The 72,089-nt window shown below is 38.1% G+C and overlaps 2 protein-coding genes and 1 pseudogene across 2 annotated transcripts; all 3 read right to left on the bottom strand.

Moving 5' to 3' along the window:
- Positions 1-6,756: 6,756 nt before the first annotated feature.
- LOC148851670 (protein FAR1-RELATED SEQUENCE 6 pseudogene) lies at positions 6,757-8,756 on the bottom strand (annotated as a pseudogene).
- Positions 8,757-15,562: 6,806 nt separating this feature from the next.
- LOC148851669 (uncharacterized protein C57A10.07-like) lies at positions 15,563-34,971 on the bottom strand. Its single transcript, XM_088942415.1, has 4 exons — positions 34,529-34,971; positions 33,672-34,407; positions 16,868-16,992; positions 15,563-16,153 (listed from the first exon to the last, which is right to left on the bottom strand). Exons 2-4 carry the CDS (start codon positions 34,261-34,263, stop codon positions 15,833-15,835), a joined length of 1,038 nt encoding a protein of 345 aa, XP_088798541.1. The 5' UTR covers positions 34,264-34,407; positions 34,529-34,971; the 3' UTR covers positions 15,563-15,832.
- Positions 34,972-36,460: 1,489 nt separating this feature from the next.
- LOC148851668 (glycolipid transfer protein 3-like) lies at positions 36,461-42,872 on the bottom strand. Its single transcript, XM_088947722.1, has 6 exons — positions 42,408-42,872; positions 41,944-41,999; positions 41,123-41,253; positions 37,700-37,835; positions 36,778-36,921; positions 36,461-36,692 (listed from the first exon to the last, which is right to left on the bottom strand). Exons 1-6 carry the CDS (start codon positions 42,565-42,567, stop codon positions 36,657-36,659), a joined length of 663 nt encoding a protein of 220 aa, XP_088803848.1. The 5' UTR covers positions 42,568-42,872; the 3' UTR covers positions 36,461-36,656.
- Positions 42,873-72,089: the final 29,217 nt, after the last annotated feature.

Genomic DNA, 72,089 nt, shown 5'->3' with positions numbered 1-72,089 from the left:
AAAAAAAAAAAAAAGCTAAAATACCACCATCCCTTTCAAATGAATCAAATCAGCCCATCAGAAAACTGAATTTGTAGAGATCAGACATGTAACCACATTGAAAACCCTAATGATGGGTTAATAGCTTGATTGTGAATGACAAGAAAGAAGGGTGGAAAGTGACGATGATCTGATGATGCCTGTAAATTTGTTTGGTTGAGGTTAAGTAGGGGTCGCCAGTTGGGAATGGTCTCTAGTTTGAGATCTCTGTTTTGAGATACTTATCGAAACATCTGTACAACAAAGGTATCCGGGTTCTCTGCAATGCATATACCTCTGAAGGATTCAACCCGGCCAAAGATGCATCCTTCACAGAAATCAATATGATAACAAGAGAAATCAAGGGTTTAATTGGTAACCCATCTCCTTCTCATCACCCAATCCTAGCATTCTTTGCCGGAAAACTACACGGATCCATCCAGCCAGTGTTGTTTGAGCACCAAAAGAACAAAGATGATGATGTACAGGTTTATGAGTCTCTCCCATAAGGTGTCTTACTACAACATGATGAGGCAGAGCAAGTACTGCATCTGCCCAAGTGGGTACGAGGTGGCAAGCCCAGAGTTGTTGAGGCAATCTATGTAGGTTGTGTTCCTGTATTGATTTCAGACCATTATGTGCCATCTTTCAGTGGTGTTCTGAACTGGAGGTTCCCCAACGCCTATAACTTCAGCTCTTCAAATTGAGGCCCTAGCATTCTAATTAGCAAAGAAATCACCCTTCCTCTTGTAGCCAATAAAGTTGAAGATGTCACCAAGGTTCCGGTTTTGAATAGTAGAACTTCCATGGCAGTCATAGAACTATTTTTCAGGCTAATTCTAGCTTTGGGAACCAAAAGATTTGCAATTGGAGTAACCCTGTTAACGTTTACTCTTTTGTTTCTCAAATTTTTGCCCGAATCTTCTAAAGTATTGAATGGTGATGAAGGATTATCATTTTCACCACATAGAAGTAAAACGGTCCAAAAGCTGAAGAAAAAAAACACATTGAGAAATAATAAAGGGTAAATTTGACATTTTGCCTTTTTTTGTCAATATTTAACGACGATGGCAATTGTCAAAAAGCTTAGGAGTAATTTAAAACAATATGTAAACAATAAGGGTAGAGTTAGTCAATTTCCTAAACCATAGGGGCACTTTAAGAAATATGCCCTTAATAAAATTATGTTTGTTTTATCATACTTATTTTTTTAATATGACAAATATATAATAATAGAAATATGTTCAAAACTTTTAAAATTTCTTTATTTTCTTTATTTTTTGTATTTTTATATTTCTAAACTTGTATTATTTATTTATGACATCATGAAATCATCCATTTGACCCAAATGGTTGAACTACTTACCCACCACTTGGATGGAAAATATGATTTCATTTCTAGGTTTGATTTAAAAATATAAAGTTTCATTCTATTAATATTTAAGGTTAATTACTTATTTTTTTTATAAATATTAGGGTTAATTACTTATTGTTTTGATAAATAATGGGGTTAATTACTTATGTATACCCTATATATTTGAGAAAGTACTTACATATACCCTAAACTTTTAAAAACAACTTATATATACCTTATTGATTTTTCCAGGGTTAAGTTTAATAGATTAAATGTAAAAAGATGCAAGTATCCCTAACTATTCATTAAATTTTCAAAATATGCCATTTTCATTCTTGAAAAGATGCAACTTATACATACCTTCTCTCTCCTCCATCTTCTTCTTCTTCAATGTTGCAAACACCACTGCTAGAATTAAGTTGAGTAAATAAAGAAAAAATAGATTATTTCAGGATTTTCAATGTAGTGACCCGATAAGCCAAACCAATCTGCCCTTTGTTTTATGCTTCTTTAGTGCCTTTTCTAAAATATTATAGAAAAGTGGAATCTTAGTAAGAACATTACCCATAGAACTCTTTTTGTCTTTATGGGGATTTTGACAATGAATAGATGGTTCTAATTGAAGGAACAAAATGGTACAACTTCAACTCTCACTACACTCCACCTTTTAAGTAACCAATAAAATTGGTTCTTTATCATTTTTATTTATTAGAACGGGTTTGGGTTGGAGAAGGTGTTTATTAAAGGCAAAATGAGTTTATTAACTGGTATGGATGTTAGAATGGTCATAGTTCCTAGGAGGTGTTTAAGAAAAGAATGAAGCAATGGGATTTGATCATATAATTGCCATTCTAGGTAGGAGCATAATCAAAGGTATTAGAGATTTGGTTCCTTTGTTGATGGTGCACGATCTAGATACTCCTAACCGGAAGATGATCCAATCTCCAGTTGCGCGGCGAGTTGGACCAATCTGCAGAATAGTAGATCAGATAGCCCAGGGTAGCTAACCCGGCGAGGTCACTCTGATGCTTAAGTCAGTACTTTATACTATGAATGCGAGCTGAATCTTGAGTGCTTGAATGCTAGTGAGTAAAATAATCATGCATACCTTTGCCTTGAGGTTTCATGTCCTTATATATTGGAGTAGTCGTGGGCCTTACAAAAGAGCTTCGGGATCTCCGAACTATGCAGATAAGGTTTGTTCCGTTTTTGAAGGAGAGGAATATTTTGATAAGGTTTATCGTTTACCTCCGATTCAGGCGGAGCTAGGATGAGTCTCATCGTGATCCCAAGAAATTCGGGGTCCGTTGGAAGGGCCTTTGGAGTCGATTATGTGACGTTTCGGCTCTATATCTCCAAACTGGCACCCCTCGAGCAAATCGTGTCTACGTGTCCCCTTCTTACTAGGTCATGCCAAATCATCCTTCATCATTTGTCTTATCAAATACCTTCTTTAGTGTTGCTGCTTTTCTTCTTATTTTTCTTCGGATAACATTTCCTTGATGAATGAACAGTATTTTCAACATTCCATCTACTTTGTTTTTGTTTTAAGTTCATCTTGTTCTAGATCTATGACTGCGTCCTTTGCTTTATTCTTGTCAGATCTGGTTGCCTTTGACAATCTGACTTTTTCTTCTTCTATATTTCCATATCTGCATTGCCTCCATTCATTCGGTTTGGAGAGGGAAGGAAGAACAAGGATAAAAATGGAATTATAAAAAAATTAATGGCATATCTAATAGCTCTGACACTTTTTTAATAGATGGCTTATTTGTGTTATGTGGGGCCATATTATAAGGTATATATAAGTAGGTTTTGAAAGTTAAGGGTATGTTTAAGTAGTTTCCTAAATATACAGGGTATATGTAAGTAATTACCCCTAATAATTATTGTGCATGAATTTATTAGTGGAATTTAATGATGATAAATAAAAGTATAAATGTTGGATTCAATGAGAGAATGTGATTTATCTAACGACTTAAATGTAAAACTTAATGAAAGGTACTTAAATGTATTTAATAGTATTATTTTAATTACATTTTTGCCCTCTCAATGGAGATGAACCAAATTCAAGAAGAGTAGTTTAGTGAAGAAAAATTCCAGAAGCCCACTACCTTGTAGATATCTTGTGCACCCCCACATTATCCTCCCACTCTAATTTTAATTTCTTTCCAGCATACCTCTTTAAGAAAAAAAAAAACCCTAATGTGTGTTCTCTTACATCAACCCTACTGCTTTTATTGGCATATCTCATTTCTCCCCTGGTTTCTGCCCTTTAAAGGATCCAATATATAAATAATACATTGTTCTTAGAAACCAGCCCATGCATCTTAGAATTAATTAACAATCAACTCTTTGGTTTTAAGATCCTTAATCTTTCACCACTAGAAGTGTTGCCTCTTTTTTAATAACAATGGCACTACTTGTGTGTGGGTGTGATATACGTATGTGTGTGGGTGTGGCACTACTTTGTATGTATGTATGTATGTATCCCCATCCCCTGGTCCAGGTTGCACAACCACCTCAGAAAATCACCATTTTGAAAGCACCCTTTCTTGGCAGTATCATAGGCCTCCATTCAGAAAGATTTTAGTGAGAATTTCCCATGACCTCTAATATAGTTTAAACCTGTATGCATTTCCAATTTGTTTAGAGAACAAGTACTATAATATAAGAGGGAAAATGTCAATGCAAATGTTGGACCTTTTGCTACCATGCTCGTTTTTCTAAAATCAGGAAAACCACTTAAATGGTTTCATCAGGCCATTTTCAATCTCAATGTCTTTAATTTCCTAAATAGGCACTACCCATGGTTGTAGCATGTATATTATACCTAAAAGATTTAAAAAACTCCATGGTCAATTAAAAGGCAATGAACAAATTAATGCAGCCCAGTTTTAATGCTTTGAAATAACCTGATAGCATAAATAGGAATTCTTTAAGAAGAACAAACAAAGTAACTAACACTTCCAAGAAGTAGAAATTATAGATGGCTTAAAATGGGCAAGAAAATCCAATTATGTCTAAAATAATATCGTTACTCTCCTAGAAATGTAACTGACCTGGATGCCAAGGTGACTATGGTGGTTATTTAACCATTCATCCGTTGATAACATGGCACTTGGATTAGGAAACAAATCCCACCAATCTGACATTGATAAAACAAGATAACATCATCAACTTACAAAGCCAAATCTTTAATTAAAATTCCTAAAAAGCAAACAAAATCAAATAGCTTGATTCTTCAAGAATAAACTTCAGCAGGTTTCCAGGTCAAGTTGGGCCTTCATAGTGGTAGGGAAGATGAATTTTCATGCAGTGCAAGTTATGTTATACCACAAAGAAAAGTGAATGCACAATCTTGATAGGGAAACATGACAGAATTATTTCAAACCACTGTTTAAGGAAAGCCAACAGTTGGAATTGAGTCAAAAAGGTGAACCAAATTGGATAGTGCACCACACCAAAACCAAACCAAACATAACAGTTTGGTCATAGTCAAATTAAACCTAGAAAGAAAATAAAGAAGAAAAACAGGTAGATTAGCAAGACTTTTTTTATATGTTTTGAAGGGCTACACAACGGGGAGTAGCCCATCCAGCCATCCCCCAACCCAGGTGCAGGCAGGATTCGATCCCAAGTCTCTGCTACAAACAGCAGGAGACCTTACCAACCAGCTGGTTGGCACCTTGCAGGTAGATTAGCAATATTCTTCCATGGAAGATGAGCTGAGATTAGATTAATCTGTCAGCTTGGCCCTAGAGATCCTAGACCAAGTTTACCTCAAAGTAACCAGCTTGAAATATCTTATATATTAACAAAAAGGGCAAGTTCAGGTAGGTCTTGATATCCAGCAAGTGAAAGCAATACATAGGATATTGAGCATGGAACGTGCCACAGACAGGCATAGGATCCATTTTGAAGTGTCCACATAACATAGGATCAATATACCTATACCATAGCACCAATAGTGCCTTTTGTTGATCAAGAAAAGGATGTCTTTTATCAGAAAGATTGCAAATTTATTTCATGTGATCATGTCACAAGGAAATGCAACCAATTAAATGATAAAATCTAAAATCATTATGGAAACATCTCAAGTATGATTGGTTAGACCTAGTTGTCAATGCAATTGGATTTACTGGATTATATAACATGTTTAAAGAAACATATTGTAGATAAAGCAACGAAAGGCATTTTATGCCCTGTTTGGCCAGACTTTTTCAATGTACTCTTGTATTTGGAAAGTAAAATATGGTTTGAAAGTACATTATGTATTTGGATATGCCTGTTTTGAAAAGCATGATTGGTAAAAGTACTAGACTAAAGCACTAAAACATGAAAAATTTTCTGGATTTGTGCTTTCATCTGTGTTTTTACTTTTATTTTTAACATGTCACATATAACTCATATGCCACTTGTTTCGGCTCATCTTCAACATTTATCTGCCTCATCGAGATGCTACATGACATAAAGATCAATTAAATAGGAAAATGTATAATATGGAAAAGTTTTTATGACATATGAAAGTATATAAATAATGACATAGCACACATATGCCATATGACAACAGGAATGTTGGTCTTGTCTGATGTCAAAGCATCTGTTCCACATTCCATGTAGAACATGTATGTGGCACATGCAGCTCACATAACATATCACGCGAATGTCCCACTTGGCACTTGTGCATCATATGGCATGTGTATGTCTGTCATATGCCATATCACATCTGTTTGTCACATGTCACATGTATATCCACATGCCATGTGACCTTGAGAGACTTCTAAATTTCATTACTGAAAAGTTAACACAAGCATGCTTCAATGTGAAAGTAAGTAGATTATTGTATCCAAATGCATGTTTGTACCTTTTACTGTAAAAAGCATGTTCTGCAAAAACATGCTCCCCAAATGGGTTTTACAATAAAAAGTACACAGTAAAATCCCAAAAGCAAGCTTCTTCTTTTGGGCTATTAAAAACACAAAATAAACGTCAATCCAAACAGAGCCTTAGATTACAATTTTAGAGAACCATTAAGGAGTCCTCAATTAACAGATGCCCAGTTGTGTGCTTATTGGGTTGTCAAGAGACTAAAGACATTGTATTGTTGGGGCAACAAACTGAAGCTCTGCTCTACAACCAACTATAGAATCTCAAAATAAACATACAGAAAATTTTCAAGAAAATCATGTAAAGAAAATGAAAATTGATGGATACCTTGCAGTTAAGTTCACCAAGATCCTTTTGTTCGAAAGATGATTGTGGACTTTCTCAAGAAAAGGCATTCCATAGCCTCCATCACAGTACCTGCTTTACTTGCAATAGACTTTAAGTTTCCACTTGCACTTAGATTCTTCCATTTTATTGTCTCCCTTAACCCAGAACCTATAGATGCCGAACCTTATCCAACAACTCCTCCAATGCTTGCAAAGTAACTATGTAGTGTTCTTGAGATTTAATGCCTTCATCCAGAACTTGAACGGCACGGTTGTATAAATGCTCACGCCATTGTAATGGGTTATTAATATCAACATCTTTGGATCCATAATCTGGAATATGCATGTGCTTAAAATCCTTTCTCCATCTTGAAAGAATATATTGGGAAGGGATCTCCACAATGCCAATGTAGTTAAGGACAGTTAATGCATGTCTACATAAATAACCTTTGAGATTAAACCAATTGCAAGTGCAACGAACTTCAACTTCAGATGCATTATATAAAACTTCATAATACTTGATCTCCTTCCTATTTCCTTGACTCTCAACACGCTCTTTAACTACATATATTATAATTGGACCATCAGCATGTATTTGTGTTGTATTAAAACATGAAAACATCTCCTCAACCTCATACTGGAACTTCTTAAATATCTCCTTTGTGTAAACCTTGGCGAGTTGTGCCTCAAAACAACATTTTGTTTTCAACACAGGATTGAAATGTATTGATTCAAAATCTGCCCTGGCTTCTTTCTGATACTTCTTCTGCAGAACTAAGTCATATTTGTCAAGGAAGTCCTTCAAAGAGGTCTGTTTATGCACATGCCCATCAAAGAATGCAGTCATGCCCTCATTTCGTTGTGTAGTGGACATACCCGCAAAAAATGTGTCCTTAAAATATACTGGAGCCCATCGATGTCGATCCTCATACAATGTTTGAATCCATTCATGATTCCCAACTCCATGATGCTGGATCATTTCCGCCCAAGCTGTTTCAAATTCATCTACTCTCAAAGAGTCATAAAGTGCATTACTCAAGGAGCTCTTAATTGATTCATATTCATGAAATCCTCTCAGTTTCTCTGGAACTTTTTGAATGATGTGCCACAAAGAAATATGGTGATGGACTCCTGGGAAAACCAGATCAGTTGCTCTTTGCATGGCCCTACATTGGTCTGTGATTATTGCAGATGGTGGACGCCCTAACATGCATGAAAGCCATACCTTAAACAACCAAAAATATGGCACTAATGTCTCACCTGAAAGCAAACCACAACCTAGTAGAATAGATTGCCCATGGTGATTCACCCCAACAAATGACACCAAAGGTATTTCATAATTGTTCACCAAATATGTAGTATCAAGTGCAACAACATCACCAAAGTAATGATATGCAGCCCTGGACCTGGCATCAGCCCAAAACACATTCCGCAAATGTCCAGCATCAGTGAAATCTATCAGGTAAAAGAAGTTTGGGCTCATTAGCTGCATGCGGCAGAAAAAATTCAAGAGGACTTTTGCATCTCCTTCTTTAATCTTCAGTTGTGTGTCCAGATCAAGGCACAAAGCATTTCTTTCATCAAAGCTCAAGGTTTCATGATCCCATAAATCCAGGGTAAATGATTGGAGCAATTTATTTGTCAGCATTACAGTCTCACAATCTAACTGCAATTTCTTTTTGGTAGCAAAGCTATTGCTTCTATGTGACTTATAAAATTGTACACTAGCAGGAGTAATTAAATGGTTGTGTTCAATACTAACTTCAGTCACCTTCCACTTTTTAGAGTCCACTAATTTAACCCTCAGCATTGCTGGACAACCAGTTCTAGTTTCTGGTCTTATACGGTTGTCTCTCGCTGCCTTTTAAAACCCTCTCTACTGCAACAAAGTACTGCAGCATACTTTTCTTTACTCTTTTCTCTAAACCATGAACTTTTCACTCTGATGCCAAATCCAAGTTCCTTTGCATAGTTATTGTAATAATTGTAAGCATCACCATAAGACTCAAATTCCATCCCTACAAAAGGTGGCACAATTTCATTATTTCTTTGAGTTACAACAGGTGATTTTTGAACATCAGGTTCCATCATCTCACATTCTTTTTCTGTTCCATATTCATTTCCTTCATCCTCAGGCAATGGCAAGCTATTGAGAGAAACCTCATCCATCTGAAAACAAATCAAACCCGAAAAAGAATTTGTTGATTTTCAAGGTTCAAACACCTAAAGAGTACAAAATGAAGCAAAGAATTGTCACATGATGTTGACTGAATACACAATACAATATATTTTTATTTCCTTTACATGTCATGTAAGCCAATAGGCTTAGTCATACAAGCATTTTTTAATGTATTGTAATTTTTTGATAAACAACTTGAATTTTATTAATATGAATAGAAAATGTGCACAATCAAGCATCCCTTGGAGAGAGATGCAGCTATACCTCTCCTAATGTACAATGTATAGGACTATAGTTGAGCCCAATACAAATGGTCCCTATTGTTAGAATGCTAGAGTGTGTTCGGCTGATAGGGTCTCCTATTAGCCCATTCTTATGTTAATTTTATCTTGTAACTGGGCCTTTGCTAATGGGCCTAATCCTGTTTATGTTTTAAGTATTCTGGTTGTCCCATTACTAATCAGGGGTATACCAGTAATTTTATTGTACTTTGTACTTCACTTATATTTAAATAAAGGCATGGTCGACTGCTAACACAATTCGACATTCTCTGCATCTAAGAAGTTCATCCTCTTCTTTACTACTTCGAGTTCAGCTTCTTAGTTTACATGGTATCAGAGCATTAGCTCCTTCCTGGTTTCAACCGGTGCACTATCTTCTCTTGCTGCCTTCCTTCATCTTCTCCTTTCTTTCTGAGTTGCTGCAGTGAAAACCTAGGAGTGTAAGGGAACTCAGCAAGTTCGAACCTAGGGTTTCTCTTGGTTGTAGGACTCAAGGGAAGTAAGACCCAGAAGTAGATGTCCTACTAGTTTTTTTTAGCAAGTAGTAGCTATTTGGCTACTAAGAGAGGTCTGTACAAGACAGACCTAGTTGAGGATTGATTCCAGCAGTCCTAGCACTAGCCGAAAGGGGGAGAGCTTCCTCTACAGTTACAACTTTGGTGCTCCAGCCAGATTTGTGCAGAACAGTGGTAAAGACATAGCCTCCTCTACAGTTGCAGCTTCGGTGCATCAGCAAGACCTTTACAAAACTGTGGCGACTTCAGTTACAGATCATTTCCAGGTCGGTTATCAGCCCTTCTTCTGGTATCAGCACTACTTCTGCTCTGTGAACTAGTTCAGTTACAGACCTTCATTTGCTATTGTACCCGAACTGGTTTAGTCTTAAGTGAAACCTATCCGGTGTGCTACTAGCACTGTGAACCCTGTGACCACTTCGGCCAGCCCTAACCAGAACCACCTACAGCACTATGAACAAACTCTTTGACCGAAGTTAGGATGTCATCACTTTCTGGTGAAGTTTCTTCTAGAGATAACAGATCTGTTACAAGGTCCTCAAACCTGGAGAACCCTAATCTGCATAGCTTGCAGATTACAAGTGTGCTATTGGATGAGTATAACTTTAGGGAATGGTCAGTCTCAGCAAGACTGTTCATTACCTCTCGTGACCTCACAGGCTATTTGGATGGAGACAAAAAGGAACCAGAAATCAGCAGCCCTGAATACACTGTGTGGCGCAAGGAAAATGCCACAGTCATGTCTTGGTTGTTGGCCTCCATGACTCCTCGAGTGGCCAGAACTGTTCATCACTTCCCTACAGCCGCAAAAATCTGGGAGAAAGTATCTAAGACATATGGCCAAAAGAAGAACAATGCCAGAATCTACAGGCTGAACCAAGACATTGCAGCCCTAAGGCAAGGAGACATGTTTGTGGCAACATACTTTGCAACACTGGAAGGCCTCTGGGAAGAGCTTGACCATCACTTGATATTGGATTGGGAAAATGCAAAGGATAAGGAGAGGCATGACAAGCAGATTGAGGAGGGCAGAGCCTTCAAGTTCCTGGCAGGCTTAGACCCTATATATGAAGGTGTAAGATCACAGATTCTAGGGAGAGATGAATTACCTGAAATTCATCATGTTTACTATCTGGTAAGGAATGAAGAAGTAAGGAGAAAGGAGATGCAAGTTGATTCCCAGACACAAACAACAGATTTTCAGACAAGAAGACCCTCAAGTGTACCCATTGTGGTGGTGAGAAACACACAAAGGAGAAATGTTGGGTATTGTACCCTCATCTGAAGCCAGCTGCTCTGAGAAAGAACAAAAGGCAACATAAGGGCCATACGGCAAGTGGGAATCTTGCCACCAACAGCAGTAGTGACATCTCACAAAGTACTCAGCCAGTGTCTTCCTCCACCACAAAGCAGGTTGTTGATTCTGCCGGACCAAGTACCTTGGGCTTTACAGCTAGTGAGGTAGAGGTTCTCAGCCGGGCATTAGCCCGTCTGAAGAACAATCCTTTAGTTTCCACCTCTCTTGTCAAATCAGGTACAGCCTCTGCATTTAGTGCAACTAGTTCCATTAATTCTAGCTCTTGGGTGATTGACTCAAGGGCCACTGACCATATGATACACATGTCCTCATTATTCTCCTCATATCATTTGTTGTCTGGCCAAGATAAGATGAGAGTAGCTGATGGGTTGCTCTCCACCATCTCGGGAAAGGGAGTGGTTGACCTAAGCAAGGATCTCTCTCTTAAATCAGTCTTACATGTTCCTAGCCTTACATCAAATCTGTTGTCTGTTTCAAAGCTTACAAGAAACTTGAACTGCAGTATAACTTTTTTTCCCTCTCACTGTGTCTTCCAGGACAGATTGACGAGGAGAACGATTAGGAGTGGTCGTGAGTATGAGGGCCTCTACTATTTTGATGCGGATGTCAGCTCAGCACTGCATGTTTTTGCTACTACTAGTCCAGAAAGTGTGGAGTCAAGAGCTAGGCTGCACTTGTGGCATGCTAGGCTAGGTCACTTGTCCTTTTCTTCTTTAGCTATGTTGTTTCCCGATTTATGTAAGGGAATTCCGAGTCAAAGTTTAGTTTGCGATGTGTGTCAAATGTCAAAACAGTGCAGATCAATGTATCCAATTTCTAGTAATGAAATACAAGCCTCTTTTGATTTGGTCCATTCTGATGTTTGGGGTCCTTCACCCATTGTTTCCATTAATGGCTTCCATTATTTTATCAGTTTTATTGACCATTATTCTCAGTGCACTTGGATTTATCAGTGTCTATGATATCATTTGACCCAAACCACTAACCCACTATCCAAAAAGAAAAATAGTTTGATTTTTAGGTTGATATTAAATTGCGTATTACATTTCCATCATTGATAAAATTATTTCTTATCTATAATACTTGTTTTTGTTCAATATAATGAATACATAATATTAGAGATGTACCCAATATTTTATTTTTTATAAATATATAACATTAGATACATGCCTAAAATTTTCTCTATCCTTTATTTTTATTTTTGTGACTATTTTAATTTTCTATTTTCCAAAATTTTATTATTTGACTATGACATCTAGGGGTGCTCATGGCTCGTTTTTCTTTATCGAACTAACTTGGTTAGTTTCTTAATAATTCAAACAGAAACTGAACTATTTTTCTGGTTTTTTTTTTTTTTTGTGCAGTAACCTTGGACAATGGATAAGCTAAAGCCTGAAGGCCTGTATATTTATGCAAAAAAATAAAAAATACACTATAAATAATATTTATGCAAAAAAATAAAAAAAAAATACCTTAAACAAGTTAAAGGCTTGAAGTTGAACTTGGACAATGAACATTGAAGTGGTGGCCTATTCGTCAGTGTTGGACTGGTTGCTGTCGCCTGAACCTGAAGTGAGAGGTGGTGGAGATGATAGGTGTCGCCGGAGAGGGAGTAACTGGCACTTGGTTTTGGTGGCTTGGTGCTTGTTGGCGACCGGCGTTGCCACTTGGTGATTGGCATGGAGTGGCAAAGGAAATGACAGGTGAGAGAGAGAGAGAGTTTTCGGTTTTCTGGCGTGGCCATAATAGAGAAGGGAGGGGGAAAGGCCATCGGAGGATGACTATCAATTGACACCGATGTTGAACAATGGAAGATGATTAGTGTAGGAGGAAAACAAAGGGAACTAGGGAGGAAGACGAACAAGAGGAAAGCAAGGGTTTTTAGTTTTGGTATTAGCCTTTAGGTATCGAAGAAGGAGAAAGGGGGGAAAACTCAAAAAGTCAAATGGTGGTGGATTTAGTTTGATTTAAAAAAATAAAAAATAAAAATATAATATATAGAATACATAATATATAATATATGTTATTGTATATATATACCAGTCAGCTCGGTTAACCGTTGGTTTTTTAAAAGGTTAACTGAAACTGAACCAAAACTTGTGGTTTTTTAAGAATAGTGAACCGAAACCGAACCAATTGGTTCGGTTAACCAGATTTTTATTAAATTCGATTTTTCGGGCTTTCTTGCTCACCCCTAATGACATCATTTCATTTTTTAGGTAGATTTTAAATTTGGCATTCTATTTTCATCATTAATAAAAATACTTCTTACATTTTATACTTATTTATTTTAATTTTTTATTATTTAATTATGTTATTATTTATTAATCCATTTGACCTCAAATGGCCGAATTGCTTGCCCACCACCGAGAGGGAAGAAAATGGGTTTGTTTTCAAATTACTTTTGAAAGTATTTATTTTTATACTATTAAAATTAATATTATGGATTTCATTACAATAATTTAATGATGAGAAAAATATATCTTAAATATAGGATTTAATGAGAGAGAATAGGAAATTATTTTTATTTCCAATTAAATTTTACATTTCATTTCCAACATTAATAAAAGCACTTCTTATTTATAATACTTATTATTGTTTAATATGTATGTTAAAAATGTTCCCAATTTTTTTAATTTCTATTTTTTTATTTAATCGTGGCAACATGGATTGACCCATTTGACCCAAAATGGTTTAATTTCTTACCACCACCTAGATGAAAACACTATTTTTTCTAGGTAGATTTTAAAAATATAAGCTTTTATGTTATTGGAATTATTAATTTATTAAGTATGGATTTAATTAATAGAACTTAATGATGAGAACTTGAGAAGAAACAAAAATGGCTTAAATATATGATTCAATGAACATGAATGCAAGTTAATAACTTAAATGTTGGATTTATTGAGAGAGAATTGAATGCATTGAATATCTTAAAATCACATCTTTTCAACTCATTTAATATCAATAACCGATTACCCAATTCATCCTCATTTTTATCAATAAATTTAAATATAAAGGGATAAATTTTATCCTAAAAAAATTCCAGAAATATTCTTGAGGCCATTCGTACATTTTAAAGTAGTATAGCTATATACATATATTATATATCATTTATTATTTATAATAAATATATGTTATATTATATATATTTATTTATTTATAATACATGTTATAAATATAAAAAACCGAACAACCAAAGAACTAAACCGGTCCACCAATTAACCTATGGTACTGGTTCAGTTTAGGTTTGGAAAATGCAAAAACCGGTAAGAGTGGTTTGGTTTCAGAAAATTGCCCATGGTTCGGTATATAGAGAGAGAGATTTGCAATTTGTTGGTTACTAGAATAAGATACCATCACAGTTTGAACGTTCTCTATGTCTTCAAAAATTCAGTTCAGCCACTTCAGCAGCCATCCATCTGAATGGATAAAATTACAAGAGAGGGATGCCATTTCTTGGTTACTAGAAGAGACCAATACTTTTAACGCTCTATGTCTTCAAAAATTCAAAAAAAAAAAAAAAATTTAAAAGGGTCTAAGGAAAAGTGGAGAGTTGTGATGTGGACAAGCTGCTTCTTTTGTTTCCATAATCTAATAATATAAGGTGAAGTGAAACAGACGGCTGGAGCACCAAAATCTGCAGAGATGGGAGACGAGGAAACGTTGTAAAAAAATCCTATTTTACTTTCAGATGAATGGTAAAATTATAATACAAAATTTAATGTTTTCTATACTTTTACATATAATCGTTTACATAGTTTTCAAGGCGCCAAGGTGAGGCTAAGTGACAAGGGGGTGCCTAATCGCCTAAGCAATGGATTTTTTATGTTAAAAACATAGATCCTAGGGTAGTTCCCTAGGTACAAAACCATATTTCTTTAATAGTTATTCATGATTTTCATAAGAAAAATATAAATTTCATATTAAAGTATAGGAAATCAACATATTCATGAGAAGAAAAGGAAGAAGGAAAATAAAATTCAAAAAATATTGGAGCTGAACCCTTATTTTTGTTATAGAAAAAGAAGAAAATAAAAAATATTGGAAGAAGAAGAAGAAGAAGAAGAAGAAGAAGAAGAAGAAGAAGAATATATGGTAGAGAAAAATGTGCTGATTAGATAAAATTTTTAGTTCTTCCTTATTGGTTTAGGTTTTTTAAGTCTTTGAGGGTTCAATACAACATTTAACAATGTTTGTGTTGATTAAACCCTAATAAATAAGAAAATAATAAAAAGGAATTAGTATATAAACACACAAAATGATTATTTTAGTTTAATAATGTCTATTTTATAATTATAATCTCAAAAAAGAATGAATAAAAAAAAAATTATAGTAGGAAGTAGAAAACTGTTAGGCAATTAAGCGAGGTGAGCCTCAAAGGGTGCCTTGTTGCCTAGGCGCCCGTCTTGACAACTATGATCGTTTATTTCACATGAAAGAACAAAATTTGTCCTTTTCCATGTAGTGGTTATAACAAGAAAAGAACAAATCCAATGTTCTTTACACTTTTGCCATGCAGAGGTTATAACATGAAAGGGGCAATTGTAAGGCGTAATCAGATTTTCATGACGTTCATGTCCAATTTGAGAAGTTACACAGTTTAAACAATTCCTTGCAACGGTGCCTTTTAACCAAGAAAAAAAAAAAACAATTTTTTGAGATTCCTTACAGGCTCAAAGTTCAAAGGATCAATGATGTTATATATTGATGGTAAGTTTGTTTCAATAACAAGGACGAGCTCAAATTTCCTCAGCCATAATCTCTCTGCAACAAGCAGCTCAGTAAGAAACTTCATCTGCTTTGTCCTCCTATAGTATTAGTAGATGGAAAAGAGAAGAAAGATGGAGAAACTGAGTGCTTATTATCTTTAAAGCCTATGTGGTGTAATGGTTAGGATGCCTTTCCCATCTTATGGATCAATGGGAGAGAGAAAAAGGTTAATGTTACATTTATTGAGCCCAAGGAAGGGTTCCTGGATAAGGAGCTACACCACAGTATCTGAATAATCCTTCTAGCTCAGGACATCCATTAGGGTAAGGGATTGATCGATGGAACGGATCACGCCTGAGTTTCTTAAGGCGAAGAGAACCCAAACAGCCATATGGATCTTCCTGGAACTGAGCCCTTGCCATTGCTTCACCTTTGACTGCTGCCTCCTTTGATGTTGATGAAGTTGGGGTTCCAGAAAAGAAGAACCTTTCCTCTGGAAACCCAATTGCAAATCTGTGTAGGTGAGCAAACCTCTGTTCCTTGAAATCATAACTCACGACCTGATTTCCAAATGCAAATAAAAATCAGAACTCATAAAAAAGTGAAAGTTGGGATTTCTTGACAAGACTGAGCTTCAGCAAAATTTTGGGAATGGAAGCAAAAACTGAATTTCCAAATTTTAGGTAAAAAAATAGAGTTACAACTTGACTGAGATTGTACGATTTTTAACTGCAAGGCTCAGTATATCTCTGTGGAGAACCAATGTGGTTGTTCTACTCCTTCCTTACCTAATACGTACTAGTGAAAAACTTTCTTTATATTTTAAAGATACTTCATTAATTTGATAAAAAAAAAATAGTTGGTCCAAACAAGGATGGGACACTTGTTTTATTTTCATTGAGACTTTAAAGCAGGTAAATTTATTTTTGATTAAGCAATTATGGACACAACGCCCTTAAATTCAATATCTTACAAATTTGTAGCATTCTCAGGAACTTCAGTTAAGGATAAAAAATAAACAAATGCCATTAATTTCACCAGGACATAGTAAATACTATAGTAGGTCTATTAACCATGAATATTAACAGTATGTGTATGTCTAGCCAGACAAAAGAGCACCAAAATCATTCAAATCCTCTATGTTGTTAGAATGCTACTACCAGCACATGCCACTCTTGTCCATTCTTTAAGTAGGCCACCTTTCTAGACAGAATCAAATGAAGAATATAGAAATAAAGGCCAAAAGCCTCTACCAAACAGAATGGGGGGCTTACAGTAATGTTATGTGGATATACACCAGTAAGTTCCCGGAACCTGCACACACTAAATAGAAGGTTCTCAAAACTGTCCCTTGCATGCTCTTCTGTCAGTGACCTCCATCTTACATCTTTTTGCTTGCCTAAAACATACAAACAATCAAATCAGATATCAAAAACTATATATTTTACCAAAGCCAAAATAGTTTCAAAGACGAAGTTAGATATTCACATTGGAGATTTCTTTAAACAGGTAGAAGGTTCAAGCTACATTTCAAACCTCCAAATTTTTTAATTCATTGTCATTTTTATTGTAGAGCTATACAACGCAGAGATAGCAAGAAAATTATATGTGAAGAATATACATTAAAGCCCTCCTAAACACAAAAATTAAACCAGAAAATAATCTGTTCCATTGATCCTAAGCTTTTCCAATTGAGTCCAGTGAAGGCTTTAAGAACTCCAATCCATCAGATAAGACGTAATTGCACCCTGCTGATAATTGCCCTTGTTGCAGACAACTTTGATTTAAAGATCCTACTATTTCTTTCCCTCCAAATGGACCAGCAGAGGGCAAAGGGAAGAACCATTCACCTTCCAAAATGATATTAATCCCTGGAGATCCTTTTGGATAACCTACGGATGACCAAAATAGAGTGGGTCCAAATTTCATATATGGTCTTGCAATGAATCAAGATCTACTTGACAGATTCTTCCTTGTCACCACATAGGCAACACATGTTCATCCATTTATTTGCAAGATGGTCAATGGAGAAGATCCTGTCCCAAGTTGCAGCATTCTTTTCCCTTTTTTGTTTGATGAACTTTCCTAAATTTACAAATCTATTTTGTCACTCTAATCCATTTTTTCATTAAGAACAATAAAAGGGTTAATGAGGCATAAGCCTCTCCACCTTATATCTGGAATTCTTGGTGTCTTAACCTAAAAAATGACTGGCTTCCATATTTGAATGCAGAATATGAAAATGATAAAGTTGAGGTACAGCCAAAGTTAATATTATACAGAAGAGCACCAAACAGGTTTCCATAAAGGTTTAACATGTACACATAAATGTTTCACAGTTTATTCAAAAAAGTTCAGGTATTAACAAACATCCAATGAGGTATTAATGATTTGAACAACTATGTCCAATATCCTAATGGTAACTCTGAGGATTCACAGGCATACATGATTTACATGGAGTCATTTACCTTCTTGTAGAGTTCCTGAAAGTAAGATGTTGGCAGTTTCATGTTTTCAACAAAATGGTATTAAAACAGAGGAAATGATTTGAGAGTTCTTTAGGGACAAAACCATTCCGTATGCACTATATAGCCATCAACATATATGAAGAACAATCAGAAATCACAATACATGCAACAATGAGTAGTTGTGTCGTGTGTTCATGCACAATTCCTCAAAACTGTTGCAAAATAATGGAACCTACAAGTGGCACACTGTTCAAGCACAAGACATCAGAAATTGTTGAATCATGCCATTTGAGTTACAACTTGCAAAGATCCAATTTTAGCTTAAACAATCTTCAAATAGATTGTCAAAAGAAAATAATCAGCTCTATGGTGGATGGAAAAACTGCCATAGACTAATTAACAGGTTTGAATTCAAATTAGTTGGTCACAGACTAATTAACCACTCATAAAGAAGAAACACAAAAATCATAAACATATACTTCTGCTTATGCAGCACAAACTCCAATCAAGAATTGTGAATAAGGAGAGTGACTGTTTTGGATAAAGAATTAAAGATGTTGATAAATGAAGAAATATGGAAGCTTAATATTGAAAAACTGTTGTTAAACAGATCCTAAAAGTAAAACAAGCTACTAATGTACAGTATACATAGATTAAGATAAGATGTGCTTAGAAAAATACAGTCGGGATCTGCTTCAAACAATGGCATGTAAAATGGGCTATGTAACCAATCACAAGTGAACACACCAGTGTTTCGTACACATGAGACCCACATGTGGTATGGGCCCATGTGGATCTCATGTTTACTGAACACTAGCCTGTTCACTAGTGATTGGTTACATAGCCCGTTTTAGACATCAGTGTTTGCAGCAGGTCCGGAGTTGGCAAATTCTTAAAAGTGGGTGTGAGATAGCTAGAGATCCTATGCTTCCAGCATATAGTACTGTATAATAACATGTTTAGTACCAGTGACATAATCTAACCCAGAATGCAACATGTGGTGAATAGACAAACTAGATCTTCAACAGTCTCAAAATATGAAATTATATAGGTCTCATGTTAATGGCAATTGCTTGGTGCAATGGTAAAATCTCAGACTGATAAGTGTGAGAATATGGATTTGAGTCTAAGAGTATCCACTTTGGGCAATGGAAAATGAAGACAAAAAGAAAAAAAAATCCAAGGTTTAGTTCCATGTCCATTCTACCTGTCTCCAAACCCAAGAGAGCCAGGACAATCATTGGCATAATGGCCCTTTTAGATTATATAGGTCTCAAGGTTGAAATGGGATCTTTCTCAGTTATTTGGGAGGCTATTGTCAATCTTTTTTTATCAGTAATGAGATCAGACTTTATTAATAAACCAACAAGGTGTAATTCAAATTACACAGCAATTTGAAACAATTTTTACCCCTTGGCTAGTCAACAGACAAGCTCCCCATTACACACAACTGCATTCCCTAAACAGCAGGACTACAATGCATCATTTCCCCACTATGCCATTTCTGGCCAATTCACCTTCTACTAAGTAAACATATCTTTGAACCTACCTGAAAAAGAAATTTGATCTAGACATGAATGACCTCAACTCTTCTCTAATGTAATATTATAATGTCTAAGGAACTAAGGTCCCCTCTTTGTTCATTCATCATCCTATTACCAATTTGGAATCTCCCTCCAAATCATTGGAGAATGCACGCCAAAGATCTACCAAATTGTAAACCTAGTAGTAAAGAAAGAATCTCTGCCTGACAGAAGTTTAGTACCCATGGGTCCTATGTAGACCAGTGGTTCTTTCATGATTTTTAAAAGCATTCCCCGACCTTGGACAGGCCTTAATTGCCTAAAAAGAACTAGTTGAAGTTTGATTTCAATAGGACTATATAAGGTCAAAGCCAATGTAGGTTCTTTCTCAATATCAAAGTATTTGCATCCACAAAATCTATGAAATTAATTTAATCTTACTAACATCATTCGGTCATTCCACCACAAAAACAAGTTTGCAAACAACCAACCAATTTTGTAGTAAGAGAAAAGTAAATCTTAAATATAATTTTTGTATTGGTAAAGGTTGAATGAAATTTGTCTTGGTTGCAAGCCAAGCTTTGCTAATAATCCTTGCAAAACAAGCTTTGGTAAAATCAGGAGTTTTTTTTTCCTTATCTCAAAGCTGTTTCCATCCATAAAACCACTCAAGTCACAGAAATATGACTAACACAGTGATTTAAAAAGTGCAGCTTAGGCATGCCTAGGCACACAGGTGAGGCACATTTCAAGGTATGTCCCTCACTTGAACCCAAGAATAGCCCCTTAGAAAAGATGCACTGTTAGTATGCTTAGGTGTGCACTTGCTTGCTTCACTTGCCAGTGCTTCAAGAACCTCCTTTTTTGCAAGTATTGTTTTCTCATCCTTGTTAATATGAAACATTCTTCAACAAAATCACAAGGGGCCTTTATGGAGCCCAATCATGTGCGCCAAAATCACAGGTTAAAAATTTGGGACCATCACTTTGCCTCAAGGGGTCTTTATGGAGCTGAAGGACCAATCTCATGGAATTAGGAATGCAAAATGTTTAAAATCAAATTGGCTACCTGAAGTAATGGAATTGGGAGAGAACTAAATAGATTAAAAGTTTCATATGCTTGAAATGTTGAGCGCTTGAATATGTCTTATATGTTATGTTTGACTTCATTTCTAAATTTTCACTTTGAATATTTTCTATGTTGTGCTTATGTATTTTAATTTGAGCTAATCAGATTTTTTAAAACATTTAGTTTCTTTTGAAACTTAAGTTTGCATTTTTTTAATTAATTATTATCTTTTTATTTTTTGGAAATTTTTAAAAATGTTGTGCCTTGCTTTGAAAAGGTGCGCACTTAACCTTGCACCTTGTGCCTCAGGTGCAAAGGACCCTTGCACTTTTAAAACACTTCCAGTCATGGAGAGACACTAAAAATTTTAAATCTGTCCTTCAAAGTGTTGAGACTAGATACTTATATCCTCTTCTTGCTTAGGCTCCATTTGGAAGGAGTACAAATACAAATACGTAGAGTGCAAAACTTTGTATTTTGTATTATTTTATATCTATTTGTACTGTACATATTTGTATTTGTACTCCTTCCAAACTGAACCTTAGAACTTAGATGCTGGCTTAGACAATTTGATGGGATTTCTTTTGATGACATGAGAACGATTCTTCAGCCTTCTGCCAGCTGGGAGCCAGCCTATAAGGAGAACTACTCTCCATCCATCTTTTATGGCGACTACAGACTTCAGCTTGATGGAAGCTTTAGGGATAATCTGGATGCACATTGGTGGTGCTTTCCTCAAGGCCAATTGAAGTATTCTATGGCATTTTTCCCCACAAGTGACACTTGTTCCATTGAAGTTGAGATTAGAGCCCTCTGTTTGGAATCTGAATCACTAAAAGGTTATACCTTACAGCTATGTTTGGTTTGAAGGAAAAAGTAGGGAAGGGTAGGAAAACCTATACAAGGTTTGTAAAGGTTTCCCTACCTTTCTCTCTTCCTTTCCCTACTTTTTTCCTTCAAACCAAACACAACCTACTTTCTTAACGGTTCAAGGGAACTCCTCTAACACCATCAATTGGAAACAAATGCCGGGTAGTGTCCCATGATGCCTTTCTCACTTTGTGAATGTGTTATGAAAGAAACCAAAACAGACAAAAGAAAAGAGTGCAAACAAATAAGAATCTAAAAGACTTATGTGATTTCGGGATTTTATACATACATCCATAGGAGATCCCGGTGAAATTCACTGTGCTCAATTCAAAAACATACAGCTCTAGTGGTCAAAGTAGCTTATATATATATGGATCAAAAAAGAATTAGAGAAGAGAGGAGAAGAAGAAGAGAGAAGAGAATATTAGAGTCCAAAAAATCTAGGCTGCCCACGCCAGTCCTTCTATTTATATGTTAGGGCATCCATACAATAATAATAAAGGAAAAGACAAGAGTTCCCTTGCAGCACATAACCAAGATTACATCATTCCCCCTCAAGTTGGGGCATAGATATCAATCATCCCCAACTTGTCACAAAGATTATAGTGCCGCATGGAGTTTAATCCTTTGGCAAGGATGTCTGCAAGTAGTGTTTTAAAAGGCATGGGAGGCGTACGCCTTGGAGAGGCACGTCTCTAGGCGAGGCGCTCCCAAAACGCCCTGAGGTGTATGCTAGAGGCGCTGACACCTCTGAGGCATACGCCTCATGCGCTTTTTACATGAGTCGTGCTAGAGGTATACGCCTCATGCATCTCATGCACATCTTATATAAAAAGACAAAAAAAAAAGAAAAAAGAAAAAAAGGAAAGGAAAAGAAAGGGAAGGGAAAGAAAAAGAAAGAGAAGAAAAAAAAAAGAGAAAAGGAAAGGGAAAGGGGAAGGGAAAAAAAGATAAGGGGAAAGAAAGTGATTTGCTCCATGTTTTCCAAATAGGAGCCCTGTCCTAGGGAACTTCTTCAGGTATCTAAGAACTTTACTTGCTGCCTCTAAGTGTATGGCCCTGGGAGCATGCATGAACTAAGGACTCCCACTGCATACGCAATGTCAGGTCTTGTCATAGATAGGTAGAAAAGTCTGCCCACCAATGTTTGATATTGGTTTGTGTCTTCTACGGTCTTATCGTTGCAGTCCCCAAGCATGTGGTTTACATCTATAGGAGTGTCAATAGGTTTTGCTCTAGCTTCTACATATCTTTCAAGAGATCTAGGATATATTTCCTCTAGGAGATGAAGATACTGTGATTAGAATGGGCAACTTCAATCCCAAGGAAATAACACAAAGGCCCCAAATCCTTCACTTCAAATTGAGTGGCCAAGAATCTCTTCAATCTCTGCATCTTTGGATCCCAATCACTGGTGATAATAATATCATCGACATATACAATCAAGGCTGCCATTCTTCCTTGTTCTCTCTTCACAAAGAGTATGTGATCAGACTAGCACTACTTAAAACCCATCTGTTGGACTGCCTTGTGGAACCTACTAAACCAGGCCCTTAGAGACTATTTTAGGCCATATAGAGGTTTCTTCAATTTGCAGCCTTTCTGCTCATTTCCGTTAGCACAAAAACCTGGAGGTTGGGTCATGTACACTTCTTCTTCTAAGCCACCATTCAGAAAGACATTTTTAATGTCCAGTTGATGAAGCTCCCAATCTAGATTTGTTGCTAAAGCGAGGAATACCCGAATAGAATTCATTTTTGCTATAGGGGCAAAGGTTTCCGCATAATCAACTCCATACACCTGTGAAAAACCTTTTGTAACTAGTCAAGCCTTGTACCTCTCCATTGTGCCATCTACCTTATGTTTCACACAAAATACCCATTTGTACCCTACAGATTCCTTTCCCTCAAGAAGATCTACGAACTCCTACGTGCCATTTTTGTGAAGGGCATTGATTTCCTCCTTCATTGCATCTGTCAACTCAGGAACAAGTAAAGCTTCTGCAACACTCTTAGGAAGGGAAACACTGTCAATAGTAGAGAGGAAAGAATGGAAAGAGGGTGAAATATTCTCAAAGGATAAGGAATGACCCATCGGGTGGTGTGTGGTGCATGATCTGACACCCTTCCTCTTAGCAATAAGAAGATCCAAATCACAATTAGAAGTGTCAATATCAATGGGTTCAGGTATATCAATTGGAACGATAGTACCTGGATGTGGTGATGGATTCAACCCCTAAGCGTCCGATGGCATAGGTTGCACAACTTCAGGATGCTTTGTGTTTATTGAACTTTGTTGACCCCGGCCTTGACTTTTGTACCACTATCTACGAAAGACCCAAAATGGAGGAGGGTCAGGAGGAGAGGGCAATAAAACCTATTTCTGTTTCTCCTTGCTTGAATTCTCCTCCTGAGGAGAAGCAAGAAAGAAAGGCACATCTTCAAAGGAGACATCCATGGATACAAAGTACTTTCTAGAAATGGGGTCAAAGCAACAATAACCCTTTTGGTAGAGGGGGTATCCAAGGAAAACACAAATAGTGGCTTTGGGATCTAGATTACCACGGGTAGGAGACAAATCATGAACAAAACACTTACACCCAAAGGCACATAAAGGGATAGGAAACAATGGAGACATAGGAAAGATGAGTTGATGAGGGGACATGTACTCCAAGAGACAAGATGGCATCCGATTGATAAGAAAAGCCGCAGTCATGATAGCATCCACCTAGAACCTTTTGGGAACATTCATGTGTATCAGTTACCCCCGAGCAACCTCTAGAAGATGACGATTCTTTCTCTTTGCAACCCCATTCTATTGAGGGGCTCTAGCACAAGAACTACGATGAAGAGAACCACAAGTTTCAAAAAATTCTATCAGGTCACCATGAAAATACTCTTTGGCATTGTTTGATTGGAAATTTTGAATCTCAGTTTGAAATTGTGTGTATACCATACGTTGAAAAGCTTTCACAAGTTTAGGAACTTCTTCCCGAGAGTGCATAGGGTACACCCACGTATATCGAGAGAAGTTAGATGTAAATCAGTCCTCTAATATCAAGATTAAACTTAGTGATTAGCAAAATAGAACAGGTCTGAATGACTGTATAAGAGAGGAAGATGGCGAAGAGAAGAGGTAAGAGAAGAAGAAGTCGAATCAATCACCCTTCTCCTCTAACCCTATTTTATTAATCTCTAAAAAATTGATGATGACAAGTATACCCTTAAGTGGGTGGCCAACTTGGTAGTTACATAAAGAAAATAAAATAAGAACAAATAACAGGCCCATTAAGTGAGGCCCATCAACATAAAATAAAAGATAAAATAAAGGATATCACACGAAAGGCTGTTAGGGCCCATTCGGCCTAGTCTCTTTACACTCCCCCTCAAGCTGAGCATAGATGTCAATCATGCCCAACTTGCTTATATAGTGTGTCAATTTCTTCCTAGGAACTCCCTTGGTCAAGATATCAACTAGTTGCTCTTCTGATGTGATAAATGGTAAACAAACTTCTCCTGAAGAGACTCTTTCCCTTATGAAATGCCTATCAATCTCAATGTGCTTAGTTCTGTCATGTTGAACATGATTATTTATGTGCAATGTTGATAGTAGCTTAGTTGTCACAATAGAGCATCATTGGTTTCTCGTAGTCCACCCCCAATTCCTCTAGAAGGGATCGTAGCCATAGTAATTCTGACACACCATGAGCCATTTCCCTGTATTCTGCTTCAGCTAAGGATCTAGCAACTACTGATTGTTTCTTACTCCTCCAAGACACAATATTCCCAGCAACCAGAGCACAATAATCAGAGGTGGACCTTCTATCATCAATACATCCTGCCCAATCTGCATCAGTAAAGGCTTCCAGCTTCATGTGACCATTCTTAGCAAATAGAATACCCTTCCCTGGAGTACATTTCAAGTAGCATAGAACCCTTTCTACAGCAGCTAGATGAGTATCTCTGGGAGAATGCATAAACTGACTAATAACACTGACTGCATAGGAAATATCTGGCCGAGTCATGCAAAGGTATAACAGCTTCCCAAGCAGTCTCTGAAACACTCCCTTATCAGACAAAAGTTCACCATCTGTGGCAGAAAGCTTATGATTAGGATCAATGGGAGTGGAGATGGGTTTAGCTCTAAGTTTACCAGTTTCAGCAAGAAGATCAAGGACATATTTGCGCCGAGATATGAATATACCATCCTTAGATCGAGCAACTTCAATGCCCAGGAAATACCGAAGATCTCCCAAATCTTTGATTTCAAATTCAGAGTTGAGAAATGCTTTTAGTTTACTAGCCTCTTCAATGTCATTACCCGTGACCACAATATCATTAACATAAACAATCAAGAAGGTCACCAGAGAGTCATTTCTCTTCAAGAACAGTGTATGATCAGATTGTGTTTGAATGTAGCCAAAAGAGACAAGAGCAGCCCGAAATCTCTCAAACCAAGCCCAAGGAGATTGTTTGAGACTATAAATAGATTTGTGTAGTTTACACACCTTGCATTTCATTTCTTTCCCATACACTCCTGGAGGTAGAGTCATATAGACCTCTTCATGCAGTTCTCCATTCAAGAAGGCATTTTTAACATCAAACTGGTGTAGGGGCCAGTCAAAAGTAGTTGCTAGAGAAAGTAAAACCTTGACTGAAGTCATCTTAGCTATAGGAGCAAATGTCTCAAGATAGTCAATGCCATACATTTGGGTGTAACCCTTAGCAACCAACTGAGCCTTAAACCTCTCAACAAAGCCATCAGAGTGATATTTAATAGTAAACACACATTTACAACCCACAGGTTCCTTCTCTTCCGGCAAGTCCACAATATCCCAGGTATGATTCTTATGCAATGCATCAAGTTCGGTCATCATAGCTTCCTTCCATTCAGCTTGAGATAAAGCTTCCGGTACAGACCCGACTATCACATGGGAAGAAACAGAGGCAAGAAAAGAGTAGTAGGAAGGGGAGAGAAGGCTGTAAGATAAGTGTTTAGAGATACAATGGGCTGTACACTTCCGCTTGCCCTTGCGAAGAGCAATAGGAAGGTCAAGGTCTGGAACAATCTAAAATGGGTCAGTGGAGGGCTGACCTGTTTCCTCAGGAATGATGGGAGTGGTAAGATGCTCTTCTAAAGGAGTGGAAACAACCTGCACATGTCTGAATCTCTGTCTTTGGTACCACCTTTGGAGAGCAGGAGCAGAAGCAGGAGGAGGAGCAAGGACATCAGGGGTAAGTCCAATGGAAGAGGTGGACACCCCATGACTGGACACACAAGGGATGGGAAGAGGAACAGCTGGAGACATAGCAAAGTACTCATCAGATTTCTCCCCCTCAGGAGGAATACTAAAGAAGGGAGTCAACTCTGCAAAGGCGACATCCCGAGATACAAAATTGGTGCCACGAACTGGATCAAAATAGCAATAACCCTTCTCTGTGGAAGCATATCCCAGAAACACGCACTTATGAGCCTTAGGTTCAAACTTGTGCCTTTGGTGACTATGAATATGCACATAGCAAGTACACCCAAACACACGGAGAGGAAGAGAAAAGGGATCCTCATCCGGGAAGAGAAGACCAAAAGGGGTTTTAAAGCCAAGGACCCGGGAGGGCATACGGTTGATCAGAAAGGTAGCAGTAAGAACAACATCTCCCCAAAACTTTATAGGAACATGGGATGCAAATAAGAAGGATCTGGCAACCTCAACCACATGCCTATTCTTTCTTTCCACCACCCCGTTTTGTTGTGGAGTGTAGAAACAAGAACTTTGATGAATAACCCCAAAAGTTTCAAGATAGGTGGAGAGGGTTCTCTCTAAATACTCCTTAGCATTGTTAAAGCGGAATATTTTGATATGGGTATTAAACTGGGTGAGGATGAGTTCATGAAAATTTTTCACAATAACTGGTACTTCATCCCTGGATTTCATGAGATAAATTCAAGTGTAACGTGAATAATCATCAATAAAAAGGATAAAGTACCTGTAACCCCCCATGGTTGGAATGTGATATGGCCCCCACACATCAGAGTGAACAATATGGAAAGGAGAAAATGATCTTTTATTGCTAATTGAATATGAATGTCTACAATGCTTTGCCAGCTCACATGATTCACAATGAAGACTCGATAAAGACACTCCTTTAAACATATCTGGGAACAGATGACTCAAAGCAGAAAAGGACAAGTGACCAAACCGAAAATGACATAATAAAATTTTGTTAACAGACTCTGACACGACTGACTCTAAGGCAACTCCATGAGGTGGTCCCAAAACTTGAACTGGTGTGTCCAGCGGGTATATTCTGTTCGCTTCATGGCCACTCCCAATCATCCTCTAAGACTGCAGGTTCTGAAAAACACAATGAGTGGGAAAGAAAGTTATGCTGCAATTCATTGACTTTGTTAAGCTACTAACAGATAAGAGGTTTCTGTTAAGCTTAGGGACATGAAGAACAGAAGATAAGAACAAGGTGTTAGAGGTATTTATATCACCTTTACCAAAGATGGGGGCAAGGGACCCATCGGCAAGGGATATTTTCTCTTTCCCAGAGAGGAGGTGATATGATCAAAACAGGTTAGATAGGCTGGTCATATGGTCTGATGCACCGGAATCAATAATCCAAGGGATTTTATGATTACCTGAAGCTGAAGCATGATTCGCAGAAGCACGAGTACCTGAGTGAGCAAAAGCCGATGAAGATGATGTACTGTTGGAAGGGTGAGTTGAAGAAACCGTAGCTTCCAGGTGATTTAGGAGCCTCCCATACTTCTCAAAATCCAGCTTATTGCAGCCAACTGCTCAATAGTTGATTTTTCTTCGCTTTCCTTACTTCCCCCTTCAGGCACTGTAGCAGCATTAGCAGTCTTGGATTTTCCCACCTGACTGCCCTTCTTAGGGTTGTTATTGTTCTTAAACCTATTAGAAAGAAGTTCAGGATGAAGCGTCCAGTAGGTGTCTTTTGTATGTCGTGGTTTCTTGCAATATTCACACATCTACTCTCTTTTCTCAGTAGGGCCCTTTGGTTTCATTCCTGCATGTGCAAAATGTTCTGTAGATGGACTTTGCAACTGCACCTGCCGCCTACTCTCCTCACTACTTATCATAGCATATGCCTGTGAAAGAGTAACTCAAACACCCTATTTCTCTCCATTAGCTTTCTATACATTTCAGCATCCTTTTTACTCTCCCATACCACTGTCTCCATAACATCAATTTCCTACCATAGGGATTTTAGTATAGAGTAGTAGATTGCCACACTCTTCTCCCCCTGTCTCAGGTTCTTCACATCACTTTTCAATTTGTATGCTCTAGCTACATTCAGTTTCTGTGAATAGGTCTCAGTTACACTGTCCCATATCTCCTTAGCCAAAGACATCCAGAGATAGTACTGGCTTATATGGGGTTGCATAGAGTTGACTAACCATCCTATAACAGTATAGTTCTCTTGCATCCATCTTTCAAATTCAGGGTCTGTCTCTTCGGGTTTCACCTTGCTGCCTATGAGATACCCGAGTTTTCCTCTACTACAAATATAGATTTTTATAGACTGCGCCCAAGCAAGATAGTTCGTCCCATCTAGCTTAATTGTGGTAACACCATTTAAAACGAAATCTATTGAATCAGGTCCAGAAACTGGCACTTGCTTGAACTCACTTCCGTATGCCTCCATTAATCAAACGGAAATCAAAGAACAGAAAATTTTGTCTATGTAAACTTACTTGAAGTCAAAACAGAACTTGGGTGCTTGAAAAACTAGGGTTTTGCTCCGTCCAGCACATGGGAGGAAGAGAGAAGACACTGCCGCACCTACCAGACTAACCCAAAAACTCTTCCAAACCCTGAACCGCCTTCCTTTAGCAGTCACAAGACACCTTCCAAGCACAGAGCGCCACACCCAAGCTTCACCTTTCCTGGTAACCTCGAAAATCTCTAGTCGGCTAGGGTTTTGGGCAACAGCAAAACAACATCACTTCTTGGCAAAATCTGGCCAGAACTAAACTCTCCAAACCCTTCTACCAACTAGGCAAGTGATTCTCTATACCATGGAGAACCTATCTCTCCATACACTCTCTTGATTTTAGAGTGTACAGGAACAAAGAAAAAGGAAGAGGAATTGAACCTGCTTTGATACCAAGATGTAAATCAGTCCTCTAATATCAAGATTAAACTTAGTGATTAGCAGAATAGAACAGGTCTGAATAATTGTATAAGAGAGGAAGATGGCGAAGAGAAGAGGTAAGAGAAGAAGAAGTCGAATCAATCACCCTTCTCCTTTAACCCTATTTTATTAATCTCTAAAAATTGATGATGACAAGTATACCCTTAAGTGGGCGGCCAACTTGGTAGTTACATAAAGAAAATAAAATAAGAACAAAAAACATGCCCATTAATTGAAGCCCATCAACATAAAATAAAAGATAAAATAAAGGATATCATACGAAAGGCTGTTAGGGCCCATTCGGCCCAGTCTCTTTACAAAGTTGTCAATGAAAGATATGAAATATTTGTAGCCATTCTCCGTTGGAATATTTACAAGTCCCCAAACATCAGAATACATAATGGAAAGAGGTACTTCTGATCTTTTATTACATAAAGGATATGAAGTTTTACAATGCTTGCTTAGATGACACACTTGACACTAAAATCATTAACTAACACTGACTTAAACAATTTTGGAAACAAGTACTTCAAAGACTTAAAGGACATATGACCCAAACAAAGTAACCTGACTCTTATTTGACTGACTCAAAGATATTAAGGCCGCAAGACCAACTTTATTCTCCAACACATAGAAACCATTCACAATGTTCCCTTTATTAATCGTCCTCCTAGAAGCCAAATCCTGACAGACACAAGATTGAGGAGAAAAGGTTACTGAGCAGTTCAAAGAGTGTGTAATGATGCTAATAGATAGCAAATTAATAGGCAACTTTGGAACATGTAAAACATTTGACAGAGGTATGCCAAATGGCAAAGATATAGATCCTCGACCAGCAATGGAGGAGAAGGATCCATCAGCTAACATCACTATATCTTTGCTAGAAAGAAGGGTGTATGATTGAAAAAATATTGACCTACCAGTCATGTGATTGGAAGCACCAGAATCAACAATCCATGAAGATTCGGAGGCATCAATAGACACATGGAATGCAAAAGCTAAGTTACCTAAGGAAGAAGCATAAGAGATTGAAGGATTGGGTTCAGAATCTGCTTGTGTGAGAGCCCTACCATATTGTTCCAAATGGTCATGGAAGGCACTGATAATATTTTCCTTGAGATCAGAACTAGGGGGCAATCTTGGGAGCTCACAATAGTACATCCACTCTGTGGCTCATGAGAGGCCAAGTTAGCCAAGGTGAACTTCTGATTTGGTTTCTTGTTCTGTTCTTGTATTGGTTTCTTACTTAGGTCTTGTGCCCACTTCGGCTTTCCATGCAATTCCCAACACGTCTCCCATGTGTGTTGGGATTTCTGACAATGAGTGTACCACAGTCTATCCTTATCATCAACCCTTTTTTGACCAGATCCCTTTCTTGCTGAATTGGCATTACCTCTTACGGCTAAAGCAATAGTCTCCCCCTCGGGAGATTCATGGCAGATTTTCTACTTTCCTCGGATTGAACTAGTGCATACACCTCTTGGACAAAAGGAAGATCCTTGCTGCCCAAAATTTGAACTCGAATGGGTTTTCATACATGGGATTAAGCCCCTGCAAAAAAGCAACACTTGCTGCTGTGAAACTAACTATTTGTAAGCTTTGGCATCCTTCACACTCTCCCAATCAATGTTTTGATAGTAATCTAACTCTTTCTAGATAGATGTGAGGGTAGAATAGTAGGTGGATAAGCTTCATTTCCCTTGTTTACATGCTGCAAACTTGGCTTGCAATTGATAGATTCTAGCATAGTGTCTATGCACGGGAGTAAGTTGGTCTTGCTTGTTCCCATATTTCCTTGGCTATCTCAGCCCACATAAAATTCTGCTTAACTGATGGTAGCATAATAGTCAAAAGCCATGACATAATTATGTAGTTCTCCTGGTCCCACTTATCATATTCAGCAGTACCAGCCCTAGTCTCCTTCACTTTTCCATTGATATTCCCTGCCTTTCCTCGGGCTGTGATGTACAGCTGCATCTCCTTAGACCATGCCAAATAATTTCTGCCATCTAAAGGAGTAATAGTTGTTGGAAAGCTCATAGAGTCTGGACTATTGTTCATTCCTCCTTGATTAAATGAGGTTCCAGAAGCTGCAGAGTCATCAGAGGCCATAACAAAGGCTATCAGAAGTTTCAGACCTACAACCCTTCTCCCGCAGTCCACACACTCAAAAAACACACAGCCCTCATTATAAGATTAAAACAAACTATAATCACAATAACACAGCACCTACTGTCACAGATTCACAGGTCTAACCAACCTCCCAAAGGGTAGTTTAAGCCACACATAACATCTACAGCTCTTCTGATGCACCTTTCCATCTGAACCAGGTCACACATGACCTACACAGGTTCTTCACCCACACAGATTTGGATCACCGACCCACAGAAGCAATTAAACAGGCCTACACCATTCGGCTAGGGCAGATTTTATTATGTTCTTGGTAACAGTACCAAAGAACCAATAATAAGAACACTTCAGTCTATGTTTCTGATGAGTTCGACTGACTTTTGGCAGTTACAGTCCAGAGAAGAATGGAAGAGAAGAAGAAAAAACAACCACCCACCGACCTCTAAGAAAACCTCAGTCAATGTCAATCATCTGCTGATCTCTGAGAGTGTTTTTTCCAAGTTTCTGTTTAAAGATGACAGAACAGGGTCCACCAAACAGTTCTCAGGGCAAGGTCGAACTTGTCTTCCTCATTCCCAGTCCAGGTATGCAATTGGTAAAGGCTTCGATCAGACAAGAATCCTTTTACAGAGCACTGTCCTGCTCTGATACCATGATTTCGATCAGAAAAGTAGAGAAGAGAGGAGAAGAAGAAGAGAGAAGAGAAGATTGGAGCCCAAAAAATCTAGGCTAGTGGCGCCAGTCCTTCTATTTATATGTTAGGGTGTCCATACAATAATAATAAAAAAGGAAAAGACAAAAATGCCCTTGCAGCAGATAACCAAGATTACATCGATATATATATATATATATGTTCTGATTCTTTCTCTTCAATAAAAAAAAAGTAGCCTTTATATTATTAGTTTTCTTAAGGTTTCCCAGTTCAGTTACAACTGGGAAATAAGCAAGGTAAAGCATATATCAAGAATGCCCCTGTATGGATGACTGTTGTTCTTGTTTGTAAGTTGTCCATTTAATACAAGATACCCTTTGTCAGAATGAAATAGAGAACATCTAATGGCATTATCTCATCATCTGCTCAAATCAGATGGATTTAATCAGAATGAATTTACATTCCAAGCTTGCAACTAGTGCTTTTCAACGCAGACATAGGAGTGGTGTAAAAAGTGTTCATTCTGGTTCATAATATCCAGACCAAGCCTAATTTGAAAAACCATTCCTAGAAAGTATAAAAGTATAAACACATGGATTGAATTTTGAATTGATTTGCTGCCAGGAGCTTGCATAATTAGGATTAAAAATAACTTGCTAGAACCAAATAGCTTCAGTTTGTCTGGGTGAACCATTCAATAACATATAAGGAACTAGTTTAACTGGTTTTTACTTTGTTAGACTGAGCTCTTCACTGAATACTAATCAGTGATCACACAAATCTAGCATACATTTTTATTATTGTTTTGCTGATGTATTAGCAAAACAAGGCACGGGTAGAGACAATCTCTTTTGGGCTCAGCTGTAAACTGTAAGAATGTTGGGCGCTGGGTGGGGAGAGGGGGAGTTAAGAGATCTTACGTCCCCTTTCTTATATTCATTGTTTGTACACTTTCCTGATTCTAAATGAAATTTCACAGTTATTGATAAAAAAAATGCATGACTTACAACACCTACTAGAGAACCACAAAAATGGAACAAAAAATAACCACCGTTTTGTAAGAAAAATGAGCAGAACTAAATCCAAGATGAATTATTGAAACTGGATAATTCGACTGTTCATTGATGTTGTAGTCAAGATGAATTATTTCAGAACAAAAAAAGCAACAAGAAAATTGGTTCTGAGGTCAAAAATAAATTACTCACCAAACCAGCCCTTCGATTCGGCCACAGCCCAATAACTCTGTGCTTCACTACGAGGACCAGCATCTTTCCGAGTCTCTCCACCACTAAATAAAAGCAGAGCTCCTTCATCTTTGGCCGCAATCTCAACTCCCTCCTTTATATGATCCAGGAAAGTAGCAGCTTGGCCTGGATTCTTCTGATAAGATTCCAGGTACCATGAATCCTCCTGATCAGCCTTCCCACAACTGCTACTCGTATAGACTGAATGGCCAGCAACCATTACGAGATTTTGAAGCTTTGAAAAGGGATATGATTCAAATCTCATATCAAACTTCCTTGGAGCATTCACGATTCGGTACCGGCTCTCATACACGGACAGAATGATCAAAACGGTCACCCCAAATGACAGTGAAAGAAAGAATACCACAAGTGGATGCAACTTGTAATAGTACTGAAGGCTACTGCCAATCGATTTAAACATTTTCATTCGATCTGATAGAGAACTCTTTTGTTTTCGGATTTTTCGGGCGATTCCGGATTCTAAATCGAAGTCCCCTCTTGGGTAAGCAGGGAAGGACCTGGGACTCCCTGGCCCAAATGATTGGGTATTCATTATAGCATTGAATCTATTCTATATTGTCACCGAAAACGGAGGAACCAAGCAATACCCAGACGAGATTTTAGGGAGAAAGTGCGAATGACTAACGGATTTCTTCTGCTTCGGGAATATTAAAATCTCTTCAGAAATGCTAGAAAACTGACAAAATAAGTACACCCAGATGTGAATTCTGCTAGAAAAATGAAAAACAATACAATTTCTGATTCTTCTACATAAAATTGAGCCTATGTTTGATGAGAATGGAACAATGACGTCTTACCCAGATTAGAATTTGAAGGGGTGAAATAGCCTAGATAATGGTGAGCTTCTTAATATCCGCAGCGAGAAAAAAAATGGTGAAATTCAATGTGAAACGATCATCATTACACATACAACTCATCGACCATCTATGCACGTTAAAACCTGGAACCAACAAAGAATTTATCTCTGCCCTTGCAAAGAAGTCTCAGAAGTTTCTTGCCTTCTTGGCTATGGGCTTTTGACTTTGGGGGGAGTGTTGGTCGAGTTTTCTGGGCTGGGAACTCGGAGGGACGAACATCGGAGACTAATGCCAGAAAAAGTAGAAATTCCGAAGTACCCCAACAGTTTAGTAGTATCTCTAGAAGCGGTAACATTTCGTCTGGTAATTATAAGATCATCCCAACGGTTTGTGAACCAAACTAGTGAAACTACCAAGTCAATAAAACTAGAAAGAAGATTCCAATAGAATGATTTCCCTAGAAAGACCTATAATCTTCATTGTGGATTCTAATTTATCCAATCACTTCCCAAGCTAAAAGATTCCAATCCAACAGCTTTAACCTTAGACAATCTTATTTGTTTTGTCAAATAACTACCCAGTATCTAGTACCCACCCTATTCCGGTACTCAGTTCAAGAATCCAGATTCTCTGCATCTCCTTCCAAAATGATGGAATGAAGACCCAAATCCTTCAGATAATTGCAAACCTTATCTTCAAAGCTTCAGCTTCAGCTTCCAAATGTTCTCGCTTATACCAAGAACAATAGTTGCTTACCCCCCCCCCCCACCCAAAAAAAAAAAAAAAAAACTAAGATAAATAGTTGAATTGAATGCAAAAGCAAATTAGCCCCCTAGGTTGCTAAACTCTTGAATTATAAAAACAAGGGTAACCAAACTTACGAACTCTTTCTCATGGAATTTAAATAAAGAAATTATTAAAAATGTATTGAAATTGTGTTCAACATTTTTTTAGGAAGATGTACACGATTTTGTGAGTATATGAAAGTATGACAGTGCAATTACACCTACTTCTTTTCAAATCCAGGGGATTGATCCTATTGAAGCCTGACCACAGAGCATCTTTTCTTAGTAAATTATACAGTGACTATCTTGGTATTTTGGGGAATCCGAGTCAGAGTTTCATCACTGGTTCCTTCTTCCTAGAAATTCTGCCGAACTTCTCCAAGTCTCAGCCTCTTTACCTAGATGTCATTGTACATAGAACCCAATATATCTGGCAATGCTGGTTTAGTAGCAGCACTAGTTGTAAGTCATGATGCTTCTCAGGGTTTTTTCATTCATATGGTAATGAAGGAAGCACTTGTATGATATGAATGAAATTTTTGAGAAGATTCTTTAGATCCTTGGAATAATAATACAGCTCCTTCAGGGCAGCACAATCTGCTTAGTTCAAATTTTTGAAGAAAAGGTAACTTGATCTCTATGGGATAGGCTTTGAGGATAATACCACTTCTTTCTTGTAAATTTCTTTATCCAAATGATAAAAGGAAACACAGAAAAGAAACCCAACAATAAAGGAGATCAAATTTCAGATTTAAACTTGGCTAAGCTAAACTTCCATTGTTGGATTCAGAGCAACCTGTGAATTTCATTTTTATAAAATCATTCCTCTTAGCAGTTTGATATACAGGAGCAAATACTACAATCAGATTAGCAATAAAAAAGTGATTAGCATACTATTTAAATCAAATTAGTATTATTATTGTTATTATTGTTGTTGTCGTCATCATTGTCATCATCATCTTTTCCTTCAGATATTGTTTGCTAGGAAATGAACTTGAATTCAGCATTGTTCCCCAATTGGTCAATAGGTGTTTTATTTTTGTTCTTTACAGTAAGCTGGAATTCTCTGAAACCTCAAAGTTGAAACCATGAGAACATTGAACTGATTTTCTTAAGATTGTCTTTTTTGCCTCACAAGAGTATGGGGTTATATCTGAACTCTCTTTAATACATGTATTATTTACAAACTTCAGTTTACACATAACTGATAAAACTGTATCTGTACATATTTACATAAAGAAAAGACAAGATTGAACGAAAACTCAAACAGTAAGCAATTAAGTTTGTACAAAGCAAACTATGTCAGACAAAAATGAAGTTGCTCCCATGTTTATGTTCTCTCCTTAGTTGGCCTTTAACTTGTCCAAGCGAAAAGTCCTCTGCAAATTAGAAAAGCCAAAAGGTCAAAAAGGCAGGTATGATAATTTCTTCTTCAAATAACCAATAGTACATGTTTTGGCTCACCAGAATGGAGTGGATATCATCTAGAAGAGACAGAAGTAATGGAACCAATTGTTGTATTTCCTCTTTTAACATGTCGTAGTCTTCGTCTTCGATCATGAGCAGTTTAATGAAGGTTTTGTTATCAGGGATCAACTTGAGAGCTACCTAAAAATATCATGTTTGTTAGTTGAGAAAGACAATTGAAGAACCAAGGGTTTAGTATAGATGTATCACCATAATGCCATGTTATGCCAGTTGCCTAAAGCTGGGGAGTGAAGTAGTAACATGGTTGCATCAAATTGTGCTTGAATCTCTATAGAAATGCTTCTAATGCTATTGACAAGAACACATTTGGTAATCTTTCAAAGAAATGCTTCTATTGATTTTTCCCAAGGAGCAGAAAAAAAAAATCTTCTCCCAAACAGAAAAACACTGAAAAAGCATCTTTGAAGCCAAATGATATATAAAAATTTGTTTTGTGTCTTGTATTTGGGTCAAGTAATCTGGTCATTTTTCATTTGACAATGTGAACTCTCCCTTGCCATTTTCACCAAGACTGTTTGTTTGCAGTGCAATTTCATCTGTACTAGTACAAATGCATGTGAGTGCAAATGACAAGAATACAAGTTTTAATTCACATTTGCTTTAGGTTTTATTTCATCTCCTCCACAAACGAGGCAAAGTAGAATGCTAGAAGATATAACAAAATTAGGGCAGAGTCTGGATTAAATTCAATTTCAGTCTAAAGCTTTTGAGCCAGTGCAAATAAAATTTTACTGCAAACTAATAAGACCCAGAAGTTCATTAATCTGATGTAAATTTGAAAAAAAAAAGGTATTTGATAAAAACCAAAATGACATATTAGAGGGGATGTGGAGGGGAAGAACTAGACTCCCTCAAATTTCTACCAAAAGAGAAAAAAGACTGTCAAGTTATATATTACCTTATATGCAGCTGAAGAAATCCATCCATGCCATGGTTTCAATGAAACATTATATGCGTCCTCCACCACTTGCTCAAGATTTTGTCCAACATCTTTTGCTAACTTCTCTAACAAATTTACTGTGAAATCCAAAGACCTATGCAGAGAGGTTTGTAATTACTGATATGTCAGATAATTGGGTTAGGCTAAAATATGCTACCTTACATGAAAATATCCAACATCTTTGCATGTCTGTGTCAAAAACCTCTGGTTGAATTTTGAAATGATCAAATCTTTGTTTACAATTAATCACAATTAAGTGGTTGGATTGATGGGAGTAGTGGGTCCATAAAACCAAAAGACATGGATAATAGGGATAATCTGGTCCAATCCTTAAAGTGATATATCACAAAATTAAAACTTGAATTTTCATAATATAACCTTAATAATAAAAAAGATAGTAAAATAATAAATTATTTATATGTTAATAAATCAAGTGTTTTTAAGTAAAATCAATAACAAACATACTCAAAATCAGCTTACATGGCATAAAGAGATGTTTTATGAGAGAAAGGTGTTGAATGCACGAGGGTCTGTATACTGTTTTATTAGAAAATGGCTCTTTTTTTGGCAACAATTCTGCCACATAAGCTATTTTTTGGGAAGTAGCATTAGTTTTATTTGGTACCAGTATTATATAACCATTTTCAGCACTAGTCTACATTATCAAATACCCAAGATGATGCCACATCATTGGACCGGCAGCAATGAAAACATCAAATTTGACAATTCTTCATATCACACTTTTCTGATTTCCAACTTTCTAATATATGGTTTGGAGTAATGTTTTTTTCTGGAATAACAGTGTCAAATAAAAAGTTGTTTTCTGAAGCACTGTTTTTTCTGACATGGCATCGATGTGATGCCATTTTCTCAAAAAAAGTCATCGATACCAAACACCACTTTCAAAAATCACCAATTTCTGAATAAGCGGCAAAGAAAAATCATCATAGATGCCAAACATCACCTAGGGACAATTGCATCGAAGGATTTTATGGCTGACTTAAAGACTGAAATCAGAAAAAGAGAGTCCTAAAAGCGTAGAATCCATTTCGTTTGTTTGCCCCCAGGTGGGTCGCCCCGATCAGAGGTGAAACTTCAAACTTTGGCAGACGTATCTCATCTGTTACTTTTTTTTTTTTTTTAATTTTTTGAGAAGAGAATTGGTAAAAGCAAAAATCATGCAGACATCCCCAAAACATAGCATCCAGCTGCATATTACTCTATGAATCGAAGATTTTTTTCCCGTATACAAGTACAGGAAAAGATATTCCTAATATACAGCCAAATGCCATATTCTCAGTCTCAGGGTGTGCATGCGATTTTTTGTTTCTAAGGAGATCTGGGCTTGAATTCTTCTCGATAACATTGTCAAAGTGTCAAGTGTCAACAATAAATACCTCGTTTCTGAGTCCGAATTTGAAAGCAAATATTATTAAAACGTATTTGAATCTTAAAAAATTAGATCCATTTAATACGATTGGATGTGGAATCCAATAAAGATCCAAGTCTGTATAAACTATCCATATATATTTATATGAAATTAACATATATTCATTAATAAAATCGGGTTGAATATCACATCTAAAAGTTCAATGTGCTCAAATCTGATGGTAGCTATTTTTAATTTATTTTGTTAATTATTAATAATATAAATTAAAATTATTTTTATCAATTGTTATTTAATTTATTAATGGTATAAATATCCGAATATGGTAGAAGTCTAATTAAAATCTGACAAATGCATGTGCAGATCACCATTTTTTTTTCACGGGCACTGCATAGCACTTTTCAACAACAAACTAATAAATCTTTTCTAGAATCGGTGGTAGCTGGTACGGGTGTCAACGGACCGGTTCAATTTGGATGGATTGGACCGATAAAAAAGATATAGTGGTTCATTCGTAAAAATTTATATTAGATTTGGTTGGATTAAGTCAATATCTGGTTCATTGATATAAGATAAGCATATAGGTGTAAATGGATCAGGTTTGGGTTGAAACCAATCTAAATTAAAATGAATTTGAGCAAATTAGACGATCTGAACATTGAATTGGACCAGTCCAAAATGGTCCAAATTATTCATTGAATTGAATTGGACCTGGTCCATTTGTAATGGACACATTGGAGTGGATCGGGTTGAACCAAATCCAGTCCAATTGACACCCCTAGTAGCGGGTAGTGAAACTCGAACTCGAGTCTTTGTAGAAACAACCCAGATTATGTATAACTTAGCCACCACTTAGTTGACAGACCACCATTTCTTTAATCTATTTACTTTCCTTTCCACTATATATATATATTCTCTCCTCTCTTGCACCCTTGAAGGTGCCACTCAACTAGCAAGACATAACTCGAACCCATATATAAATAGCATGGGTTCAAACCTTAGATAGATAGAGAGAGAGATCCCAATCACATCCGTTTACAACCCTATTTTCTAGTTCTAGCACTAATTGGACCATGCACCTCGCTAGTAAGGTTAGCTGCAACTTGGGCCGGGTTGGCCAGAACCTAATCCTAAGGTTATGTTTGGTTTGAAGGAAAATGTAGGAAAAGAAGGGAAACATAGGGAAATTCATACTAGGTTTGTAAAGGTTTTCCCTACATTTCCCTTCCTTTCCCTACTTTTTCCTTTAAACCAAACACAGCCTAAGAGTTGGGTTGATGTTCAGGTTAGGGTTGAAATTCATTAATCTGATTTGACTTTGGGTTGGGTTAGGGTTAAACCCTTGGTCAACCCAACCCAACTCGAACCCTATGGTATATATACATTGATTTGTTTAGATGTATGATAGTTGTATAACCCCCACTACATGCTAGTATGTCTTTCTTTTAAGATAATCACTTCACTTAATCCTAAATTAAAAGACTAAAACCTTAATAATATATTTTATGTTTTTTGAATATTTTATTTTTCATCTCTTCTCTAATATTTGCTGCTCATAAAAGATCTATAATAAGTCATAACTCATAATAAAATATAATCATTTTAAACATTTATTTTTTTCAAATTTTATATCAAAAGAACCATCAAAAACATCAACAAACAAATACTAATAAAATATATGATTAATATATATATATATATATATATATATTGAAAATTGAGTTAAAATTTGAAATTAAATAGCTTTATAAGATTTTAAAGGATAGAAAGAAAGTTGAATTGAATTAAAATTGAAGGAATTGACTTAGGGTTAGAGTTGAGCTAAGGTTTGCCTCAACCCTACCTAATCCGGCCGACTTGCAGCCCTACTCGCTAGACAGCATCTTTTTGGCTTTTTCAACCAATCCATTTTTAATGGTCATTTTCATTTTATTATTAATTGTCCGTACTTTTTAAAAAGAGGAAATTAATTAATTAATTAATATTAATTTTACCTGGTCAGCCAAACCAAGGCTCTTGCACAGCTGGTGGGCTTTTTCGCAACCCCCTCTCCAGCCTCTTTCTTCAAAATCTCAATTAAGTTTGAATAAATCGATGGATCCAATTCGTAAATCTTCTCAAGTCTCTGTCGGAAATATAATTAACTAATTAATTAATAATCAATAACAGATCAACAGTTAGAATGTTAGATAATTAACTTCGTAGTAGAAAAGAAAGAGAGAAAAGAGACAAAAGCCACGCCTAAACCAGGAATCTCCTCAATAATGAATTCGTATGACAAGGGACAACTTGCTCAAGATGACACTTCAACCCTTGCGAGATTGAAAAGGATAGGTGCAAAACGGGTATAATTTTCGCAAAATAAAGCGGTATTTTCGTCATGCAGTGAAAGTCAGACAGCGCCACGTCGTGTGGTCCGCGCGTGACTTGCCCGTGCATTGAGTATGCTTTTTGATTTTTGAGTAAATTGCTGAAACCTCCTTCCAGTTTATTAATTGCAATCATCTTTCCTAATTTTTTGATATAGTTGTAACTAAACCCTCTTTCATAAAATCTTATCAAAATGTCTAAAATACCTATAAAGGAATTATTCGGACCGGTTTCTATGCGAGAAAAAAAAAAGTCATTTTCATGCCGCGTTTTAGAAGATTCTACTTTTCAGGTGAGATGATTACTATTATTAAACCGTAGGGGAGGTTTCTGAAATAGTTAGAAACTTCAGGGAATTTTCAGCAATTTACTCCTTTTTTTTCTTTCTTTCTTCCTCGCTTAGAATTTAGATGGATCGGAGAAGAATTTCAACTGAGAAATTTACCTGGATGTTCTGATGGATGTCTTGTCTCAAAACCACCATTGTTGGTCCAATCTTATCTGCACGTGAGGAGAGATCATAACCACAAGTTAGGGGATGTGCTGTATCTATATATCTAGTGGTATATAGAGACATACCACTCTCACTTAATCGTTCATCTGGTGATTGTTTTGGAAGAAAAAACATTGTATTCTTGGTTTGAAAAGGAAGAATAGAAGATGACGAGTATAAGACTATATGAGAAATAAGACAGGGATTTCATTACAGTTGCTTGGTAGGAGGAAAACTGGGGGAGACCCATTTCAGATTTCATAGCAGTAACCAGTTGGATCATAGAGGAGAAAATGAAACTTTCGGGGAAAGATTCATTGCAAGTTCGGTGGTATCATTCCTTTCTAAATGACTCAATTCGTCAAGTGATTGTGTGTGTAAGGAGAGAGAGAGAGAGAGAGAGAGAGAGAGCTAACCAAGTATTTGAATAAGCAGGTTGCAGGTATAGAGAAATGGCTTCGTTGGAAGATAGGCAACATTAGGATCAACACCAGGCTTGACCTTGACGACCATAGAAAGCTCCTCGATGGCGGATCTTATCTCCGACCCCTTCTCCATTTCTCTTCTCCTTTTCATTTGATTTCCACTACTTCCTCACTCTTCTTCTGTTAGCTTAAGAGAGAGAGAGAGAGAGAATCTATTTACATCGAAATGGCATCTCTAGTTTGGTTGCCGGTTTTGTTAGACCCCACCTTGCAACCCCTCCTCCACACGCCACAACCCCTTTTACCACACTGGTATTTAAATCTTGGGGAGGAGATGGCTTCTCTGCACCGAACTCGATCCTTTCCTTGTATATTTTTCTAACAGATGATAGACACTGATTGTGACCTGATATTTGACCTGGAGCTTATCATCTATCCTCTTAGAGTTGATAAATTAATATCTTATTAGGGGAAAAATGGTTTATAGGGTTTATTATTGGTAAGGGGCGAGGAGTGACAGAGGATCCAACCCGGTTCAATTCTGAAGCCACTCGGTCCAAATCCGGTTAACTCCTTCCCCAACCCTACCTGATCCGATAACAAAATTGGGCCCAAATTATGGCAAGAGACAAAACTTCACTATCGGCGTGTATATCATTAGGGTCGTGGTGGTAAATCTTCCCCTCCACTCAAGTGATCTAAAGTCTAAACGGTTGGATGGAAATGATTCAAGGTTTGCACTTATGCATTAATTGTATCAGTAGAGATGAATTTGCAGTGCAAGCTATAAGAATTTTTGTAGTGTATTATGCCAAATAGATGCCATCAATTTTAGTGTAGGCCAAATATAATATTCTTTGACATTTAGAATTACTTAAGGCATGGTCTCCACGAATACATTTTCTAGAAACAATTTCATCCTACAATTCAAGAAAAAAAGGTTATAGGGAGAAATGCATTGTCGCTCTGTGGGCTGAGCCTGGTTTCATTAGCATTTTGGATTTTCTCCTCACACCCACTTTACAGTCACAATACATTAGCATTGTATGTTTTCATTCATGAGATATTCCATTCTGTGAAAAGGAAATCCATATTCTGCTTACAATTGGGACAATAAAAAAAAGGGAATATAAGATGGATGTCCTAATAACAGTAGCAATTCAAATAGTAGCACAATATTATCTTGAAATGAAAGAATGGTGGATATTAATAGGTTCCATGATCCTAATCCCCCAAGGACTTTTGTGCTTTATCAATTGTCTACTGAATTGGATAAAAGAGAGCATTGCATTAATTTATATAACTTACACTTAGGCTGTGTCTGGTTTGAAGGAAAAAGTAGGAAAAGGAAGGGAAAGGAGTGGAAACCTAAACAGACCTTATAGGTTGCCCTACCTTTTCCTTCAAACCAAACATAATCTTATTGAAGGACTTGATTAAAATACTTGGAGTATGTTTGCTACCACTGACGTTTCCAGCTAATATGCTGCCAGATCAGTGCCACTTAGGCATTTTAAATTGCAATGGGAATTTTTTATTTGGTTGAGTCTGTTTTAATTCAAAACAGTAAATAAATATTTTGTTTGAAAATAGCAACAAGGGGGTGCTGGAGGAAACGTCAAATTGAGGTTTCCCTCAACAACCATTGCGTCTCACAATGTTTTAGCTGATATGGCACTTACCTGTCATCCAATGTGGCATGGTGATGAATTGGTACTGTGCATCACGTATCATACAACACTTTGAGCAAAGCTATATAATCTATGCCTGCATCGACTTCTTCTCGAAGTTGTTGGGGAAGATGGGGTCACTGTAACTTTGGAGGAGAAGCTCAGAGGCGCGTCTAAAGACACTGTCTTTAGAATGTTATTTGCCCCCACTCAGTTTTACTGAGTTTGTTGTTGGGTTACAGGCAAATTCGTTCCCAAGATACAATAGAACCTTGGGCGAGAATCTGCAACCAGCAAAGTTGACTTCTGTGAGACTATAGCAGACCGGACTGAGAGAGAGAGATAGTGAATTTCAAAATTGTGTGTTTTGGAGTCTGATTCATGCTCCTTAAATAATTTGTGAAGAGGTATGAGGAAAAGGTAGGTGCTGGTTTAGAGAAGGCACCTTGAACAGTCACAATTTCAACCATTGTGATAGTTTAAAAAGTTGTTAATAGTTGGTGACTGTTAACTTTGAATTGTGCCTCTTGATCACACCCGATCGAATCGTGACCGTTGATCTCATCAATGGTGATCAATGGTCATCAACGCACCAAAACCAGAGCCACCCATTGCGAACCACGCGGGTGCGCGCGAAGTGTGCCTCTAGAGCGCCTCATTGTGCCACACACATGTGCGCGCGCGTTGCACGGTATTGAATCCCCATACTCTCCTCTACTAATTCTAAGGAGTGTAAATCAGCTCCTATTAAAATACTGAAAACAAACATTGTAATTATTCAATGTGTGACAAGTTCAAAACTGAGTTTTTTTTTTTTTTCTTTATAAGAGAAAAACTGATTTTTCAACCAAGTGTGCAGGTGCAATTTCTCATGTAATTGACCAATCAAACCCATTTGATTTAATCTCTTATGAGATTAAAATCCAACAGAAGCTGCTTAAGCTCTCGATAACACTTTTATAGACCTAACACCCCTGTACATTGGAGAAAAATAAAATCTGATGAAATCCTGGGTTTGGAAAATTCTTGGACATTAGATTGGCATAACAGTAATTGAAAGTGTGATTGATGTTACATAAAATTAAAAAGTTTACTTGAAACACTTCAACGTGAAAAAGGACATACCAAACACATATCTACTATAAACGCCTAGTCAACATTGCTGTTAAGACTATAAACATTCTATAAATATTAAGTGTTGACCAAACAGGTGTCTCCTCTAACAATTGAAACTTGCACCACCCACACTACTCGAAACGTTTCCGCCTTAGATGGCAATGATACTAAACACAACCTTCAACTTGAAATAAGCTTAATTAAGGTGTCATCTCTTTAATCCCCCCTGTTTACTCGCAGTGAAGGGCTGGTTGTTTTAAAATTCTACAATAATAAAAGCATCTTCAACATTTATTCTTTTAATTTTTAGGGAAATTATCTAAAATTCACCATGATTTTTCAAAACGTCAAGGGCCAATAAGTTTTTGTTTTCCAAAACTCACCATCTGTTAGAGAATTGTTAGTGTTTATGGACAGAAGTTGTCCACATCAGCATAAATGCAATTTTTATGACCAAACTGCCCTTGAATGACGATTCAGCCTTATTAAACATATTTTTATTTTTATGACTAAAATTCCTTTAAGTGCCCATCTGCCTTATACATTTAGGCCATGTTTGGTTTGAAGGAGGAAAAGGAAAGAAAAGGTAAAGAAATCTATACAAGTTTTGTAAATGTTTTCCTACTTTTCTTTTCTTTTCCCTACTTTTTCTTTCAAACCAAACATAGCCTTAGTGTAAAAAATCAGAAATTGCAGATAAAACTTAGGAAATAATAAAATAATTAGATAAAAGTACAAAAGACAAACTGTAAGAAACATAAAATTTGGACTAAAATCACAAATATATTTTCAGCCAAAAATAAAAAAATTATAGAAAAATTCATAAAATGATAAAAAATATATATATATATGTAATTCAACTAAAAATGCAAAAATTGCAAAAAACAGGTAAAAATAAATAAAAATTCACAAATATATATTTCAGCCAAAAAATCGGAAGGAGAAACCTTGAAATTGACAAAAAGCCTAGAAATTTCCGAGGCTGAAAGAGATGGTCTGGTTATAGTAGACATCGCTAGGGTTTCCAAGGAGGCCGACCCTGAACCATTTTCTTCAGCACTGGTGGCTGAACAGTCGGTCATCGTTGCTTAGTTTCTCTTCCTCCCCAACGAAGACAATCATGAAGTTACTGTCATGGGTTAAATATAAAAATAGGTAAAATGGTAATCTATTAACATCTGTTAGTCTCTTTAACATCAAATTAGTGACATGAGGCTCCTGTGTTCAAGAAAAATGCTGAAAAGTTATGATAAATTTTAGACAATTTCTCTATCTTTTTATGAGTAAAGGAAGTTTACACCTAAATAGTTGGGGGAGAGAAATGTACAACCTTGGAGATCAAAACTTTACCCCAACAAAAATAGAAGTTGAAAACCATAAAGCCAGTCGCATAGCATATGTTAATTACACTACATAGCTATCTCAAGGACGAGTTTATACAACTGCTTCTCGAACCTATCCATCACCCATGGAATGACACTATATGATATTAGCTGAGGAGGCGGCTCTACCGAATGATTTATTTCTTTATTTTTTAATGAATAAGTTAATAAAGAAGTTGCGAGTTATTAATGGATGAAGGTGAAGTTGAGTTGTTTATTATACCTGTATTTAGTTATATTATTTAGGAAAAAAATCCTTAAACCTCCGTTAGTTTTGTCCAAATCCTTAAAAATCCCCTATATTAGATGATTATATTGTTAATTTTAATAGAAAATGTAGAAATGTCAGAAATGCCCTTGTAGGGTTTTGGATGCTCGAATTTAATACTAAAAATGCTTTGATTGGTGATCATTGCCGTTTATACTTACAACATTTCAGGTTGGTTAATATATATATATATATATATTATTACATATGCTTTGAGTTATCAATACAAACATCAAATTTGGTGTTTCTACTATAAATGCCAAGACATATGCCCAAGGTGATATGTATTTTTTTTTAAAGCAAAAGGCCTTCCAGCGGAAAGAAAATAATACAAAGAGAAGACAAGTTCCATCACAAATTTCAAAAGTTACCTCCGAAGTAAAAAATTGAAAGTGTAAGGCTGTGTACATCTCTCCCCCCAAATCCCTGCGTTAGCGGGAATCTTGTGCATTAGGCTGTTCTTAGTTTTGGTTGGGAAAGTATGCAATTACATTGTAACTGTAAATACATATAAAATAATACAAAATACAATGTTTTACACTTTACATATTTGTGAAAACATGTCTTGGAGAAATTGGGTAAACTGGGCCAAGTCTTTTAAGATCATGATCCACCAACTTAGGAGGAGGCTTGGAAAACCCTTTTATCCAAGGATGTAAAAATAATTTATTAGAACTGTAATCCAGTAATGGGATTTCTTAGGCTGCGTTTTGAAACATACAAATAAGTGTGAATGCAAATATGTAGAGTGTTAAACAGTCCATATAAATTATAAAGTTGGGTTAGTTTTGCATTGACAAATTTACCTTCTTACCAAACATACTTTTATTTGTAATGGATGTAAACATGAATTCCAATAAATCATATGCCTTTTTTATCAAAAGCCCATTGGAATGCAAATATACTTTTTTTTATTGATGTACTTTTACATCTTATTATCAATGTAAATATGCATTGAAAAATGTGTTTTCTGCCATTTGTCAATGCATAAATGTAATGTTGACAAGCATAAGCAAAAATGAACTAGAGTGCAAATTTACCTTGAACCGGGATTTACACTCCATTTGCATTGTTTCCAAGCGCAACCTTAGGCCCTGTATATAGGGGTGAGCAAACAATTTGTTTGGTTTAAAACCAAACCGAACAAACCAAACTTTCATGAACCGAACTGTGAATGGTGGAAATCGAACCAAAACCGAATTTAGGTAAAACCGAACAAACCAAAATGAATTTTTTTTTGGTTAATTCGGTTTTTTCGATTAAACCGAAAATTGTAAAAATTGACAAAACATCACATGAGCTTACATGAGCTTGAGTGCTTGACTCCAAATTATCACTTGTCCGTAGGAACAAGATACAAGCGATGGAACAAAATAGCCTACTTTTTTTGCTGTTATCATAATATCAAACTAGAATCAAGTAATTTCCTTTCATTCTTAACAAACTAGCATCAATCAAGTAAGTCCTTTTTTTGCTGTTTTGTCAAAAAAACCCTGTTATACTTATATAATCTTACTAAAAATCAATCTATAAATAGCCTACAATCCTATATAATTTCAGCTTAACCTTACTAAAATAAAATAATAGCAATTTAATTGAATTTGAAACCAATGCGAAAAAACTAAGCAAAGAGTGATCTAGAAATCAGACCGCCTCCTTATTCAAGAATTGAAATATCTACCAATTAAGCTAGAGCCCACTTACTAAAGTAACTAGCCATCCATTTATCTGGTACTCCAGTCCTAGGTTCACATGGGTGGCATTTAAAATGTGATAAGCATTTTTTCTTATACCCCATCTGCCCATCTTCTCTTTTTCTTTGTCCATGATTGAGATGAGAGGTATTCGTTGCCAAACCTGCGTGCTCCATTAAACCATTAAATCATTCATAAAATCATTGCAAGAATTGAAACCATTAAACAACCCTCCCTCAAACCTGCATACTTCAAGAATGATTGATAATCCATTAAGTTAAATCCTTAAGAAATGAAATTTTAAAAAATTTTGAAACATTCATTAAACCTTTAAACCATAAGTCTATAATCCATTAATCCATTAAGCCATTAAACCATTAAGTTTCTCAAGTGTAAATAAACAACTCCATTAGTCCATTATGAACAAAAAAAAAAAAAAAAAAAAAGATATAAAATCTCCAAAAGTTAAAGACTCCACAAAATATCCAATAGTTAACTCCAAATCCACCAACCAAGTCTAAGACGCCAAAATAATTATAATTGCAATCTTCTCATTTCCAAACTTTTAGTCCAAGCTTTAGCTCCCACTCTTACAAGAAAGAATAATCAAAATATACTTGCATTCATATCATCATATGATTATTGATGTAACCGTTTTCGGCCACGTACCAATGTTTTGTGATGTAAAATTTTTTTGCTAAGCACCTCATCATTTGACCCGGTGGTGGCGTGCCTTAGTGATGAGCTACTTGGTGGTAAACTGCCTACTGGCGATCTGCTTGGTGGAGAACTGCCTAGTGGCGAACTGCCCTGTGGCGAATTGCCCTGTGGCGAACCGCTTGGTGGCGAGCTGCCTGGTGGCGAACTTCCTGGTGGCGAGCTGCTCAGTGGCGAACTGCCCAGCGGCAAACTGCTCGATGGCAAACTGCCTGGTGGTGAACTGCCCAGTGGCGAGCTGCTCGGTGGCGAACTGCCTGGTGGTGAACTGCCTAGTGGTGAGCTGCTCGGTGGCGAACTGCCTGGTGGTGAACTACCCGGTGGTGAACTACTCGGTGGCAAATTGCCCGGTGGTGAACTGCCTGGCGGAGAGCTACCTAGTTGTGAACTCCCTACTAGGCGGTCGGTGACTTAGAGAATGGTGGAGCTCCCTGGTGCGGCGCAATCCGACTGCCCTCAGCATGAGGTGGTCTTCTTTCCTTTGTAGGCAGTGGAAGCTGAGGGACTTGCGAGAACTCCATCTTTTCCTCCTCTTTGTAGGTGGCGGGAGCTGAGGGACCTGCGAGAACTCCATCTTTTCCTCCTCTTTGTAGGCGGCGAGAGCTGAGGGACCTGCGAGAATTGAATCAGAGGTCCTGGGGGTATTTTCCTAGCGGGGGCTCTCCGACGCTTAAGTTAGCACTCTTATTGTAGAGAGCTTTGAAGATAATATGAGAGAGCTAGAGAGCAGGGGTTACTTCCCTTTTTTTCATCCTCCTTCCCTTTGGGGGGTGAGATCTTTATATACCGGAGTCCTCGCGGGTTAGGTGGGTGAAAAGCCTCCAAACGGTAAGACTCGTCACATCCTGTCAGAACCGGGGTACGGTGGTGAACTCCTCGAGGTCGTCAGGCTGGCACTTGTGTCAGTCGACCAGGTCGGCACCTGGGCCGGGTTGTCAGGGGGCGTCTGCGTTAGTCGGCGGGTCGGTGTCTGGGCCAGGTCGTCAGGTTGGCGCCTGTGTTAGTTGGCGGGTCAGTGTCTAGGCCAGGTTTGTCAGTGGGCGTCTTATGGGCGGCTTGGCTGGATCATGTGCTAGGCTGGTCCAGGTCGGTCAGGTCGCGTAGGCCACATGCCAGGCCGGGCGTAGTTCGCGCACGCCGCACGCCAGGCCGCGTGCAGTTTGCGCAGGCCGTGCGCCAGGCCATGCGCAAGTCGCGTAGGCTGCGCGCCAGGCCGCGCGCAGGTCGACAGGTCGCGTGGGCCACGCGCAGGTGCACATCAGGCCGCGCGTAGGTCGCGCCAGGCCGGCCAGACTGGTGCCCGGGTGGGTCACCAACTTCGTAAGTTTGTTGACTGGGTGTTTACCTAGTTGTCACGAGGTGCCACGTGTCACAATTTCACTAGAGGGCCAAATCTGCCCTCATCAATTATAATGAAAGATAAAAGCACTTGGTTTGTGTTAATTTTTCTTACCATTTCATAATGATCAAAACTCTTAAACTCTATCTTGCAATATCAAGTCTTGGATCATATTATTCTCCATGTTTTTCATGTTCTCCAAATGTTCTTTGTATTTAACCTACAAGAGAATACATGAAATTTAAAATTTATGGTATAAATCTAATATATTATGCAATGCAAGTATAAAATTTTAAAAACCTACCAAGTACAAGCACAAAAAAAGGATAATCAAATATCAATCAACAATCACTATTGGTTCTGATGTGACCGTAACCTTTGGTAAATCTGAAAATTGAAGAAAAAAAAAAAACACTCATCTACAAATCATAAAGGTTAAACAATTATGATTTATGAAGAGAAAAATGACAAATGATATGGAAGTTAAATTGAAAAATTGTTACCATTTTCAAGTTTATCAAGCTTTTCTATGTCTTCAACATTAATGGCATATTGTGACGATTGGATCCAATCTTGAGCATATAGAAGTGCTTCTGCTATTTTATGAGTCAAAGAACTCCTAAATGCATCAAGCACTCATCATCCGGTGCTAAAAGCAGACTCTGAAGCAACTGTAGAGATAGGAACTGCCAACACATCCCGAGCCATTTATGAAATGATATGAAATCTGTGACAATTAACTTTCCACCATCTTAGGATATCAAAGTCATATTTCCCTCTTCAGTATCTTCATTCAAGCATATATCCAACTCTGATTTGCTATCTGCCCCTCCATTCTTTGACTTGTACTTTTTAAACTGAGACATTGCCAACATCTTCCTTACTTGTGATGGTTGTTCACCCTCTGTCTCATTTGAAGCTGAAAATTAGGTTTTATCACTAGTATGCCCACTTCGAGGTGCAATCATGTTCTTGTATTCATTGTACAAATCATACACAACTTCCTTAACTTTCTTCACAAGCTCTTCACCATTAACACTTTCATACATATCTGTAAGGGCAAACTCCACATACTCTAATTTCTGACGAGGATCAAGAATAACTACAATACAAATCAACTTATTTATCTTTTCAATGTTTTCCCAATACTTATCATACTTTCCTTTCATCCTCCTTGCCATTTCTTTCAATTCTTTATCCTCACTACTTCCCCACTCCATAAAAGGCAATCAACCGAATAAATTTCTTGAAAAAAAAATGTTAAATGTGCAATACAAGGAGCCTGAAACCCACAATGTGAGATCATAGAAGTGTTGTAGAAATAGCACTAGCCTCCTAACACAAGCCCAATCAAAATCAATAGGAACCACATCCCCCATCTCAAGTTCACTTCTAAAATAAGGATCATGATCCTCAAATCTCTCAAAGACTCTTTCAAACTTTTGAGCCGTTTCCAACATTAAATAGGTTGAATTCTATCTAGTACTCGCACCTAAACACAACAAACTCTTACTTTGAATTTTTTCAATCTCAACAAACTCTTTAAACTTTTGCAACCTTGCTGGGACTATCTCACAAACCTCACTGCTCCCCGAACATGATTAACAGATTCACCCATCTCTTTTAAACCATCATTGACAACCAAATTTATAATATGTGCAATACATCTCATGTGAAGCAATTTCCCATCTAAAATGCTAGTTCCCCAATTAGCAATTTTTTTCTTTAAAAATGCAATTGCAACATCATTTGAACTAGCATTATCAACTGTAATTGAAAAAATTTTATCAATCTCCCATTCAAGTAGACACTTTTCTATTGCTTTACCAATAGCTTCCCCTTTGTGACTAGAAATTGGACAAAAATTCAAAATTTTTTTATTCAATTTCTAGTCATTGCCAATAAAGTGGGCTGTTAACACATGCAATTAATCATTTGCAAGGAAGACCATGTGTCAGTTGTAAGACAAACCCTTTGACATAAATTTTTTTATATATTGTTCAACTTCAACTTTTCATCCATGTATAGATGATAGCAATCCCGAGCAACAGTCCATTTAAATGAAATGTGAAACCTTGGACAAGAAAGTGTAATAAATTTCTTAAAGCCCTCACCATCCACAAACTTGAATGGGAGCTCATCAATAATGATCATATAGGTTAATCCCTTCCTAATAACCTCTTGATCAAATTTCCAACAACTAAGGCTAAAAGGACTCATATTCTCACTATCTCCTTCCTTTGAGCTTAGGTGCAAATTCAGCTCTGCTTGTTTTGTATCCAAGTTATAAGGGTTCTTCTTGCATATATTCATGTGATTTCTTAATGAGTCAATCCCATTTTTTTAGGGTCACAACAAAATTCTCTGTCGTAGTAGTTACATCTAGCTTTTGGTTCACCATTATCTAAAACAAACTTAGAAAAGTGTTCCATACTTCTGACATTGGTTGTATGACTTTTCTCTTTCCTTTAGCATTTGTAGTTGTAGTATTTGTCGAACCCGTTCGGCTTGAAGGTTTGGGATATGAATTTGCATCATCAATACTAGTTGGTGTATCTCCTTCTTCTACTTGATGTGACATCTACAAACAAAGAAAATATATATTAGAACTAACAAATCAATTGAAAATTCAAAATGAAAAAGATACCAGCAAGTTCAAACCTATTACTCAGTTTAATTTGCTATGACAAACTATGAATCATGGTTTCAAATAAATTGGTATGGTTCTGATTTCTGAAACCGTACCACCCAAAGAGACCCAAAGTATAAAAATCGAAAGCATCACAGCCAAAGTATGGTTCTGAAACCATACCACATAACATCACAGCCATGTTTTCTGAAACCAAACCGAAAACCTAAAGAGACCCAAACCATACCACCCAAAGTATGGTTCTGTAACTATTCCACATAACATCACAACCATGTTTTCAGGTGGCACTAATTTATACATTATTATGTAGTCATGCCGAACCTGTAAAGCAGCTTAACTTTTAATTAAGGTCTTTGGTGGCATCTGATAACCTTGAAAATAAGAACTGAAAGTAGAATTATTACACAAGTACAAAAGCAAGGAAGCTTCTGGAGTTTACGTCCTTTACAGTTTACATGGCATGAAAATAAAATAACAAAAGCTGGCATCTGGTGCGATGCATCTTTCCTATATATATGAGTATGATTAAGCAGGTTCAATAATTAGAATCAATTAATCAAAGAGAATATGCAGCTTCAAATAATTAACAATAAGTCAATAAGTTAAAGTAGGTCCAACCGTCTAAAGTTGAAATCAATAAAACTATAAAAGCCTTAATTAGCAGTCACAGTCCACAGACTTCCAAGAGAAAGACTGATAAGAAGTAAGTAATAATGGTCTAATGAAGGCGATCCAATTGAAGATGGTTGGATCAAATTGGATTTTGTGTTTTGAGAGAACAAATTGAATCTGGGTGCACCCATTAAATTAAGATCTTTAGCTCACATCAGCTTCTCAGGACTGTGCTGCCACTTCCAATAAAACATTTACACGATATTCATTTGCTTCAAACTCGAAACACCAGGACTCCAATTATATTCTTTGTTGGGTCGCCAGCGTGATAGTCTCAAGTCTCAACCCTCGGGGATATGATAAAAGATTGGTCGCAGCTGATGCTTGCAAACTCTAATCAGGTGGCCTTCAGGGACTGGTATTCCAACTAATAAAATAGTGAACCATGCATACGCATACACATTCAAGCTTATATATAGGTATTGAAATTGGATCCAATTGTAAATGGGTCTATAATTAAGTTGAGATCCACATCCATTGTTGACTAAAATTTAAGGTCCATCGACTGCAGCCTGTGTTTAACAGGCACAGTATTCAGAGTCAGACATTAGTTTTTGGTTTTGTAATTATGAGAAGAAACAAGGTTGGGTTTCGTCATAAACCACGCCAAGAGGAAACCCATCATCCCTCTTAATCATCTGCTTATGGTTGAGATTTCTTCCAGCTTCTTCTTGTATGATACAAGTATTTAATTTCAGTTCCAACCATTATTGTCATTGTATATTGTCGCATGAACCCAAGACATCTGCATCATAAGTACTGTTTTTGGATTCATTTCTCATTTTTTCTAATAAAAATTGTCATTTATTTAAGCTCTACATGAATCCATTTTGGTAATCTCTGATCCTTCTTGTGAGCTCAGCTAAATGAAACTTACATCTCAACGACCACTAAAAGTAGCTTACTATAGCTAGCTTGGTCGAGGCTCTCTAAAAGCATAGACCTTTTAGCTAGCTTTTGAGGTCTTCTATTCTAACATCAAATAATCTCTCCTTATTCTTATCCAGAAGGGATTAAAGAAAACATTTCCCTACATGTTTGCCAAAGGTCAAGTGTTTTTAAGATATCGTTGGCTATTAATTTTAAGGGTGACGGTTGGTTTTATTTATTAATTACCGGTCCTGTAGAAATAGCCAAATGATGTTGTGAATTGTGATGGGTGTTTTTATTATTGTATAATAGAAACCTCCATTCTGATGGACAGAAAATTTTGCCAGCTGGCATTATCAGGGTTCCATCAGCATTAATTCCCAATAAATTATTAGAAAAATTATGACAAGATGGTATTTGGCAATATAACATTTGCTAGAATTCAACTACATCTGCCCATCAGCCAAGGCTGTCTCTCCACGATGCATCAACACTGTTATATATTGTGGCTGCAGGAAATTATTTTACCACTTGGACAAACAAATTCTAGCCTCGATCTGATATCGTATCAAGAAACTATTTAACTTTAGGTGTGATCCTTGAATAGACTTTTGTTAGAGACTTTTTATTCTCTAACATCTCGTTTGCTTTCTTTTTCGGTATTGCATGTTTGAAGATATGGTGGCTGTTTGATCAATCATCATGTTCAGATTGCTTTATTCTGTTTTCATATTGTCACTTGATCTATTTGTCCTAAATTCATTGTAAACGCTGTTCGAGACGAGACTATGTTTGCTACCGAGATTGAATGAAATTTCTTACTTGAAGTCGTTAAGCATTCCAAAAACAAACAAAAAAAAAAATAATAATAATAACAAATAATGAGATAGAAACAATAATAACAATATATATATATATAATAACATATCTCTCTCCTCGTGTAGCTGGCATGCATGATTCAGGCAATGGTTTCCTTGAATTTGGATTGGCAATTTAATTTAAATGGTAAACTATGAGAATAGAGAGTACAATTAAGCCCACAGCTTACAAGGTGTGAATGCCTTGGATTCCCCGGGATCAATTCAATTCATAAAATAAAGATGATTATAATAATACATTTTCTCTGCTGCACTCTGTGTGCATTTTATTATTTCAAAAGTAAGGTAGCTTTCATTAGATGACTTAAATTCTGCTTCGTGGGAGGAAATACATAAAAACCATTCATTGCCAGCCATCTGGTTTATTGCCAAGTCGTGGAGACTTGCGATCGAATCCCATCTACGTTTGGATTGGGGGTTGGGGGATGGATTATCCCTCGTTGTGTAGCCTTTCAAAAGAAATAAAAATAAGAAAAAAGAAAAATCCTCTCAATCGCCCTTACATTGAGATTGTGCTAGAAGCTAAGAAAAATCAATATATGAATACAATAAAGTATCATATAATGGGGAATTGTGTTGCTTCTAATTGCAACACGTGTCCCTTCTCATTTTCATGGATCACCTCTCCCTAGGAGAAGCTTGCCAAGTAAGCCTTGAGTTGTCATTAATTGTTTTGTTCTGCTTCACTCTCCATCTCACTGTCTCTTCCCTCTCATCTATCCTTTCCCCTCTTTCCCTCTAATCTATACTTTGTGACTTGTTCTAATTGCGTTTGAAAAACTGTATTTAATTTCACCTCATGCCTCTCGTTTGGATGCTTGTAATTCTCACATTTTCAGATTAATAAGTTTCTTCACTTGTTCATAAAAAAAAAATCTAATTGTAATTCAAATTTGATTATATTCAAATGGTATGAAATCCAATTCAAATTTTATTATGAATGAATCAATTTTTTGGATCTACATAAAACCAATCTGATACAGGTTCCAGCCTAGGTGATAAGGTGCTCATCTGATGTTCACCGCGATGGTGATGATGACAATGAAATGGCGATAACGATATTAGCGCAGATGACAGATTTGAGATCTGAGATACAAGTTATCAGATCTCAGATCTCAGATCAATTTTCATTTTTTTCTTAGATCTCAGATTTGATTTCTCAAAGATCCCTACAACTTATTTTTCTTCTTCTTCTTCTCTTTGGATATCAGATCTCATATTCAAAGAGTCAGAGTTTCTCCCTTCTTTGCAATTTCTTAAACCGTGAACCGCTGTCCGGGTCAGTGATTTTCTGATGAAGTCAACGGTTTTTGACCCAAGAATGAATAAGGGGTGAAACAGAACCGGTTGCTTGGATGATTTTCGGGCCAAATGGTCCAACCGTCTGAATCAACAATGGTTCAAAAACATTGGTATATATAATTTTAGATAGGTTTCAAAAACAAAAAAAAAAATAGTAAAATAAATTTACAAGCAATCATCGCAGGAACATAGTGGCGTATTAGGGTCAGGGACGAGGCATGTAAAACCTAGCCCTACCACGCCCCGCCCCGTTGGCCGTTGCCAATCCTGCAACCCCACCGTAGATTGCTATGCAAGATTTATCTGTAAAACCACGTCTGATGGGATATTTTAGTTTATTGATATTGGATTTGGTTGTCAATAAAACCATAGTTCAACTGCAGAAATGCTAAAGCTTTGTTTGTTTTTTCAAAAAGTCACTTATATATCCAGGTATATTCACTTGTCCATGTTCTTTTGATTTCTAAGAAAGTTTTATAATATATTATTTTACCTATAAAAAGCCAATATTAGAATGAACAAACTTGTTCTATTATGTTTTATAAACTTTTTCCTCAAATAGAAAAATTACTTATTCACCTGCTGGAGAAACTAACTTTACATGTGGCGCCTACATTCCCCAAAAAACAAGCAGGGCCTAAGTTTATTTTAGGTGGAAGAATGATTACCTTAAATTTTTTAGATCCGAAATGAAATGCCCATTCTAACTAATGGCAAAAACGCATCATTATTCTTAATAGTCTTACGCTCTTCTCTGCCCTCCACTCCTCTTCCTTATTTTACGTATACTGATACAAGTATTAGAAGGCATCCCATGTATGTGGGTACTTGGCAAGTACCAAAAAAAAAAAAAAAAATGATTAGACTCAAGTACTATACTTTATCTCATATTGATAATAACACATTTGTTGGAAAATAAAAAGATAAAAAAGGTAAAGTTTTTAGTGTTTATCATAATTGTCAAGGAGCCATTTAAAACCCCGTTTGGTTCATCGACATGAGCCCATTTCTTGCTGATTTTTGACAAAAACAATCATTGCAGGAACTATAACTTAAAAATATTACAATAACACAAAAATATAAAAACATAAAAAATACACTGTTTTCATAGCATATAGTGCGATACTTTATTAGATAAAAGTTAATTGTTTAGTCTAATGAGTTTAGATAAAAGTTAATTGTTTAGTCTAATGAGTTTGGCAATGATGTCGGAAATACATGATATCAAAAAAACTTATAACCAATCAATCAACATCGATCACAAAAGTGGTAAGCAATCAGATAGGTTTTCATCAAAATTCACAGAGGGTTTTGATTGGTCAAAGCCCTTCTACTATCATGTTCGCATCTTTCCAGCATCATAGATTTTTCCAAGTATAATAATATATTAGATAAAATTTTATATTATAATACATATTATCTAATATAATTATGTATTATATTTATAGTTGTATAAATATATATGTTTTTGTATATAAAGTATTATATATTGGAATACTATAATATGATACAATTATTATACATATAATATAATAATAGTATTATAAATAAAATTTTAAAATATGATAGTATAAAATATTAAATAAATTTTTATGATATAGTATAATTAAAAATACTTAGTATAATATAGAATAAAATATCATAAATACAACATATTACAAATTATAGAAAATATTGTAATAAAACATATTAAAAATGTCATATTATACAATATAGTAACCTATCAAACAAATATTATACAATATAGTACCATATGTAATTTCCCTTAAACAAATCGTATTTCCCATTCTTTTGTTTCTTTGGCAAAGAAAATGAACCAAATACATTCTCAGAATCTCTATTCCCACTCCATTTCTGTTCAATTTGTTTCTAGCGAAAAATAGAATTGCTTTTTGGCAAATTGGCAAGAAATGCGAAATTAGAATCTGAACCTGCAGACGTGGCCCCAATGCTTTTGGAGAGGTGCTGAAATAAATGCCATGGATTATTACAAGGTGCAAACCCTGTTTTTAAGGCACATGATAAAGCACATGCCTAGGCGTGAGTTATTGCTTGGTGGGTGCTTCTGGGATGATTCAATATGAATGGAATTGTAGATCAGTTTCAGCAATATATGGGTTCTGTTTGCGGAAAGAGATAACCAAGTTTCATTAAACATTGCTTATGTGAATTGTGATGTACAAAGTTTAATGCAGGGCCGGGAGGTAGAGTGAGGCATTGCAAAGATGAATGAGTGCAACTTTAAATCAAGTCAGAGTCCTTTGTAGCAAGAAATGAACAAGTGATGTGATAAACCATTTTCAGACATCCTTTATTACAAAAGAGATCAAGGAATGTATCAATTTGTTGATGGAGTTAGAAGAGACAGATATTTCACCATCATCCCCTAATGCTGGATTGTGGAAAGAATGAGCATATAGTGTGGTTAAACTAAGTCATTTTATGATTCTGTTATCAGAAATCGGATTAAATATTCTAATATTAGAGTAGTGAGAAATCTTATTCTGCCTAGAAATTGAAGTTTTAACACTACTTTCCCTTGATGTATTCTTCCACTACCATTTAAAAATTATAGGGCTTTTGCTTATGTATTAGGTGTTGCAAGCATAAGGAGTCTGTTTGTCATCCATCCATCATCAATTGAAGTGTGGCTAAAATTATTTGAAGGTTCTTTGCTAGGCCGTGCAAAGGCCTAAGCATAACCCGAACAAATGAAAGGATTCTTTTTTTTTTTTTTTTTCCATTTTCAACAATTACCTTATTATTTATATAACATAAAGTAAAGTAACTGAGCTCCAAAATCCAATTTTTTTCTGGCTTGCCCAAATACAACAACACTACACACTTGGATTGGATTCTAACACATGCATCAATATCAATGTAAAGTACAGAAAAGAAGTAGAAGGTAAAGAATATGGTAAGACTATAACAGAAATACTAAGATGTGTTTTACCATTAAAATGGTCATTTCTCATGATCTAGATTACCTGTATGTCAATTGGTTTTGCTCATTGTTACACATGTGAAATTTGTATTTATACAACTTTGGTTATATTTTCTGCAATGTAATTTAACCTTTTCTTCTCTTGCCATTGTCTTTCATTCAAGGGGAATAATGAAATTCAAAAAGCTGTCCAATCACTTTGGTCACCTAGCTTTCAGTACCGAGACAAAAAAAAAAAAAATTCAATTATCTCCTCAAATAAGTACATTTCATGTGAGTACTTTGTCACAAGCCATCATTCTCCATTTAACTTTAGCACTTTGTCACGAACCAGGGTCTGTGATCTCGTGACAGGTTTACTCATCGTAGAAGGCAAGCCGGTCTTCACCGTTAAGAAGGGGAAAAATTCATCTTCTTCCCTATGTTGCCGTCTACCAAAGGATAACTAGGTTAATTCAACGAAACCCGACGTCCAGTACAATGTTTTTTTTGGAAAGTTCAAGATGAAATATTTCATTACTTCAAAGGAGAATATATGAAGTTTACAAGTTAAAGTACGAATAGTAAGGAGAAATAGTTAAAAAAACAAAAAAAAATTAATTCTAATTGTAATTGTCTAATGGGTTGCCTATTTGATGTAAAAGATTATAGAAATTAGGATAGATATAATTTAGTTAAGTAGGAACTAGAAGATAGGACTGCTCTAGTTCTAGTAGAAGACTAGTTCGATTCGGTTTCGGGTTGGTTTCGGTTTTTACACAAGAAAATCGAAACTAGCCCAATATTTCAATTTATAAATTTGCCCAATCCAAAACCGATCGATGCTGATAAAAACCCGGCCAACTCGAATTGGATCGATCCAGATTGGTCGGTTTGATCAAGTTGGGCCTTCTTATCAACAGTCCTAGTTCAAACCGAAACAAAAAGTCCTCTGAATTTCAACATTGCCTTCGCATGCACCATGCTAACATGGCAACTTATAGGCTGGCTGCATTGTTGGGCTCATGACGGCTCCCCCTCCCTTTGCAAGGCCCAGGTCCACTGGGCTGAAATCTGAAAACTGATAACGTATGATAGATTCATTTTCCCAAGTAGCTTCAGTAGGGGATTTGCTCTTCCGATCAATAAGCAACTCTTGTTAACCATTTCTCATACGAGTGTCTAGTATAGATTGTGGCTAGAGTAGAGGCTCCTCTGAGTCATCCAATATTGATAACTGAGGTTGTATTTGAGTAGTGGGTCCCACATGTCGCTTGAGAAGTGACACATGAAAACCCGGATGGATTTCGGATCCCTGAGGCAGGTTCAATTTATAAGCTACAGGCCCAATTCGTTGTAGGATCATGAATGGGTCGTAATACTTGGGTGGCAGCTTCATATTTGTCTTGAGTGCCACTGATAGCTGACGATGAGGCTACAGCTTGAGGTAAACCAACTCTCCTTCCTGGAATTGTAATTCCCTGTGGCTTTTATCATAAACTTGTTTCATTCTTTGTTGGGCTTCTTGTAGTTGCAATTGCAAATCTTTCACTACCATGTCTTTGTCAACCAACGCCCTTTCCACCGCTTCACTCTTAGTTGTTCCTAGTATGTAGGAAATAAGAATAGGAGGTACCCTTCCATAGACAACCTCGTATGGGGTTCGCTTAATAGAAGAATGCCAACTTGTATTATGGCAAAACTCAGCCCATGCTAGCTACTTAAACCGAGTTTTGGGCCTTGAACCCACAAAACATCTCAAGTACATTTCAAGGGTTCTATTAGTGGCTTTAGTTTGCCCATCTGTTTGAGGGTGATAGGCAGAGCTAAAGTGGGTCCCTTGAAGTTGAAACAGTTCTCACCAAAATAGGCTAGTAAATGCAACATCTCGATCACAAGTAATAGAAGTAGGCATGCCATACAATCTAAAGATATTATCAAAGAAAATCTCGGCGATACCTTGGGTTGAATATGGATGGGCTACCGCTATGAAGTGTGCATACTTTGTAAGTCGATCCACTATTACATAAATCATTGTCTTCCCATGGCAGCTGGGTAAACCTTCTATGAAGTCCATAAAGATGTCAGCTCAAATTTCTCTTGGAATTGGTAATGGTTGTAGAAGCTTAGCAAGACTAGTTTATTGCTCCTTGACCCTCTGACACATGTCACAATTATGTATGAAAGTCTTGGTTTGGTGCCTCATTCCCTTCCAGTAGAATGTGGACTACAACCTTTGGGTGGTTTTCACATACCCTTCATGTGTAGAATTATGGAATTGAGCTAGGATATCTGCTATTAGGGGGAGTTCTCTTCTAGGTAGATGTGCCCCTTAAAGAGAAGCACCCCTTCTTTACGACTCCAAGGGCCTACAACTTCACTTACCTCCTGAAGTTGGATGAGACATTGTATTTGACGGATCTTTTGATGTTCTATTCTAATAGCTTCAACCCAATCAGGTATGGGCTTAGATAAAGCCAAGAGATGGCCCACCTGAACTCCATTTCCAGGATCAGCTTCAAGCCTTCTTGATAGTGCATTAGCTACCCGATTTTCAGCACTCTTCTTGTACTATATTGTGAATTCAAACCCCATTAATTTGTACAGCCACCTTTGTTGAGACAATGTGGTGATTTTCTGTTCCCATAAATATTTAATACTCTGTTGGTCAGACCACACAATGAACTTTGTGTGGAAAACAATAGGTTTTTCCCTTGTAACGCTTGACTGATGAAGGTGAAGGGATGTTGATTTTGCACTAACACAGCACCAACACCGCTTCTTGAAGTGTCACACTCTACCATGAATGTTTGAGAAAAATCGGGTTGTGCTAGGACTGGGGCTTTGGTCATCATAGTCTTGAGTTGTTGGAATGCGGCTTCTGACTCTAGAGTCCATGTAAAGGCATTCTTCTTAAGCATGTGTGTCAAAGGAGTTGCAATCTTCCCATACCCCTGTATAAATTTCCAGTTATAATTAGTGAGACCCAAAAAACCACACATGGATTTTAGTGAGTTAGGCCTAGCCCATTTCCTCATAGCAACAACCCCCTTTTGGCTAATGATATGGCCAAGGTATTTGACTTAAGTTTTCCCAAACCAGCACACTTCTCTTCCTTTACATGTAATTGGTGGTCCCAAACAGTGGTCAACTGTTGCAAGTGTAGTTCCCAAGATGTGTTGTACACTAATATATCATCGATAAATACTAACACAAACTTCCTTAAATAATTTTTAAACACATCCTTCATTAAAAATTGGAAGGTTGAGGGGGCATTTGTAAGCCCAAATGACATTACAAGAAATTCATGATGCCCATGATGAGTCCTAAAAGCTGTCTTGGCCATGTCAGAGGCATGCACCTGGATTTGGTGGTACTCAGACCTCAAATCCAACTTAGTAAAGTAACTAGTACCATGTAATTCATCAAGTAATTCATCAATCATGGGAATAGGAAATTTATCTTTTCCTGTGATTTGGTTGAGTGCATGATAATCCACACACATGCGCCACGTACCATCTTGCTTCTTGACTAAAATCACCGATGAAGAGTGTGGGCTGCAACTAGGTTGGATCATGCCAAATGCTAACAATTCTATGATAATACGCTCAATTTCTACCTTTTGACAGTGGGGATATCGGTATGGGCGCACACAAACAGGCCCAGATCCTGGTGTGAGAGTGGCCTTGTGATCGGAGGGAACCCATAAGGCTCATTGAACACATATTGGAATTTATGCAATGCCTGCTTCGGTGATGGTGAGATATCCGACTTCAAGCTAAGTGGTGTGGGTGGTGAGGAATGTAGCTGCAATAACACTCCTAACTCTATTCTTCAAATAGCTGCCTTACCGTGGGCTTTAATCAAGGGTTGGACCCTACATAATATTATTTCCTTTCCTTCCACACAAAACTCCATCTGTAGCTTTTTAAAATCCCACCATATAAGACTAAGTGTGGTTAACCATTGAATGCCCAAAACCATTAATCATTTCCGGTCACGAATCATTTTTTCATGGTGTCAATTTTTTGGCTAAATACCTCATCATCTCGTCTGTTCCCAAGTGGCCTGTGACTCAGAGGCTGAAGTGGGGCTTCCTAGTGGCGAACTGCATGGTGGTGAACTACTTTGATGAATTGCTAAGAGGTGAACTACCTTAATGAGCTGCTTGGAGGTGAGCTACCTTAATGGCGAGCTCCCTAGTGTAGTGCAACCCGACTGCTACCGGCAAGAGGTGATCTGGCTACTAGTAACGACGAAAACTGAACTGGCTACTCCCTGTTGGCGATGATCTGCTCATCTTTGTAAGCGGCGGGAGCTGAGGAACCTGCAAGAACTAAATCAGAGAACCCGGGGGTGTTTACCCGGTGAGGTCACTCTGATGGCTAAGTTAGCACAATATAGTAGTAGAGAGCTTGAAAATGATAAGAGAATGAGAGATCTAGAGAGCAGAGGTTACCCATCCTTTTTTTTCTCCTACCTTTGCCCTTGGGGGGTGAGGTCTTTATATAATGGAGTCCTCATGGGTCAGGTGGAGCAGTTCCTAGATCCCAACTGTGATGGGACTAGCTTGCGTGTTAGGTGGGTGAAATACCATCAAACGATAAAACTGTCCCTTCTCGTCAGAACCGATGAGTGGGTGAGCTAATATAGCCGTTACAAGTCACAATCCCATAAAATGGGGGGTACGGTGGTGAGCTCCTTGAGGTTGTCAGGTTGACGCCTGTGTCAGGCCGCTAGGTTAGTGCCTGGGCCATGCCGTTAGCTCGTGCCAGGGCCAGGTCACGCCAGGGTCAGGCTGATAGCTCGTGCCAAGGCCAGGTTGCCAGCTCGTGCCAAGGCCAGGCTGCCTGCTCGTGCTTGTGCCAAGCCGCGCTTGTGCCAGGCCGCCAGGTCGGGCCAGGGCCAAGTCGCGCCAGGGTCAGGCTGCTAGCTCGTGCCAAGGCCAGGCTACCAGCTTGTGCCAAGGCCAGGCTACCAGCTTGTGCCAAGGCCAGCTGCCAGCTCGTGCCAAGGTCAGGCTGCTAGCTCGTGTCAAGGCCAGGCTGCCAGCTCGCGCCTATGGGATGCCATCATCTTAGCAAAGGCAAGTTGTTACCAAAGTGGTCACGGGTGTCACCTAGTTGTTCTGAGTTGCCAAGCTACAAGATGGCGAGCTGCCTAGTGGCGAGCTCGAGCTATCTAGTTGTCAAGGGGCTGCACTTATTTGGCATGAGGTGCCAAGTGTCACAAGATCATTGGAGGGCCAAATATGCCCTCATCAGTTGCCCCCCACTCTCGAGCTGAAAGTAGCTCGACGAAGGGAGTAGATTTCTCATTTTGGCTCGTAATTCGATGAGCTCGTAAATGCTAATTCAGTTTCTTAGGCTTTGGGAGGTACTTAGAAGCAAACTGCCCGTAAGACGTTGAGGTCTCTTCTAGTTTGGTATTGTAGCCCTTAGGTTCTGGGAGTGACTTATAGTCCACTCTTGTTGACTTTGTCCATGCCGACGAGGCGATTGGCTCTTGTGCAGCAATGTTGCCCATGTCGTAGAGGCGACTGGGTCTTTTAGCAGTAGTGTTGCCCATGCCATAGAGGTGATTGGGTCTTTCAGCAATATTGTTGCCCATGCCGTAGAGGCGACTAGATCTTGTGGCCCTTAGGCTTTGGGAGGGACCCGTAGTCCGCTCCTGAAATTTCGTTGCTCCTTAAAGACCTGTAAGGAACTAAATGTCAGAGGACCCAGGGTGGCTAACCGGGCGAGGTCGCTCTGATGGTTAAGTTAGTACTCTCATAGTAGACCGCGAGCTAAAAATCATAATCTAAGAGCTAGAGCTTGCTTACTTGTTTCTGAGGCTGGTGCCTTTTCAGTTCGTAAGTTCACGCCTGGGCCAGGCTGCCAGGTCAGCACCCATGCCAAGTCGCGCCAGGTCGGTGATGTACCATGCTGCCAGGCCGCCAGGCCATGCGCAGGCCACACCAGGCCACCGGGGGGGGGGGGGGCGCCTAAGAGCTACTTAGTTTGTTAGCTCGTCTTTGAGTTCATAAAAAATGGAAAATATAAAGCGAGATATTCAGTTTCTCTAAAGGTGAGGGCTTAGCTTTCTGGGAGAAGAGGACTTAGCTTTTTGTAAGATAAGAACTTAACTTTTGTAGGATGAGAACTTGGCTTTTTGTAGCGCGTTCTCACAGACCGCACCAATTGATGTAACTGTTTCGGTCACGTATCATTTTTTTCGTGATGTGTCAATTTTTTGGCTAAGTACCTCATCATCTCGTCTGCTCCCAAGTGGCCTGTGACTCAAAGGCTGAAGTGGGGCTCCCTGGTGGTGAACTGCCTTGTGGTGAACTACTTTGATGAGCTGCTAGGAGGTGAGATACCTTGATGAGCTGCTTGGAGGTGAGCTACCTTGATGACGAGCTCCCTAGTGTAGTGCAACCCGACTGCTACCAGCAAGAGATGATCTGACTACTAGTAACAATGGGAACTGAACTGGCTACTCCCTGCTAGCAATGATCTGCTCATCTTTGTAAGTAGCGGGAGCTGAGGGACCTACGAGAACTAAATCAGAGAACTTGGGGGTGTTTACCCAGTGAGGTCACTCCGATGGCTAAGTTAGCACAGTATAGTAGTAGAGAGCTTGAAGATGATAAGAGAATGAGAGAGCTAGAGAGCAGAGGTTACCCATCCCTTTTTTTCTCCTACCTTCGCCCCTAGGGGGTGAGGTCTTTATATACTGGAGTCCTCACGGGTCAGGTGGAGCAGTTCCTAGATCCCAACTGTGATGGGACTGGCTTGCATGTTAGGTGGGTGAGATGCCATCAAACGGTAAAATTGTCCCTTCTCGTCAGAATCGGGGAGTGGGTGAGCTAATATAACCGTTACAAGTCACAATCCTGTAAAATGTGGGGTACAGTGGTGAGCTCCTCGTGGTTGTTAGGTTGGCGCCTGTGTCAGGCCGCTAGGTCGGTGCTTGGGCCAGGCCGTCAGCTCATGCCAGGGCCAGGTCGCGCCAGGGTCAGGCTGCCAACTCGTGCCAAGGCCAGGCTGCCAGCTCGTGTCAAGGCCAGTTTGCCAGCTCGTGCCAAGGCCAGGCTACCAGTTCGTGTCAAGGCCACTCTGCCAGCTCATGCCAAGGTCAGGCTGCTAGCTTGTGCCTGTGCCAAGCCGCGCTTGTGCCAAGCCGTGCCTGTTGGACACCATCATCTCAGGAAAGGCAAGTTGTTGCCAAAGTAATCTCGGGTGTTACCTAGTTGTTTTGAGTTGCCAGGCTACAAGATGGTGAGCTACCTAGTGGCGAGCTGCCTGTGGCTAGTTCGAACTATCTAGTTGTCAAGGGTCTGCACTTAGTTGGCATGAGGTACCAGGTGTCACAAGATCATTGGAGGGCCAAATCCGCCCTCCTCAATACCCATCCAACGAAAGGAAATAAAAATCCATTAAGAGTGGCTCACCTTGTAGAACTAAGGTCACATCTGTACACTTCCCAAGGGATACCAATTTATGTCCATTTGCAATTGAAACTTCAAACCGCCTTCTTCCACTAGGGAAAGCCCCACTCGTTTAGAGAGGTGAAGACTAAGAAAATTGTGTGTGCTGCCCGAATCAATGAGAGCCATGATCTTTTCTTCACCCAATGCCCCGTCCACTTTCATTATCCTTGGTAAATAGGTGGCTGAAATTGCATGAAGAGAAGGTGCTTTGTTGGGTTCGTCTTCTATCTCCATCTGTACATCACCATCCCTTTCCTCCCAACATCCTTCAATCACAAAGAGCCACTTACACCGATGCCTGGGAGTGAACTTATCATTACAATTGTAACAAAGACTCTTCTTGCATCATTCCCGTTGTTCATTGGGTGTCATCCCTCTCACTGGAAGTGTAGAAGGGGTGACTCCCATCTCCTTCATTGCCTCTGGTCGACGATTTTCTATGGTTGCAGCACGTCACATTGATAAGTTTCTTGCTTCGTACAACCGAGCCAATCTTATAGATGATGAGAGGTTCGTCAGTTGAGCTGTTACCACCTTAGCCCGCAAGGTCTCCTTCAATCCACTTATGAAACAACTGACTTGGTGAGCCAGGGTGAGATGGACGATTTGTGTGAGTAACCTTTCGAACTGTGTTTGGTATTCTCGCACTGTACTAGTTTGGTGGAGTTTGATGAAGTCTCCAAAAAAATCTTGGTATTGCGTGGGATCGTAGCGTTGATGGACTTGGCGTTTAAAGCCTTCCCACGAGAGCTCTCTGTGATCCTGCTTCAGGAACTTGAAACCACAGTTGGGCATCTCCCTCAAGATGAACTGATGCCATCAGCACCTTTTCTTCCTTTGGAACCCCTTGCCACTTGAATATCTGCTCAGCTCTACGAAGCCAGCTTATTGGATCTTCATTCTTGTTATAGCGTGGGAACTCTAGTTTTTAGACTTTTAGACATCGAAATGTTCTCTATCATCCTCAAGGGTGAGCTTGATGCGCCCACTGTTTCCCTCCCTTTTGACCCTTCCAAATGATTGAACTTGGCTGAAAAGTTCTCTATCATCTGGTTCATCTTTTCCATTAACTACCCATGACTAGCCACTAAAGACCCGACTTCTCCTTTGATTTGTGAGAAACGCCTCTCATAGTTGGGATCCATAGTTGGCTCTGATACCAGTTTGTCACGAGCCAGGGTTTGTGATCTCTTGACAGATTTACTCACCGTAGAAGGCAAGCCGGTTTTCATAGGGGAAAAATTCTTCTTCTTCCCTATGTTGCCGTCTACCAAAGGATAATTGGATTAATTCGAGAAAACCCATCTTCCTAGACAATGTTTACAGGCACCAATAATAAGGAGAAATAGCAAAAAAAAAAAAAAAACTAATGGAGAATACTCTCCTTATTCTCAGCAACTAAAAGAGTTACGTATAGAGATACGTTAACTATTCTAACAAATATTCAAACTGAAACAAAAATTTCTCTGAATTTTAATCCTGCCTTCGCATGCACCATGCTAACGTGGCAACTTATGGGCTGGCTGCACTGTTGGGCTCGTGAAACACTCATAGCGAGAGGTACAACGGTAAGACCTGTTCATGGCCGGGCCGGGCCCTGATAAAAAGCCCAAAGTCCGACCTAATAAAAGAAAATCAAAATTTTCCTCATTCAAATAAACATTATCTATTTTAATTCAGTTGTTTTTTTTCCCTATTTAAATGAACAATGGGCCCACAAGTGAATCAATAACCTTCTCAAATCAAAAAAATTATTCAAATGGACATCACATAGGGTTTTTACTTAGGTTTAACTATAGGTTAGGCCGAGTTTACTTAGTTTAACTATAGGTCTGGCTGGGCCAGGCTCGGGCCAGGCTATTGTGGCAAAGCCCGAGCTTGGCTCGAACTTTATGCGGGCCGGGCTTTTTGGCCCGAGATTAATCCCATGGGCCAAAAAGCTTGTTCAAGCCCGTCCGGGGGTTGGGCCGGGCCGGGCCGGCCCGTCGGGCCACTCGACCCTACAACAGTTGGCAATGGCTACTAGACCTGTTCATGGGCCGGGTGGCCCGACGGGCCGGCCTAACCCCTGGATGAGCTTGAACATGTTTATAAGTCCACGGACTTAAACTCGGGCCAAAAAGCCTGACCTGCAATAAATTCGAGCTGGACTCGGGTTTTGTCAAAATAACCCAGCCCGAGCCCGACCTGGCTCGACCTAAAATTAGACTTAAAATGGGTTATGTGATTTATGTCCATTTGAATAATTTTTTTTTTTATTTAAGAATGTAAAACTATTTTAAAACGTAAAGAAAAAGGAAAAAAAAACCATCTTGTAGGCCTATTGTTCATTTAAATAGGAAAAAAAACCATCTGAATTTTTAATTCTAATTTGAATAGGAAAAACTGTAATTTTTTTATTAAGTCAGACTTCGGGCTCAGGCTCAGGCCCAAATTATAGGCCCAATGGTCAGGCCGAGCTCGGACTCAGGCCTATTATATTTCTATTAATGATGAGTAAAATTCCAGTCCGAGCCCAACTCATGAAGAGGTCTAATGGCTGCCTATGACCTGCAAGATCTTGATCTAACGACAACTAAATCAAATTTTTAGGCTACTAAAGTGAGATATCTTACCACTTTGCAACAGACTTAGAGGCGTGGTAGTTAACTACTACTATTATTAAGGGAGTTTCGATGGTGTCATTGGTAATGATGATGTCACTTATCAACCCCTTATTACTTGTGACCAATAGCTACAATTTGGGTTAAATAAGATGCCGGAGACAATGAAGAGCTAAGGATACCAACCATGGTCCATTGGCTTCGAGTAACGAGCCACTTTTATTTCCTTGGCTTGGACAAGTTGAATGCCTACAAAAATATATGGAGAATTTTCATGTTTGAAAACAAATGCCACGAGTGCAAAGTGTGCATGGATTAATTGGACCTATTTTCCACTCACCTGAACTAGAAATACGATATATGTAGTATATATATTCGAGGTGGTGCACGAACTGAGGAAACTAACCAGATAGTCCTTGTTAACAGGGTGGAGCCAAGGTGAAAGGACGGGACCATGCTTCAAGACCTGTGATAAAGAAAGATGTCAGAGGCCCGAGGAGTTATTCTTGGGTAGGTACTCCAATGCTCAAGCCAGTAGGAGGTAGTAGAAGGTCGGGCCGAGCAATGAGAGTGTTGGACTAAGCAAAAGGAAAGTATGAGTGCTAGAAGTCTGATGTCCTTACCTCGAGTGGGGAATACCTTTTTATAGCCGCAAGTTCGTTTCCTAGTCAGATTAGGCTTCCGGGTTTCCGGGGTGAGGTTCTCTGCCGATGTCTTAGGGATAAGATCCTAATCCCTAGCGGAGTTATCCTCATCCTTCTCCTATTCTTGGTCGTACTTATTTGCGTGTCGTGGGGCTGACGTGGTTGAGAGAATAAGGTAGAGGGGGCTACGGAAATAGCGTAGCGCGGCCCTTGCTGTGGGGTGTGTGTATGTTGTAGATCAAACTGAGGTGGCCCGTATGCCACCGTAGGTTGATGTTGGGTGGCCAGTATTGGGCCGCTAGTGTTGGGCGACCAATGTTGGGCGGTAAGTGTTAGGCAGCCAATGTTGGGCGGCCAGTGTTGGACGGCTAGTTCCAGGCTGCCTGTGTTGGGCGGCCAGTGTTAGGCGGCCAGCATTGGGCGGCTACTGTCGGGTTGCCTGTGTTGCATGGCCTGTGTGGTGTGTGTATGTCATTGTATGCTGCGGAGCTGACTGGGCGGTGCCGATGTAGGCAAGATGATTGGTTGATGATTGGGCGGCCACATGTCATCTAAGGCCAGCTCAACCATGACTTGAACACCAGTCCCCCAGTTTTGAAGTTGAGAAATGAAGTGCTCGACCGAGGTGTAGCGCGATATCATGCTTTGTTTCTATGCTGAGGAACTCCAAGTTGATGTCCTAGATGAGCGTTTTGTCTGCCTCACATTCCTCAGCGCTTGGTGGAACTCGTCACCCGCACAATGTAGGTTGTGGCTGAGGAGTTCTTCGATCATCAGCTACGAAACTTCAACAATTCCAATTTCGGAATCCGAACACCACTCCCCCAGTTTTGGAGTCGATGAGAGGTGTGCTCAGCTGAGACATTATGCGGTTAGAGAGGAGTGCTCGGCCAAGGCACAATGTGGTCGGAGAGGAGTGCTTGGTCGAGGCATTGCGCAGTCATGGGAGGAGTGCTCGACCGAGCTATTGCGCAATCATGGGAGGAGTGCTCGGTCGTGGCATTGCGTGGTCGTGGGAGGAGTGCTCAGCCGAGGCATTGCACGGTGTTGTTGGTAGCCAGATAGTCGAGTAGGCGAATGTTGTTCGTAGCCTAAAGTAATAGATCACCGAGCTGAAGGCAGAGAGGAAGTGGCTTAAGCAGGAGGCTGCCGAAGCAGCGGTGGCTCAATTCAAGGGCTCGGTTGAGTACCGATAAGAGATGGACGAGTATGCCTCGAGATCTTGTGAAGTAGGGTTCAACGTCTTCTGGAGGAGGGCGTTGTGTCACTGTCCGGAGTTGGCTGACATTGGGCAGACTTGGGGTGCATATGACAACGAGACCCATCCTACCGAGGATTGAGTTGCCATGGGGTTTCTTTTGTTTCTCTTGTTATTTTTGTAATGGCTCGGTATGTTGAGCTTTGAATCATGTACTAACGATGTTAACTTAATGGAATTTTGCTCTTTTTGTTTTTAACTCACGTACCACTT

This window comes from Nelumbo lutea, chromosome 5 (genome assembly GCF_056320005.1).
Source record: "Nelumbo lutea isolate HS-2025 chromosome 5, American lotus-T2T, whole genome shotgun sequence".
Lineage (NCBI taxonomy): Eukaryota > Viridiplantae > Streptophyta > Magnoliopsida > Proteales > Nelumbonaceae > Nelumbo > Nelumbo lutea.
The sequence above is the reverse complement of the archived record's forward strand: the minus strand, read 5'-3'. Positions and strand labels throughout refer to the sequence as shown.

What these genes read in the sequence shown, in the direction of transcription:
- LOC148851668 (XM_088947722.1), bottom strand. Translation starts at nt 42,567, where the DNA reads ATGAAAAGGAGAAGAGAAATGGAGAAGGGGTCGGAGATAAGATCCGCC. An exon ending in CCTGCTTATTCAAATACTTG is followed by an intron (nt 42,000 to 42,407) that starts GTTAGCTCTCTC and finishes CCTCACGTGCAG; the next exon opens with ATAAGATTGGACCAACAATG. An exon ending in ACATCCATCAGAACATCCAG is followed by an intron (nt 41,254 to 41,943) that starts GTAAATTTCTCA and finishes TATTTCCGACAG; the next exon opens with AGACTTGAGAAGATTTACGA.
- LOC148851669 (XM_088942415.1), bottom strand. Translation starts at nt 34,263, where the DNA reads ATGAATACCCAATCATTTGGGCCAGGGAGTCCCAGGTCCTTCCCTGCT. An exon ending in CGAATCGAAGGGCTGGTTTG is followed by an intron (nt 16,993 to 33,671) that starts GTGAGTAATTTA and finishes TGTATGTTTTAG; the next exon opens with GCAAGCAAAAAGATGTAAGA. An exon ending in TATATCCACATAACATTACT is followed by an intron (nt 16,154 to 16,867) that starts GTAAGCCCCCCA and finishes TTTGGAAATCAG; the next exon opens with GTCGTGAGTTATGATTTCAA.